This window comes from Giraffa tippelskirchi, chromosome 13 (genome assembly GCF_054371585.1).
Source record: "Giraffa tippelskirchi isolate mGirTip1 chromosome 13, T2T-mGirTip1v1.2.pri, whole genome shotgun sequence".
NCBI lineage: Eukaryota > Metazoa > Chordata > Mammalia > Artiodactyla > Giraffidae > Giraffa > Giraffa tippelskirchi.
In genome coordinates, this window is record NC_137287.1 from 103,496,274 (window position 1) to 103,557,221 (window position 60,948).

The following is a 60,948-nucleotide window of genomic DNA, read 5'->3' on the forward strand; positions in this document are numbered from 1 at the left end:
GTGCATTGGAAGGCAAAGTCTTAACCACTGGATCACCAGGGAAGCCCCAAGAACTTGTGTGGTTGTTTTTTTTTTAATTAATTTCTTTATTTTTGGCTGCACTGGGTCTTCGCTGGTGGGCGTGGGCTTCGCTTAGTTGAGGCAAATAGGGGCTACTCTTCTTTGCAATCCACAGACTTCTCATTGCAGCGCCTTCTCTTGTTGTGGAACACAGGCTCCAGGCCTTGCGGGCTTCAGTAGTTGCAGTACATAGGCTCAGAGCTGTGGCTCATGGGCTCCAGAGCTTGGGCTCGGTAGTCAAGGCACAAGGGCTTAGTTGTTCTGAGGAATGTGGAATCTTCTCAGACCAGGAATCAAACCCATGTCTCCTGCATTGGCAGGCGGATTCTTATCCACTGTACCACCAGGAAGTTCAAGAACTTATGTCTTTAACAAGTACTCAGATGATACTAACGGTTCAGGGACCACACTGAGAACCACTGGTCTGTGGTTTCCTCTGAACAAATTTCCCATTGAACAAATTTTTAATTTTGATATTTTCAAATTTATTTGTCTTCATTTTATGGATGAGCTCAAAGTGGTGAAGTGAATGACCCCAAGATCCACAGTGAGCTGGGATTTGGACCCCTATCTGGCTCACCCCAGAGCCCAGATAGAGCTCTGCTATCCTGTCTACCTACTTTGGGGATACATTGATCAGAAGCTGAGGGATTTGGACCTGAGGCCATGGAGTGTCCTGGTAAGTTCCTGAATGAGGCAGCCATGAAGGAGAAGTCCATTGACAAGGGGCAGAGACCAAAGAGATAGGGGTCCCTCTTAAAGGCCTGAGGGCTTTGCAAGAGGATCAGGCTTGGAAACTGGCCACAGTCCTAGCCTGGCACAGAGTCAGCACTGCTGAGAGGCACTGAGACAGCTCTTACCCCACAGCTCTGAGGATGGAGCAACTTCCCTTATATCCTGAGGAAGTCCCTAGCCACCCCGGAACTATCCTCTTACTAAAGCCATGTAACCCTTTGGTTTCTGAGGGCTGGGGTGACCCAGGCTCTGAGCATGGGGACTCTGGCCACACTTCCTCCTGTAGCCTTCAGAAACCCTGCCAGGGTCACTTCCCATCATGGTTCAGTTCCTGGCACTGCAAGACAGGAAACCCCCCTGGGCAGGGACAGCTGATTCCCAAAGACCTGTAGGGGTGGTGTAAGGATGGAACTCCCCGAACAGCTGGATCCTCTGAGGACACTCCTGCCCCATGGACAAGTGGTGGGCAGTGAAAATGTCTCCAGCTGCCACTGACACTGAAGTCCCTCCCATCTGGGGGCCCTGGAGACCCCTAGCAATCCTTCGCAACTGCATGTTGGGGAGGAGTTCTGACACCACCGCCATTCAGCCACTGTCATTTAGAGAGCACCCACTCTGTGCCAGGCATTGTGCTAGACACTAGAAGGAGACACAGAATAATCTCTGCCTGCTGGGGGCTCCTAGCCTGATGGTCCCCAAATTATCACTACATAAAATTCTCAACTGTAAAATCAGAGAGTAAAAAACCGGCTCTTTCTGGGGAAGCTGGAAAAAGCTTCTTGGAGGAGGTGACCTCCAAGTGAGACCTTGAAGGACAAGCGGGGTTTTGGCAGGTTGACAAGAGCAGGGAGAGCCCTTCAGGTGGGCCCAGCATGAGTGCAGGCAGGGGATCATGGCACCCTCTGAGACACTTAAACCCTCTGGCTCCAAGGTCAGACATGTGGTTTTGAGTCCCAAGTCTGTCATCTGCAGTTGGGTGACCTTGAGGTAAGCCCCTAAAGGTCTTGTTTTCCTCATCTATAACGTGGGGCAATAATAGCATTGGCCTCATAGGTCTCATAGATTGTTGTGAGGTGTAAACAAGATAATCCATGTAAAAGTGCACCTGCTGCTGCTGTTTAGTTGCTCAGTCATGTCTGACTCTGTTCGACCCCATGGACTGTAGCCGGCCAGGCTCCTCTGTCCATGGAATTCTCTAGGCAAGAATACTGGAGTGGGTTGCCATGCCCTCCTCCAGGGGATCTTCCCGACCCAGGGATCGAACCCAGGTCTCCTGCTTTTCAGGCGGATTCTTGACCATCTGAGCCACCAGGGAAGCTGAAGAATACTGGAGTGGGTAGCCTATCCCTTCTCCAGCCAATCTTCCCAACCCAGGAATCAAACTGAGGCCTCTTGCATTGCAGGCAGATTCTTTACCAGTTGAGCTACCAGGAAAACCCCCAAAGCATCTAGTAAGTGCTTAATCAATGTGACCATGATTTGTTTGGGAGGAACATGGGGTATGTGCAGTGAGGGGCAGAGCTTGTAGGGGAGGAAATCAGAGAATTGGGCAGGCTGAGATGGCCCTAGAAGGGCAGGCTTGGAAGTATAGGCAGTGGGGAGTAAGCTAATAGGCTTGCATTTTCTTGAAAAGAATCTAGCTGCTTGAAGGGAAGAAAAGCCCGGGCCTTGGGGCCCTGGGGCCTTAGGGAGAGGGCTGGGACAAGGACCAGAGGAGAGATGCTAAGAACTGGCTCAGATGCAGTAAGAGGAAGGAAGAAGAGAGGGCAGGTTCAAAGAAGGAGGGAGGGGAAGAGGGCTTCCTATCAGCTCAGAGACAGTAATATTTCATATCCTTTGATTAGAATCACCCATTCCCTCCTTCATTCATTCTTCATAACTGTTTATTTAGCACTTGAACATTGGCCTCATGGGGCTTCCACTCTAAGGAGTTTATATTGCTATTAAATAATGTTCCAGATGCAGTAACCAGCAAATGATCAGAAATTGACAGCCCCACTGCTGTGTCCTGGAGGAGGGCATGGCAACCCCCTCCAATATTCTTGCCTGGAGAATCCCATGGACACAGGAGCCTGGCGGGCTACAGTCCATGGGGTCACAAAGAGTTGGACATGACTGAAGCGACTTACCACACACTCACACACTGTTGTGTCCTCCCATTTCTGACTTGTCTATTCGCAGACATTCCAGATGAAGGGCAAAATGTTTTAGAGCCAAGCCAGCCTGTCTTGTCTACTTCTTGCACTGGGGAGCTTGTTTTCTTCTGAGACAGTTCTTTCCATCTAGTACAAGGGCTCACAACTGCCTCCTAGCCCACCCCTCTCCCTGCAACCCCACCACCAGGTCTTAGCATCACCTTCTAGAACGTTACATGGTATGGCTGCTCCCTTAACCCTTAGGTGGCCCTGCAGTGATGCACAGAAAATGATGTGACCCGTAGAAACTTCAGGCTTTCCTGGTGGCTCAGACAGTAAAGAATCTGCCTGCAATGCAGGAGACCTGGATTTGATCCCTGGGTCAGGAAGATCTCCTGGAGAAGGAAACGGCAACCCATTCAGTATTCTTGCCTGGGAAATCCTATGGACAGAAGAGCCTGGCAGCTCATGGGGTGGAAACTTCTCATTTCTATCTAGAAGCAACTTGTTCCAAAACATTATTTTTGAAGCTTATCATGCAGACAGTGCCTTTGATGTATAAAGAGAACATTCAAATAAATAATAAGGACCCATAGCCCAACAGAAAAATAGGCAAATTATTTTTTTCAGTTCACAGAAAAGGTAATTGGTTCTGAAACTTGTGACACAATGTTCAACCTCACTCTAATAAGAAAAATGCAAATTAAAACTGCATTGAGAAGCCATTTTTTTTTTTTCAGTTACTAGATTGGCAAAGTTTGGAAAGTTTGACAACTTACAGTGTGGGTAGATGTGAGGAAACAGGCACTCACACGTTTTGGGTGGGAGGGCAAGTTGATATAAACCCTACTTAACAATATCTATCAATATTTTAAATGCACACACCCTTCAATGCAACAGTTTCACTGCCAGGAATGTCTCCTGCATTCATACTCACAAAATGGAAATGATGAACATACAAAGAAAATCCCTGCATCTTTGCTTCTAAGGACAAGAGATTAGAAATAAATCGAATGTTCAGTGATAGAGAACTGGTTAAATGAACTGGGACTTGTGCAGACAACAGAATACCATGCAGCCATAAATAAGAATGAAGTAGCTCTCTGCGTTGTTGTTGTTTAGTTGCTCAGTCACGTCTGACTCTCTGCGACCTCCTGGACTGCAGTCTGCCAGACTCCTCTGCCCATGGGATTTCCCAGGCAAGAATACTGGAGTGGGTTGCCATTTCCTCCCATTTCCTTCCCAGCCCAGGGATCAAACTTGCATCTCCTGCATTGGCAGGCAGATTCTTTACCACTGAGCTACCAGGGAAGCCCAGCTCTCTGCGTACTGATGTGGAATTGTTTCCAGGATAAAGTAAGTGGAAAAAAGAAAAGCAAGATGCAGAATAATGTACTTTGGATAGTGCTATCCTTTTGTTTAAAGAGGGCAGAGAATGTCTTTGTGTCTCCACATGGAATACATAGTTCTGGAAGGACGTACAAAACAGGTAATAGTTGTTGTCTCTGAGCTGGAGGAATGTACAGTTGTAAAATATGGAGGGAAAGAAACTCTCTTTTCATGATGTAGCTTAAATATTGTGCCTTGAATATGAATTACAGAAAAACAATTAAAAACCTGTTATTGCAGTATTTATCATACTCTACAACCCCACGTGTTTCAATGTCTACCTGACCTCCCCATCTCCATCTCCAACACACTCACACACACACAGATCTTGATCTTGTGAGGGGGGTGGGAAGAACTGGTTGTGACTTATACTCCCTCCTGGAGCCCAACACAGCATCCAACACAAAGCAAGTGCTCAGAGAATCTGAATCCATATTCATAATGACTTCCTTCTCCAAGAAGCCCCCAGGTAGTCTCACCTCCTGGCATTCCTGCTCTTGTGTGGACCACTCCCAGGTGGAATGGAGATGACCTGTGTGACCAGTGTGATGCATCACCTCCTCTCCCCAGTCACTCGCTCTAGGGGAAGGCAGCCACCATGTCATACGCACACTCAGGCAACCTTATGGGGGGGTTCAGGTAGTGAGGTTCTGGGCCTCCTGTCAACAGTTGTATGAGTGAATCATCCTGGAAATGGCTCTTCAGCCCCAGTCAATCCTTCATTGGACTTAGACCAAGTTTGCCTTGCCTGTTTCAGAGATACCCCAAGCCAGAGCCACTAAGCTAAACTGCTTCCAGATTCCTGACCACAGAAACTGTGAGATAATTGTTTATAATGTTTTAAGCTGTTAAATATAGGGGCAATTTGTTACACAGCAATGTGTAAATAGTACAGTCAATAGTCTTTATTAAGCATCTAGTAAGGTAAGTAAGTATGTCAGTCGTATCTGACTCTCTGCAACCCCTTGGACTGTAATCTGCCAGGCTCCTCTGTCCATGAAATTCTCCAGGCAAGAATACTGGAGTGGGTAGCCGTCCCCTTCTCCAGGGCATCTTCCCGACCAGGGATCTAACCCAGGTCTCCTGCATTGCAGGCAGATTCTTTACCATCTGAGCTATACTGTGTATCCATTCTGTGGGGAGTACAAGAAAAAGACATGATCCTGCCCTCAGGGGAGAAGGCCATGTGCACATTCATCCTTCAAGGAACATTTACTGAGCACTTACTATATACCTGGCCCTGTGTGAAATGCTGACTCATAGAATGCTGGCAATTAAAATAGGACAAAGGGGAACTTTCAGATTGATGACAATGTCTATTTTAATGGGGTTGAATTTATATAAATGGACAATCCATTTGCAAAAATTCAGCAAATGAACACTTAATCTTACGCAGTTTGTTGTACATATATTTTACATCAAAAATTTGTAAGCAAACATTGAACTAATTCATTCTGAAATACTTTTTAAAGATGAATTGATGCACAGCTAGATGGATAGACATGTGATTAAAGCAAGCAGAATGTTCATGGTAGATGCAGGTGGTGAGTATAGGGGTTTTGTTGTAAAAGTCTTTCAGTTTTGATGTATTTGGGGGAAGTTTCAGAATAAGAAACTTTAGGGAAAGGACCTTCAATAACCATACATACCAATCCTCTCATGTATTATTTAATTTTAATTACACAAATAAAAACAGATACAGTCTAGTTTTAAAAAATAGAGGAATGGTCACCACCTCTTTCTCTCTGGTCCCATGTTACTTCCTTCTTCAGTGACTATCTCTGTTCTTGTCGGCTGTGTATATAGGTAGACACAAAACAATGTGTTTCCCATTTGTTTTTGTTTTTTTAATGAATATGCTCTCTATACTATTCTGAAAGCATATATTGGGGCTCTGTCCATGTTAATTCATACACAACGCCTCAGTTTTAAATTACTGGGTAGGATGTGCCCTCTCATTCAAGATGTGAGTCTCAGAAAGGAGGTCTTTTTTAGGAACAGTGAGTTAGGACTGCTGGGAGGCGAACCTGCTTCCCGGGCTGCAGGCCCGGGCTCACCCAGTCGGAGCTCGGCCACCGAGTTAAGGGGGCGGGGCTAGACCAGGCTGAGCGCGGGTTGGCGGGCAGGTCCTGCTCTGCCCCGCCCATCTCCCCGCCCATCCCCCCGCCCTCCCAAAGGACACCCCCCCCCGGGCTCCGGCGCACCGGGACCCAGGAGGAAATCCCCGTAGCGCTTCCTCTTTTGTTGGCCTCCGGAGACACGGGGGGGAAGGGAGTGGGGTTGTGAAACCAAACTGTCCCCTACCCCTCCTCCCCGGGGGAGAGCCATCAGCTGGAGGTGGCCACGCAGCTGGGGGCAGAAAAACAACTCCGTGGACACTCCCACCACCCCCGTCCCTGTTCTGCTCCGCCACACCCCTGAGCAGGAGGTCGGCTGCCGCTAGGGTGGTATCTGGGGTAGGTGAGCTTCCAAGACACCCATAGGGCAATCTCCCTGGTCACCCTCATGAGAAAGTCCCAGCTCTTTATCCGCTGCTGCTGCCATCTCCAGCCTCAGGATGTGCCTTCTCTTGCCTAGGGCTTCTGACACCAACAAAAAGAAGGTTTGTGGTTCCTCAAACAGGGCAGTCTCCAGTCTTTGAAAGGCCGTAGTTTCTGTCTGGAGGACCCTTTTCCATGACCTTCCACTGTTATTCTTTAAACCTCCAAGGATCACATTCTCCAAGAAGTTCTCCGTGATGCACTCCAGGCTGGGACAGTGTCCCTCCTACTTGGTTCTACAATGTCATGTGCCTCTCTACCACAGAATTTTCCACTTGTGTCTAAGTTATTGGTCTAAGTTTCTGTCTCCCTAATTGAATTGCTTGAGGGCCAAGACTATCTTGTCCATTTTTGTCCTCCTAGCTCCTGGCTGCTTTCGGAGAGATTAAAGGACCTGGGCCCCAGCCTTGCTCAAGTGAATTAACATAGAGAGAGCCCTAAAACAAGCTTGTAGAATAGTACAGAGAGTACATTCATTAAAAAAAAAATAACATGATTATTTTTTTACCTATGTGTGTGTGCATGCTCAGTCACTTAGTAGCGGTTGACACTTTATGACCCTGTGGACTGTAGCCCGCCAGGCTCCTCTGTCCATGGAATCCTCCAGGCAAGAATACTGGAGTGTGTTGCCTTTTCCTCCTCCAGGGAATATTTCCCACCCTGAGATTGAATCCATATCGCCTGCAGCTTCTGCATAGGCAGGCGGATTCTTTACCACTGTGCCACCTACCTATATTTGTATGTAAATATGTTAAGAAAAGTCTGGAAGCTACACATAGTGAATCCTTAATAAATATTAGTAGAATTAATCAGTGAATGGATTTGGATCCTAGGCACTGTCATTCATTTCATCATTCTATTTCTTTCATTCATTCAGTTTCCTTCCTTCTTTCAGTTTCTCCATCTGTAAAACAGTGCACGTGAATAGTATCTGCATGGAACATGCCAAAAAAAAAAAAGGAGAAGAGGCAGACAACAAACAGGTTAACATAGATATGTATTAGAGTGCCTGGTGGTGACAAGATCTCTGGAGAAAAATAAGCCAGGGCAGGGGTGGAGGTGGGCGTGGCGGGGGCAGCTAGAGAAGATGGAGACTGGAGGAGTTTTTTAAGAAGAGAGGTCAAGGACCTGCTAGGGGCTATTGTGAGGTTCTCATGGGCTAACCTTCTCAGATTTTCATTTGCCTCTCTTGGAAAATGAGGGCAACAGTGACCTCCTGTCTGGGAGGGTATAGCTGTGAAATGAACACTGGCTACTTGGCAACTAAAAGGGGAAATATCTGGGCCCTGAAATAATCATTGTGGCTCTCTTCCCTATCCCCTATCCTGCTTTGAATGTAGAACAATCAGCAGTTTCCAAAGAATTTGAAATAAATAAAATGCAAATATTCCTGGAAATAGGAAAATATATTTTTGAAAGAGCAGACCTCTGACCCTCTGTAAAGGGAAGCCTGCATTGTTCTCTAAGACTGAGCTCTATGTCATGTCCTGCCATCAGCATATCTCTCTCTCTGCTCTTCAGTCTCCAGGGCACACTTACTAAGTTTGTGTAGTTGTTACAAGCACAGCCTTTGGAGGCACACTGGAGGCTCAAAGACCTGGGTTCGAATTTGTTCTTGGCTGTGTGACCTTGGACAAGTGTCTTTACCTCTCTGAGCCATCCTCTTATAATCATCCCTGTTTCAAAGAGATTAAATGAGATGATGTAAGTGAGGGCACAGTAATGAGCTTGACATGCAAGGATTCAATGACCTGGTGAGGTAAGCACTCTTACCATTCCACTTCACAGATGAAGAAGCATGGACAGAGAGGAGTTGAGTAACTTGACCAAAGTCACAGCTAGCGAGAAGCACTCGGTCCAGTCTCAGTGCCTTTGCTTCCATCATTCCTACACTGCTGGTCCCAATGTCAAGTGCACAGACAGAACCTTTTTGGACTCTGCATCCCCTAAAAATCCTACCCAGCCTCAATTCTATCTTGTCCATGAAATCTCTGATATTTTAAATGACTTTATTTTTGAATAATTAATATTATTTTTGAATAATTAATATATTCAGGTGGTTCAAAATTCTAGAGTACCAAAGGTATACTAGGACCAATAAACCTCCTTCTCTCCTCTCTCATCCAGCTACACAGTTCCCTTCCCTGGAAGAAATCACAGGGGCTGTTTCTTATCTGTGCCCTTCTGACTCAGCCCAGGCATGTGCTGGTAAATTCCCATATCTTTGTTTTCTTGTTCTACACACATAGAAAAACATAATAGAAGCTGTTGTGCACCTCGCTCCCCTCCACTTACACACTTGTTCCCTATTAGTACATAAGAGCTTTCTTCATTTTAAAGAAGTCTTATTGAATTATAATCCACATAGTCATCCATTTAAATGTACAATCTAGTAATAGTTCATATGTTCTCAGAGTTGTGCAGCCATTATTGCAATCAATTTTAGGACATTTACATTACCCACTCCCCCCCACAAAAAGCCCTGTACCCATTAGCAATCAGTCCTTGTTTCTCCCCACCACTGCCCTAGACAATCACTAACCTACTTTCTGTTTCTGTAAATTTGCCTATTCTGGATATTTCATATAAATGGAATTATACAATGTGTGATATTTTGTGACCAACTTCCTTCATTTAACAAATATTCAAAGTTCATGTTGTAGCATGTATCAATACTTCATATCATTTTATTGTCAAATAATAGTCCATTGAATGGATATAGCACATTTTATTTATCCACTGATAGGCATCAGATTTGTTTCCACTTTTGGGCTATTATGAATAATGCTGCTATGAAAATTTCATTTACAAATTTTGATGCAGACATACATTTCAATACTTTGGGGTAGACACCCTGTAAGTGGGATTGCTGGGTTACATGGTAACTTCATGTTAACTTTTTAAGGATCTGCCACACCACTTTCCAAAGGGGCTGCACCATTTTACATTTCCACCATGATACGTGAAGGTTCTAATTTCTTCGTGGTCTTATCAACTGTTGCTATTATGTGTTTATTCTTATTAGCCATTCTAATGGATGTGAAATCGTATCTCATTGTGGTTTAATTTGTACTTCCCTAATGGCTAATGTTACTAAGCGTTTTTATGTGCTTATTAGCTACTTGTATAGCTTCTTTGGAGAAATACCTATTTAGATCTTTGCACACTTTTCAAGTATGTTGTCTTTTTATTATTGAATTATGTTGTTTAAATATTTAGGCTACCAGTACCTTATCAGATGTATAACTTTCAAATATTTTCTCCCTTTCTGTGGGTTGTCTTTTCATCTTCTTGATTATATCATTTGCAGTACAGGTTTTAACTTTTGATGAAGTCCAGTTTATCTATTTTTTCTTTTATCATTTATGCCACATCTAAGATTGCTTTGTCTAACCTAAGGTCGTGAAGATTTAATTCTAAGAGTTTTATAGTTTTGGCTCATACATTTAGGTCTATGATCCATTTTGAACTAATTTTTGTGGATGGTGTGAGGTAGGGGTTCAACTTAATTATTTTGCATGGGGATATCCAGTTGTTCCAAAATCATTTGTTGAAAAGACTATTCTTTGTTCCCATTGAATTGTCTCAGCAACCTTGTTGAAAAGCAATTGGCAGTCAATGTGAGGATTTACTTTTGGACTCTTAATTCTGTTCCATTGATCTATATTTCTACCTTTATGCCAGTAACCACACTATCTTGATTACTGTAGTTAAATTTTCAATTAAAAAGAGTGAGTCCTTCAGTGTTTACTTTTTCAAGATTGTTTTGGCTGTTCTGGGTTCCTTGCATTTCTATACAAATTTTAGGATGAACTTGTCTATTTTTACTTTTTAAAAAACATATCTGGGGTTCTGATAGGGATTTGGTTGACCATTTGAGGGAGTATCACCATCTTAATATTAAGTCCTTTAGTCCACAAAGGGATGTCTTTTCCATAATATGTCTTTTCCATCCCATGAGATGACTTTATTTAGGTCTTCTTAAGCTTCTTTCAAGAATGTTCCTTGGTTTTCCAAGTATCTTACACTTCTTTTGTTAAATTGATTCCCAAGTATTTTATTCTTTTCATTAATATTGTAAGCGAAATTGTTTTCTTAGCTTTATTTTCAGTTTGTTCATTGCCAGTGTATAGAAAGACAATTAGTTTTTAAACATCATTATTCCTTTGACAACTGCTGGGCACTTCATTACTGTATTATCATCATTTTTCCTAGTCCTCAAGTGACGGGCATTTAGCTTATTTCCAATTCTTTCCTGGTAAAAAGTGGTGCTGCAATGACTTTCCTTGTGCATATCCATGAAGTTTAAGGCATCTGAAAATGATTGAGAAAAGATTTACAACTGTCGATTGCCACTACCCTGGCCCATGCCACCATCATCTTGCCTTTGGAGCATAGCCTCAGCCTGCTCATTGGATTCCCTGCTTCCCCCTGGTCCCTCTAATTCATTCTCCTCCCAGCAGCCAGAGAGATCCCATTAAAATACAAGCCAGTTGTGGTTTATTCTTCTGCTCAGAACCCTCCAATTGCTCCCATCTTGTGTCAACTAACGTTTCATATCAGGATGTTCATGGCCTCACAGTCTGAACTCACACCTTCACCAACATCCTCTCCATCATTCTCTCCTGTGTCCACTCTGTTCCAACTACACTGACTTCCTTGTGTTCCTTAAACACATCAAGTGCAGTCACCCCTCAGGACCTTAGCCATTGCTATTCCTTCTGCTTGGAACACATTTCCCCAGACTATTCCATTACTCACTCCCCCAATTCAGCAGGTATCTGCATACATGCTCCCTCTTCAGAGAGGGCTTCCCTGTCACTCTGTCTTGAGTCACACCATCACCCCTTCCCCACCCCTGCTACCTTGCCGCTTGCTTTGCTTTATTTTTCTTATAATCCTTACCATCCTCAGACATAAGATGTCAGTTGACTCTCACAATGATTCACTGATGTAAATAGTATTACTATTCCCACTTGACAGATGAGGAGACGGGCTCCGAGAGGTGACTCAGTATGTGCAAGATCACTGAGCTGATAAATGGCAGTGTCGGGGTTCGAACTCTAGTCTGACTCCAAAGATGCAACATTTAGTACTGTTTCTTGTGGTCAGCTATATTCCCCATGACAATGAATGAATGAATGCCTGAGTAGACAAAATGTTTGCTATCCCAAATGCTAGCAAGGCAGTGTTTTGGGGTAAAATTTGTAATTGTATCAATGTTCTTTCATGCTAATATGAGTTAGAGGGGAAATATTTTTTTAATTATAAAGAACAACAATACAAAATTGACAAGGACATGATAAAACTGGAAACCATAGTGATTCCCATCACTGGTGGGAATGCAAGGTGGTATAATTACTTTGAAAACCACTTTAGTTTTGTATTATAAAGTTACCGACCCAGGGATCAAACCCGGGTCTCCTGCATTGCAGGTGGATTCTTTACTATCTGAGCCACCTAGTGGGAGGCTTAGTTAAACATGCGCTTACTATATAATCCAGCAATTCCAGTCTAAATCATTTAATCAAGAGAAATGAAAATGTATCCATGCCAAGACTTGTGCATGAATGTTCATAGAAGCTTTGTTCATGTAACAGAAGCAACCCAAATATTCACCAGCAAGTAAATGAATGAACAAATGATAACATTTGTACTATGGAATACTACTCAGCACTGTAAAAGGAAAACATACTGGAATATGAAACAACGTGGAAATTAAAAGCAATATGTGAGTAAAATGAAGGCCCATTTTACTCACAAAAAGAAACATATTGTATGATTGCATTTATGTGAAATTCTAGAAAAGAGGAAGTTAATCTGTATTCACAACAAGCCAAACAATTGTTACCTTAGGAAATAAGTGGGGAAGTTGAATGTAGCAGGGTATAAAGGAACTTCTTGGAGTGATAAAAATGCTCTATATCTTGATTAGTGTGGTAGTTACATGGATGTCTACAGTTGCCAAAACTCATCAAGCTGAGTATTTTAAATGGTTCATTTTATTTATAAAATTATGCTGCAGTAAAGTTGATAGGGGCTTTGGGAACACATACGCGATTTTCATTGCAGCATTACTTTAATAGCAAAAACAAAAAGAAAAGAAATTGGAGAAATTGGCTATTAACAGGAGAGTGTGTCTGCTCTCAGTGGTCCTTTGCCATCAGAATGGCAAACTCAGAAGATGTAGCTGATGCTGGCAATGACACTCTTAACATCCCCAGAACCTGCATCTGTCTTCTTAGAGGCTCTCTCTGGTGACTGGAGCATGCATGGGGCAGGTCAGAAATGTTGGAGGATTAATATTCGGCCCCATCCAGAGCACCCATGGGATTGCAAAGAGTCAGACACTATGTAGCGACTAAATAGCAGCAGGAGCAGCCCTCATCCAATGTCTGACAGGAGCTGGTGTATAAATGCCCCAGCTCCCTCATGTCTCAGGTGGGATAACTCTGTGTGGGTTCACTCCCAGGGTGTGATTGAGCTCCAGGAGCTCCCAATTGGAGCTTGCTTGGTAATGCTTTCTTGAGTGGCTTTCTTCCCTTCTCATCCACCCACTGCTTTACCAGTGTTTTCTGCATCTTCTAAATAACCAGCTTTCACTTTAATCTGTATCTAGGGTCTACTTCTGGGGGACTCAAGTTAAGACCAGCAGACGATACCTAAGGTACAGTCAAGATTTGGGGAAATGGTGGAGAGGAATCCGAGCAGCAGCCATTCAGTAAGTTTTTCTCATTTTTGGCAAAGCCAAGTCTTAATAAAATGCTCACATAGGTTCATAAGGGGACTCATACCAGGATGTTTACAGTGGCACTGCTTATGGTGAGGTGAAGCTGTGTGCCATTTGGGTGTCTGTGACTAGCGGAATGGATAAATAGACTATGGGGGATATAGACAATGACCTTCAGCAACATGGCTAGATATAAATAGTATCTTGTGATGGAGTGAAAAAAAAAATACAAAATTTAAGTACTATCCAAGTAAATTAAACACACAATTAAAACAATATCTGCTTTTTAAAAGGGTATACATGTATTTAAGCACATAAACCAAACACAAGAGCAGGGTCATTATCTTCCTTATTCATGGTTCTGTCCCCCTCCATCACCACCTGCCATCCCCCCACCCAGGGGACCTTTGGTCATGTCCGGAAACATTTTTGGCTATCACAACTGAGGAATGGGGTTGCTACTGGCATCGAGTGGATGACATCTGGGAATTTTGTTCAACCCCCTGCTATGCACAGAACAGCTCCCCACAACAAAGAATTTCAGGACCTAAATGTCAATAGTGGGGCTGCCCAAGTGGCTCAGCGGTACAGAATCCATCTGCGGGTTCCACCCCTGGGTAGGGAAGATCTCCTGGAGGAGGAAATGGCAACCCACCCCAGTATTCTTGCCTGGACAATCCCACGGACAGAGGAGTCTGGCAGGCTACAGTCCATAGGATCGCAAAGAGTTGAACACGAACGAGCGACTGAGCAGGCACGCAAATGTCAATCAATAGTGCTGAGGTTGAAAAGTCCTGTGTAGCTCATCCCCAGCATAGTGAATGAACGAGTGAATGAGAGATGGTGGGGGCCTGAACTGACTGGTAGCGGGTGGGACTACAGAGACACCGTAGTGTTTCTGTACATTTTGGGAGGTGTGTTCAGCAGGATTTAGGGTGACAGTCCGTTTCCAGGAGGAGGCGTGCTCTGCCCTTGTCTGGCCCTGGGCACCTCTCATTCATCTGCGGCCTCAAACTGTACCCTCCAGCGCCACTTACTGCCCCCTCAATTTTCGAGCTCCTCTGAGCTACCCGGAAACTGGCCAGGAGTGAGTCAGGCTGGTTCCCGAGGGCAAAAACTTTGCATGAGTTTGAATAGCCAGGGCCTGCGGAGCGGAAACCGCACACCACAGAAGGGCCGGGAAGGCTTGGGATACGGCGTTGGGGAGGGGACTGGGCTCGAAGGAGGCGACTGGAATGGTGGGGAAATGAATCGGAATGCTTGGGGGAGGTGGGGTAGAGTCCTGTGAGAATGAGGAAGGTAGGGTTAGGATCCTCCCAAACCGGTTTAGAATCCTTTGATACGTGGGATCAGAAACCTGGAAAGCAGGGGCTGAATCTTTGAATGGGCGGGATTAGAATCCTAGGGGGTGGGGGGCGGGTGGGGAGGCGGGGAGAGGCAGATTAAAATCCTATGTGAACAGGTTGGGATCACCCAGGAGCGAGATTAGAATAGAATCCCTAGGACTGGAGTAACAAATCTCGAGGGCTGGGTTAGAATCTTTTTATGAAAGAGACTAGGATCCTTCACTTGCCGGATTAAAATCCTGGGGGCAGAATTAGAAACCTTTGGTAGGCGAGGTTAAAATTCCTTCATAGGTGAGATTCCAAATCCTTTGGGAGCAGAACTAAGATCTCAGGAGAAGATGGGGTGCTGGGGTTCTCTGGAGGGTGGGGTTTAGAATCATTTGGGACAGGGTTAGGGCATTGGAAGGCGGGATTAGAATACACTGGAGGAGGTGTTAGTTTATTTGGGGATTAGGACCTTGGAAGGACCGGTTAAAATTCTTGGGGGCGGGGTTATTGCCCTTCGGGGATGAGGTAAGAATTCTTGGAGGCAGGGTTAGAAGCCTTGGATGGGCGGTGTTTAAAAAAATCCTTAGGCAGCGGGATTAGGATCTTGGGAGGTGGGGACAGAGATTGGAGTCCCTGGGGTGGGGTCAGAATCTCCTGGGCGGGTTTAGGACACTTGGGGGCGGGATTAGCATCGCCCCGGGCGCGGCTAAGGCGCCCAGATGGTCTGTGGGCGCCACCGAGTCCCTGGTTCCGGCCGGGACGCACCGCCGAGGCCTAGAGGCGAGTGGAAGGGGACGCGGACAGTCCAGCGCCAGAGGGCCCCCCAAAGATGCACGGCACCGAAGCCCCTCGGAGCGCATCCCCAGCCTCTTCTTGAAAGTCAGTCCATCTTCCCCTGGCTCTCGAGCGTCAGGGGACCCCGGGGACTGCCGAGCTGGGGGGGCGCTCGAGCTGCGAGGATCCGGGCTGCCCGCCGGAAGAGGAGCGGGCGCCCAGGTGAGTGCTTCGGACCCGGGGGTCGGGGGACACTGGCCCTCGAACTCGGCCTGACGGTCGGGTCTTCGGGCTGCTGAAGACACCCAGGGTGGTGAGCCTCGTAGGCTGGGGCGCAGCGGAAAGGGACCGTCGGGGGAGCGGCGAACAGGCGGCGGGATGCGGGGGCCGACCCGCGGGGGAGGATGCCCTGACGAACAGCCGAATGGCCCGGCTGCGAACCTGGGAACGCGGGAGGGTGACTTTCTGCCTGAGCCGCCACTTCTCTGGGCCGTCCAGGTTCCTCTTCCGCAAGAGACAAAAAAAAAAAAAAAAAAAGGCTTCAAGGAGCCCGAGAGGGGAAAAGCTCTTACGGTTCCTGCTGGGGCTGGGTGACGGTCACGGTCACGGCGGCTTGGCAGCCATGGTGGGGAAGGGGACAGCTGGCCGTAGGCGTGACAGCGCGAGCCACACCCAGGCAGGGCTGCAGCTGGGTCGGTTCGCTCGCTGGGCTCCCTCCTCCTCCCAGCTGCGCCCTGATTCCCAGGCGGTCTAGGTCGGACCCTGAAACCTCCTGGACAGACCACAGGAGGATGCCTGGCTCCTCACTTTCCTCCTGTGTGACCTTGGACAAGTCACTCACTCTCCCTCTTTAAATTCCAATTTTCTCACCTGTCAAAGAGGGCTATTAGGTCTGTCTTCCAAGACTGCCATGAGATAGAGTATATTAGAGGTCATGTAAGTGAGTTTGGGCTTCCCAGGTGGCGCTAGTGGTAAAGAACTACCTGCCAGTGCAGGAGACATGAGACCTGAGTTTGCTCCCTGGATCAGGAAGATCCCTGGAGGCGGGTGGAGGAGGGCATGGCAACCCACTCCAGTATTCTTGCCTGGAGAATCACACGGACAGAGGAGCCTGGCAGGCTACAGTCTATTGGATGGCAAAGAGTCGGACACAACTGAAAAGACTGAGCATGCCCACAAGTGACAGTTTAGTGCAGTGGCTAAGTAAGGGGTTTGGGGTGGGCAACCTGCCTGTTGGACCTTGGGCAGAGGATGTGGCCATTCTGTGCCTCCGTTTCCACAACTGTAGAATGGGGATATTTGAACTAATGGCTACCTCAGAGGGTCTTTTTAAAATGTATTTATTTATTTATTTGACCGTCCTGGGTCTTAGTCGCAGCATGTGGGATCTAGTTCCCTGACCAAGGATCAAACCCATGCCCCCTGCATCAGGAGCTTAGAGTCTTAGCCATTGGACCACCAGGGAAGCCCCCATAGGGTTGTTTTGAAGATCAGATTGAGTTACTGACAGGTCTAACTGCTTATTTCCTAACAGGTCTAACTGCTTAATATCCATTAACAATGGTCATAGCTATTACAGTCTAGCCTACTGGTTCTAAAACTTAAATGGTACATAAGAATCATCTGGAAAGCTTGTTAAAACACAGATTTGGGAGCCTTGACCGCCGAGTTTGTGATTCAGTAGGTCTGGCACAGGACTCCAAGAATTTTTATTCCCTGGTGATGCTGTTGCTGCTGGTTCAAGGGCCACACTCTGAGAACCACTTTGGCCAGCACAGAGAAAGTCCTCAAAAGATATCGGTTCTCATCATTGCTTTCTCTGCACTATCCTTTTTTTTTGGGGGGGGGGTGTTAAATACAGAAAAGTGAAGAAAGTAATACACTAAATATCTCAGGAACCCATCACCCAGAATTAACAAATGTTCGCATTTTGGCACGTTTGTTTCAGTTTTTTTGAAAAATAAAATTACTAAAAGTAACATAACATTGAGGCCTCCCCACCCTGTATCCATCTTAGTTCTGTTTCTCTCCCTCCCTAGAGGCAATCTCTGTCATGGATTATAGCTCTTCCTGTCTGTGCCTTTAAAAATGTATTACATATATATGTGGGCGCATAAACAATACATAAAATTGTCTTTCATGTTTTAAAGATCTACATAAATGCTGTCTAACTGTGAGATTCTGCGGCAGTTTTCATTTTCCCCTGCCTTGTTATCATTAAGTTGTCAGAATCTAGCCAGAATAAGACATAGAGCTCTAGTTTATTCTTTCTAAGTGGAGGATTCCAGGAGGGGACCATCCTGCCCTAATTCTCATTCCCCCCGAGTTGAACATTCAGGTTGATCCAGGGCTTCATGACAACAAACAACACTGCTGGGGCCAGCCTGGGTGTGTGGTCTTGGGCTTATGTACAGGTGTTTCTAGGGGGAAACACCGAGAGGCTGAGTGGCTCTCCCAAGGGGCATCTTTTGTGTATGAGGAGGACTGAGGCGTGGAAATGTCACCCAGGGGGCCTGAGGCAGAGAAGAGAAAAGAAAGAATCGGCTCTGCGGATCTTCCAGCTCCCTCTAGATCCAGGGCCATGATCACCTGTTCTCAGCTGCAGGAGGGCAAAGATTCTCCTCCACCTTATTCACTACGCCTGACACTTAGTGTATGCTCCAACAATAGGAGCATGCATCTTTTTTTGTTTTGTTTCGCTTTTCAGTTTTTTTGTTTTTCTTTTTGCCTCCCCTCACAGCTTGAGCAATCTTAGTCCCCCAACCAGGTATTGAACCTGGGCCCTCAGTAGTGAAAGCACAGAGTCCTAACCAACGGATAGCCAGGAAATTCCCAGAAGCATGAATCTTTTAAAAAATGTTTGGGTAGCAAGTGTTTTAGTTTATTTTTATAGTCTTCTTTTCTGTGCACCTTATGTTTTATTTAACATAATTAGTAAAATGCTGCATATACAATTTTTATCCCACTTATTTGCTTAGTATTACATTGCAAGCATTTTTCCATGTCATTAAAACATCCTCAAATTTTTAATGACTGAGTACTATTCCACTGTTTGGAATAAACTGTAATTTATTTTAACCATCCTTGCAAAGCACTTTTAGGTAGCTTGCAATTTTTTTAAAATATTTTTTTGATGTGGACCATTTTTAAAGTCTTTATTAAACTTGTTACAGTATTGCTTCTGTTTTGTGTTTTGGTTTTTTGGCAGCAAGGCATGTGGATCTTTGCTTCCCAAACCCACACCCCCTGCATCGGAAAGTGAAGCTTTAACCACTGGGCTGCCAAGGAAGTCCATAGTCTGAAATTTTTAAAACTTTTTTAGGTGAAATTCATATAACATTATAAAATGAACCATTTTTAAGTGAACAACGCAATGGGGCATTCAGTGCGTTCACAGGGTTGTGTGATCAGCACCTCTGTGTAGTTCTCAAACATTTTCATCATCCCAGAAGGAAACGCCATAGTCAGTTATTCCCCTTCCTCCCTCCCCTCAGCCCTTGGCAGCCACCAACCTGCATTTTGTATCAATGGATTAATTTATTATAGATGTTTCATATAAATGGAATTACATAATAGGTGACCTTTTGTGACTGGCTACTTTCAAAGTTCATCCACATTAAATACTGACACATTTAATTCCTTTTATGGCTGAATAGTATTTCATTGTATGTCTATTCTATGATTTGTTTATCCACTCATCTGTAGATGGAAATTCAGGTTGTTTCCACCTTTTGACTATTGTGAGTGGTGATGCTATGAGCATGCATGTACATATGTTTGAGTGCCTGTTTTCAGTTCCCCTGAGTATATACTTAGGAGTAGAATTTCTGGGTCATATAGTAGCTCCATGTTTAACTTTTGAAGAATCACCAAATTATATTCCACTACTTTACATTCCCACCAGCATTGTACAAGAGTTCCAGTTTCTCCACCCTGTGGTCAACACTTGCTATTTTCCTTTTCAAAAATTATCATGAAAACCAGCATTCATTAAGCATGAGTCTCAATCTCACCCCAACCAGGCTGCTCTCTAGGGGCCTCTTACCCCAGAGGGTGAGGAGAGAGTTGTCTGCATTCAGAGGACTGGTCAGGGCTTGGACTTTAAACTCTTTTAGAAAGTAAGTCCCATGAGGGCACAGACGTGTTTGTCTCCAAAACTACTGTATCTCTAACCCCTGGCACCTGAGACATAGTAGGGCCTCAAAAATACAGAATTGAGGGGTGTTGAACACTCCCTTCCCTCCTTTGCCTGAGATATTTCAGCAAATATGTGTGTTTCAGTTGGCCCCACACAAGGATTCTTCTTAAATATGCGCTAACATTTAAAGTCAAGAGAGCTCATAGAAATCTGAATTTCTGTCTTCTCTTGAACTAGAAGAGCTGGAACTAGAACCTTGGTCTCCTGTGCTCTGCTGCTATTCACTCATCGTAGCGTGGGTGATGCTGAGTGGGGCTGCCCTGTAGACTGCCCCTGAACTGTCCAGTTTGCAGCACCCTTGCCTGGACTACCTGCCCCATGTGGATAGCCCTGTGGGCCCCTATAGCTTATTTGAGTTTTCAAACCCAGTCCTAAAATCATGACAAGGCCTCGCTTTTTATAGAAAAGAAATGTCAGGCCCAGAGAGGGTAAGTAACTTTCCCAAGGTTACAGAGTAAGTTAATGGTGCAATCTCTTAGCCTCTGTCTTTCTAAGCCACCCCCACCACAGCGCTTTGGTACCCCACGCCATTTCTCCAGTTTCCTCCACCCCAGGACTGGGAGTTTTAGTGTGTAATTCCAGAGGCATGGGTATGACACAGAAGACACCCTTGCTTGAATGTAAAATGTGTCCTGTTCTTGGCCAGTGGCTGTGGCCACACAGGCTGCACCCTCTGGGTGGCCCTGCCCTGCACTGGGCCTGGTGACAGTCCTCATCCTGATCTATGACACCCACCTGAGCTCCCACCATCACCATGAAATCCTTTGGTCCAGGAGACTTAGGTGCAGCCGAGAGAATAGGAGACCCTCCCTCAGCTCTGCCAGAGAAATGAAGAACCATAGACAGAGCACTGGAGAAAGAAATGGCCACCCACTCCAGTAATCTTGCCTGGAGAATCCCATGGACAGAGGAGCCTGGTGGGCTACAGTCCATAGCGTCGCAAAGAGTCGGTCACGACCGAAGCTACTTAGCACACACGCACGCAGACAGAACGCAGGAGGCCTGAGTTTGAGGGCAAACATTGCCTCATACAAGTTGTGATGGATCAGACAAATCCTTTCATTTCCTGAGTCTCAATTTCCTCATCTAAAAAATGAGGATAAGATGACTACCACCTCATGATTCATGCAGAACGGTATTCCTTTTATGTTAACACACACCAAAAAATGATACTCCATATTGTCTATGAGTGTATATGTGTCAGCCTGAGTCTCCCCAGAAGCAGACCCTAGAAGAGATGTCAAATGCATTCACTGTTTAGTTTGTTTGGGATTCGATCCCAGAAAACCCTGTAGGAGAGTGGGGAAGCAAGACAGAGAAGAGAAGTGAAAGTGAAAGTCACTCAGTCCTGTCCGACTCTTTTCAACCCCATGGACTATATAGTTCATGGAATTCTCCAGGCCAGAATACTGGAGTGGGTAGCCTTTCCCTTCTCCAGGGGATCTTCCCAACCCAGAGATCGAACCCAGGTCAGCAGACAATAAAGATATGATCAAGTCAGTCCCACTGTCGGCACCTGGAGCTCAGTTCTACTGGGAGTGCTGGGAGCCACTGAGCCAGCTCAAGAGGCAGAGGAACTGGGATACTTATCTGCCTGATCCTGTCAGTCACAGCTGATGGGGTTGAGGTCAGCTCCCACAGGCTGACAATCCTCTAGCACTTCCACTTGCCAGGCTCATGGGCAGAGCAGGCACCAAGGACCACAGAGAAATCTCCTAGATGAAGAGATGCAGGTCCTGGCAGTTGGACGTCTAGCGAGTGTTCAGAATGGTGAACAGCTGAGCAAGGGGGCAGGGCACTGACATATCTGCTTTAAAATAATATGCAAATGCACAAGAAGAGGCTAGCTGGGCCGGGGTGGTGAATGGAGGGGTGGCCGTGGAGGGCCTGGAAAGGGTAACTTACAGGCCTTATTCCAAAGGTGCCTTAGATTTAGCTTTATTGTTTTCATTGTTAACAAGGACGATGTAGTGTTTTACTAGGTGATGAAAGGTAATTTTAAAAACAAAATGCATACCTTCTAAAACAGAAAAGAATAGGCTCTGTCAACAATAAAAAAGAAAGTGTAAAAGAGTCAGAGCATGCAATGGAAACTTTGAAGTTTCCATTTGAGGGGTTCAGATTTGGGGGCAGTTGACCTCGGAGCATGGTGGGAGCCTGGAGTGAAAAACTGTCCCTTGGGCGAACTGGCCACCACATCCTTTTGGAAGGGGGTCACCTTCACTCAGCTCCAATCAAGAAAAGACTTTGTTCCTCTCCAAGCAAAGATAAACAAACATGGACAGAACTTCTCAGTTTAAACACACATTTGTGACTATTGTTTAAAAGGAGAAATCTGGGGCACCCTGGCACCTAAGGGCATTTCATTCAGTTAGTCAGGTCCTTGGAGAAGGTGACTCTCAGAAACTGATTAGAGGGAATGCCTGTAGAAGAAGCTAGGAGAGGCTAGGAGAGGCATCAGATAAGATAGTAAGGCACTGTTGTTCAGTCACTCAGTCATATCTGACTCTTTGTGACCCCGTGTACTGCAGCATGGCAGGCCTCCTTGTCCTTCACTATCTCCTGGAGTTTGCTCAAACTCATGTCCATTGTGCTGATGATGCTATCCAACCATCTCATCCTTTGTCACCCCCTTCTCCTCCTGCCTTCAATCTTTCCCAGCATCAGGGTCTTTTCCAATGAGTCAGTTCTTCACATCAGGTGGCCAAAGTATTGGAGCTTCAGCTTCAGCATCAGTCCGTCCAATGAATATTCAGTGTTGATTTTCTTTAGGATTGACTGGTTTGATCTCCTTGCTGTCCAAGGGATTCTCAAGAGTCTTCTCCAGCACCACAATTCAAAAGCATCAATTCTTCGGGGCTTTCCTTCTTTATGGTCCAGCTCTCACATCCGTACATGAATACTAGCAAGGCATGTCTGACTCCAAATGAAAGAATGAGAGAGGAAGGAAGGGAAGAAGCAAGGAAAGGAAGGTAGAAATGTCTTAGACTGCAGGGCAGTTCTAAGGAAGGTTGGCAAGTCTGTCAAGGAGGTTCCATCAGAGGTCCCCCTGGCATGGGCCTGCCTCGGTACCCCTGCCAGACTCAGTCACTGTGTGGGAGCAGCCCAAGGCAACAGTGATGGTCTTCACAGCACAACAGCTGGGGCCACTGGTCAATTCTGCTCTCTGCATTTGGAGATCTGAGAGGCTCATCTTTGCAGTCACCACATAAGATTGTGGGGAAAACCATGAAGAATATAGCTGGGAAGGGGCCAGAAAGTGATAGGAGTTGGGGACAGTGCTCCTATCTTAGCCAGGGTGATAAGAGAAGACCCTGCTGAGAAAGTGAGATCTGCAAGAAGACCTGGGTGAAGAGAAAGAGGCTTTCTGGGTGATGAATGTTACAGAAAGCAGCCTGTGCAATGGCCCTGAGGTAGAAACATGGTTGGTGAGTTGAGGAATAGCAAGAGGCTAGTGTGGCTAAAATGAAAAAATCAAGGGAGGGCTGGAGGAGACAGGACTGTGAGGTTGAGGGGACCCCAGGTCATGGAGCCTTGCCAGCCTTGCCAGAGGTGACTTGGACTCTTACTCCAAGTGAGATGGCAGCCCCTGGATATTTTGAGCAAAGGAGGGACATGATCTGACTTATATTTTAAAAAGCTCACTTATCTGTAAGAGGCAGAAAGGTCATTCAAACCCAGCTCTTTCTGGCTTCCAGTGTTAGTTGCTCAGTCATGTCCAACTCTTTGCAATCCCACGAACTGTAGCCCACCAGACTCCTCTGTCCATGGAATTCTCCAGGCAAGAGTACTGGAGTGGGTTTCCATGCCCTTCTCCAGAGGATCCTCTGGACCCTATATTTTCCCAAACTTCCCTGCCCTCTGCCTACCTTAAAAGTATTCTAAGGAGGCTTACAAGTGCCCTTGAGTTTTGGAGTTGATCAGGTGACCCAGAGGTAACATTGAACATGCTAAAAATTTACTACTTGTTTGGAGCAAGTGGTTGGAACACATACATCTCAGAGTCAACCTTCTGGCTGAATCAGGCAAATGACCAAAGACCTGACTTCCTCTTTCCTATGTTGCTCGGTCACTTGCTGTTGTGTAAACCAGGGCATGACACCTGCCCTCTCTGGGTATTTGCAAAATCAAAGTTTTGAGCTCTTGATCAGAAAGAAGCTGACAGTTGGAAAAGGGAAGAGAAGGAGAGTCAGAGGTGACCCTTAAATGTCCATTATGGATAGCAGTCACTTGGAGGTTTGGCTGGTTCATTCAGAAGAGTCAAGGAACCCAAGAAGAGGGAGCTATGTGCTCCTGAAAACTTTGGGGACTTGGTCCCCAATAGTGGAAGGTTTTTCCCCCTGCCCCCATGGCTGAGCTATTCTGAGAAGGGAAAGTTCCTCTAAATGGACAATCTTGAGCCCTGGGCCCCTGGCGGTCTGCCTTCCTAAACTTCCTGTTTGGGTTACTCATCCCCACCCCCTCCCGCTTTCCCTGCTGTAGCCTCTGAGGCTGACCCAGTGGAGAATGGGAGGCAGGAGAGTTGGGCTCTTGCTCTACCTGCCACTGACCACCTAGGGATCCTCTCTGCTGTGGGCCTCCATTTCCCCATCTGAGAGATGGGTTCCTGTATATGGACAGCCTAATCCACGTCAGGCCCTTTCTAGGCATGGCTTCAGTGCCATCAGCTTCATACTCCACACCCCCTCACCCATTCTAATAGGTCTAGTACCCTCTTTACTTCCTGCTATCAAAACTTCCTATTGAGGCAATCTTTGCCGTAAGCCATTTACACCTGAGTATGAATTGCAATCCTTTGTAAGAATTTCCTTTGCACTTAGCAGGCCTCTTGGAGGTTCAAGGGCACAGAAATCCAACTCAAACTGGCTCAAGCAGAAAAAGAAGGATATTGGAAAGTCCATGAGCATATCTGCTTCATGTAGAGCTGAAGAATCTGTATTTCGTCATTACTAGGCTCTGCTTTGCAACACACATTTTCCAGCCAAATGGGTGATTCTCATTGGCCAGACTTCGTCACAGACCCATCCCTACAGCCAGAGGTTGAAGTCAGCTCTGCCACAGTCCAAGAGTTGAGAATGGGAGAAGGGTGGTTCCCAAAGAAAATTGAGGAGCTATTGTCAGAAGGAGGAGGAGTAGATGCTACACAAGAAAGAACTATAGCTGTCCCCTTCGGAGAACTAATCACCTGACATCTCATTTCATATTTGGGGAAACTGAGGCCCAGAGAAAGGCTGGGACTCGCCTGAGGTCACACAGTGAGTTTGTGGCAGAGGTGGGACTAAACTCCAGGGCTCCTTGCCCCCAGCCCTCAGAAGCCACTGCTTGAGCCTAAAAGCTCCTAGGAAACCACCTGCCGCCCACTCCACAGGATGCTCAGGCAGGGTTCTGAGAGTTCAGGAGGAGTCTCTGAGGCCTCCGTGGCTAGCATGGTGACCATGGGAAGCAGTCAGGCCAAGCAAGCTGAACTTTGTTGTTTCCCTTCCACGCAGTGCCTGCAGAAGCCGAGGGGACAGGGAACTGGTTTCAGGTCCCAGGGGTTTCAGCAGTGAGTTGAGGAAGTGTCTTTGCTGGGGATCAGCTGTTCTAAGTTAATGTGGGGACAGGCAAGCCACTTCTGCTCTCAGAGCCTGGTTTTGAGTCAGATTAGACAAGAAACATGTGTTTTCAGAAATTTCAAAGAGCATTTCAAATCAAATCCCTGTCCCATAGGACTTCAGGCCAAGCCTGAGAAGCAAGTGCCTCCTGTTATAAAGGGCCGGGGCCGGGGCGAGGGTCGGGGTTGGGGTGTACGTAAATGAGGCTCAGAGAGGGCAAGAGCCCTACTCAAGGTCACACAGCAGTCAGTGGAAGAATTGAGATCCAAAGCCAGGTAATCAGACCCCAAGCTTGGCCTTCCTTCCACTACATTGGGGGGTCTCAAATTTCAGTGTGATAAGATTTTCCTGAAGAGTTCTTTGGCATGCAGATTCTATGCCTTCATCCCCAGAAACCCTAGTTCATTCAATTCAGAGTGTTGCCTGGAATAGTCAAGAGTCAGTGAGGACTCTTTGGGTACAAGTGGCAGAAATCCAGCTCAAACTGGCTTAGGCAAAATTGAGATTTTACTTGCTCGTGAATTAAAAAAATTCTGAGGTTGAAAAGTTTTAGGCATAGCTGGATCCAGGTGTTCAAACATGTCTTCGGGAATCACTTTGTCCCCATTGCTCACCTCTGCTGTCTTCTGTAATGGCTTCCCTCTAAGGCCGTCCCTCCCTTCATGATGTCAGAATGGCTCCCAAGAGCTCCAGTTTCCTACATTCACACCTACATCTATACTCACATCTATACCTATATCTACATCCATTTTCATACCCACACCCACTTACATCCACATCTATACCTACATCTATACCTATGTCCACATCAACAGCTACATCCACATTCACATCCACATCTACAACAATGCTTATAGAAAGAGAGTGCCTTTTCCCTAATTTTCCCAGCAAAACCCCAGGGCAGACCGCCTCAGATAGGATCACATACATACCTATAACTGAACCAACCACCGTTGGTTGTCAGGAAGACATGGAGTTCCCTAATGGGCTGGTCCTGTATCAAGTTGTCAATCCCTGAAGGCAAGGGAGGGGTTAGCCCCCCAGAAGCCCCACTGAAGGCTGGGTTCCTAGGGAATATCCAGGCACGGTTCTCAGAAAAGGGATGGATGCTGAGGAAGAAAAAGCAAAAAATATTCACCATGCCCAGTTCTCGACTAGAATGATCACACGAATCACCTGGGCCTCGTAAAAACGTACATTCTGATTTGGGAGATAGGGCCTGAGATTCTTCATTTCTAACAGCTCAAATACGATGCTGTTGCTGGTTTCCATGCTGGCCGTGCTCCGAGTAGCCAGGCACTCTGTTACATTTCTAACTAATTTGAGCCACTCTGTGGTCTCCACCCTGCAGAGAGGCCCTGGGTTATATAAACTTCTTCCCTCGCCCTCTCCCCACCCCATCCCATGGTTCCAAAACCCAGCCAAACACCAGCATTATCTATTGGGGAAAAAGTGAAAGTTGCTCAGTTCTGTCTGCCTCTTTGCGGCCCCACGGACTATACAGTCCATGGAATTCTCCAGGCCAGGGTACTGGAGTGGGTAGCCTTTCTCTTCTCTAGGGGATCTTCCCAACCCAGGGACTGAACCCAGGTCTCCCACATTCCAGGCAGATTCTTTACCAGCTGAGCCACCAGGGAAGCCCAAGAATACTGGAGTGGGTAGCCTATACCTTCTCCAGCAGATCCTCCCAACCCAGGATTCTTTACTAACTGAGCTATCAGGGAAGCCCATTTGGGAACCACTTGTCAACATATGGGGGCTTCCCTTGTGGCTCAGCTGGTAAAGAATCTGCTTGCAATGTGGGAGACCTGAGTTCGATCCCTGGGTTGGGAAGATACCCTGAAGAAGGGAAAGGCTACCCACTCCGGTATTCTCGCCTGGATCACAAAGAGTCGTCCAGGACTGGACTTTTTTTTTCATTTTGTCAACACATTGACAAAGTGTGCAACTTTCACTTGTCAACATATTGCAGACTCAGCTGTCAAATCACTGTCCCCTGTGTTCTTCGGTGACCCTTATAAGAGGATCCACATAATAATTCTCTTTTGAATTTAGTGCTCAAAAAATATTTGTTTCTGTCAGTAAATTGCCATGCTTCCCAGGGTTTTATGTTAACAATGCACAAATTCCCATTTTTATCTTGGCTAATAGGAAGCTCAGAGATAAATCTAGTACCCAATGGCAGTAGCAGTAACACCCCAGGCTTCTGATTCAATCATCTTTCCTTTCAACTGGTGCAACAGAACCCTTTTTGAGTCTTGAAGTGCTCTGTACATGGTTTACTATCATAAGCTCCCTCAAATTCTCTTTGAAAGACAGTGCTTCTATGAAACATTCTTGAATTTCCCCAAATCTTTATTGAAATCCCTCCCTCTCTTCAAAATTCAACTCATTATCCTGCTGCTCACAGGTTGTTTTTACTATGAACTAAGTAACATATATATGTTAGTGGAAGAACCTGGATATATATTAGATTCACAAAATGGCTTGATATTACATACGTCTTGCAGGTTGTTTTTCTCACTCAACAAGTATTTTAGAAGTCTTTGCATGGTTCTGACTGTGTTTGCCAATACCTAACAGCTCCTTGGGAATGTAATTCTGTGTGTCCAGTCTTTGCATCCCAGCTGGAGCAGGAGCCAGGTCCAGATGCCTTTACCTTGGACTGACTACAGAAAGCATGGGCTCTGGGCACACATTTACTCACTGACCATGTGTTATGCTCCTACTGTGTGCCAGCAAGGTGCTGAGCTGAGCACCGAGGGACACAGACATGAGCAGGACCAGTCTCTGGGGTGCTGCAGTCATGGCAATGTTCTGTATCTGCACTGCTGAGTAGAGTAGCTTCAGCCACAGACAGCTCTCTCTCTCTTTTTAATGTTTATTTATTTCTTTGGTCGGGTCTTAGTTGCAGCACACAGAATCTTAGTGGTAGCTTGCAGGGATCTTTAGTTGTGGCATGTGGGATCTAGTTCCCTGGCCAGGATTCCAGCTCAGGCCCCCATTCATTGGGAGCACAGTGTCTTAGCTACCGGACCACAAGGGAAGTCCTCACAGACAGCTCTTGAGTACAGGAAACATGGCAAGTCCTAGCTGAGATGTGCTATACATGTAAAACACACACTGAGATATGAAGACTCAACATTAAAAAAAAAAGAATATAAAGTATCTCATTGATCATTTTATGTTGATCACATATTAGTAATAATTTTGACATATTGGGAAAATAAATACATCTTAAAATTAATTCCCTTGTTTCTTTTTACCTTGAAAAAACACGTCTGTGGAAAATTTTAAATTATATACGTGGCTCACGTTACATTGCTGTGTCTGCTGCTGCTAAGTCGCTTCAGTCGTGTCCGACTCTGTGCGACCCCATAGACGGCAGCCCGCCAGGCTCCGCCGTCCCTGGGATTCTCCAGGCAAGAATACTGGAGTGGGTTGCCATTTCCTTCTCCAGTGCATGAAAGGGAAAAGTGAAAGTGAAGTCGCTCAGTCGTGTCCGACTCTTAGCGACCCCACGGACTGCAGCCTACCAGGCTCCTCCATCCATGGGATTTTCCAGGCAAGAGTACTGAAGTGGGGTGCCATTGCCTTCTCCGTTGCTGTGTCTAGTGGTCATGAAAATGAACATTTCAGAGGCCACTCCAGGCAAAGCAGTGGAGTGGTTCTCTTGGTTTAGGGGAAAATCACATTTTATGCAAATTTGACTCTTGCCCATATACCACTTAAAAAAAAATACTTCATTGTGCAAAAGTTGAACTAACAGGAATTCCGTATTTTAAGAAGTTAACTTCTCAAGTATTGTGATATCTTTAAACATGAGGGCCAAAGGACTTGCAAACAGTGTTGCCCCAGGGCAGGGCCACATCTACCAGTAAATGGAAATGATATGATTAGCACTTCTGTAGAACTTACTGTGTGGCAGATGCCTTCACAGTTCTCAACTTACTCTGTGCTCACCACCACCCTGGATCATGTGTTCATATGTTCAGAGAGCTACCCCTCAAGACCCTGTTCAGTTCAGTTTAGTCACTCAGTCATGTCTGACTCTTTGTGACCCCATGAACTGGAGCACGCCAGGCCTCCCTGTCCATCACCAACTCCTGGAGTCCACCCAAACTCATGTCCATTGAGTCGGTGATACCATCCAACCATCTCATCTTCTGCCGTCCCCTTCTCCTCCTGCTCTCAATCTTTCCCAGCATCAGGGTCTTTTCCAATGAGTCAGCTCTTCACATCAGGTGGCCAAAGTATTGGAGTTTCAGCTTCAACATCAGTCCTTCCAATGAACACCCAGGACTGATCTCCTTTAGGATGGACTGGTTGGATCTCCTTGCAGTCCAAGGGACTCTCAAGAGTCTTCTCCAACACCACAGTTCAAAAGCATCAATTCTTCGGTGCTCAGCTTTCTTTATAGTCCAACTTTCACATCCATATATGACCACTGGAAAAACCATAGCCTTGACTAGATGGACCTTTGTTGACAAAGTAATGTCTCTGCTTTTTAATATGCTATCTCAGTTCAGTTCAGTTCAGTCGCTCAGTCGTGTCCGACTCTCTGCGACCCCATGAATTGCAGCACGCCAGGCCTCTCTGTCCATCACCAACTCCCGGAGTCTACCCAAACCCATGTTCATCGAGTCGGTGATGCCATCCAACCATCTCATCCTCTGTCATCCCCTTCTCCTCCCGCCCCCAATCCTACCCAGCATTAGGGTCTTTTCCAATGAGTCAACCCTTCGCATGAGGTGGCCAAAGTATTGGAGCTTCAGCTTCAACATCAGACCTTCCAATGAACACCCAGGATTGATCTCTTTTAGGATGGATTGATTGGATCTCCTTGCAGTCCAAGAAACTCTCAAGAGTCTTCTCCAACACCACAGTTCAAAAGCATCAATTCTGTGGCGGTCAGCTTTCTTCACTGTCCAACTCTCACATCCATACATGACCACTGGAAAAACCATAGTCTTGACTAGACGGACTTTTGTTGGCAAAGTAATGTCTCTGCTTTTAAACATGCTATCTAGGTTGGCCATAACCTTCCTTCCAAGTAGTAAGCGTCTTTTAATTTCATGGCTGCAGTCACCATCAGCAGTGATTCTGGAGCCCAAAAAAGTAAAGTCTGACACTGATTCCACTGTTTCCCCATCTATTTCCCATGGAGTGATGGGACCAGATGCCATGATCTTAGTTTTCTGAACGTTGAGCTTTAAGCCAACTTTTTCACTCTCCTCCTTCACCTTCATCAAGAGGCTCTTTAGTTCTTCTTCACTTTCTGCCATAAGGGTGGTGTCATCTGCATATCTGAGGTTATTGATATTTCTCCCAGCAATTTTGATTCCAGCTTGTGCTTCCTCCAGCCCAGTGTTTCTCATGATGTACTCTGCATATGAGTTAAATAAGCAGGGTGACAATATACAGCCTTGACGAACTCCTTTTCCTATTTGGAACCAGTCTGTTGTTCCATGTCCAGTTCTAACTGTTGCTTCCTGACCTGCATACAGGTTTCTACAGAGGCAGGTCAGGTGGTCTGGTATTCCCATCTCTTTCAGAATTTTCCACAGTTTATTGTGATCCACACAGTCAAAGGCTTTGGCATAGTCAATAAAGCAGAAATAGATGTTTTTCTGGAACTCTCTTGCTTTTTCGATGATCCAGCGGATGTTGGCAATTTGATCTCTGGTTCCTCTGCCTTTTCTAAAACCAGCTTGAACATCTGGAATTTCACGGTTCACGTATTGCTGAAGCCTGGCTTGGAGAATTTTGAGCATTACTTTACTAGACCCTATGGTCACAATGAATTTGTAAGTTGATGAAGGAATACCAAATACATGCTCAGAGAGGTGGAGGGAGCTGCTCTACCTCCCACAGCCATCCTCTTCCCAGATCACCCTTAACTTAATCAAAATATATGAAATGGAATATGATTTCCTGTCATACAAAACCTCACAATATGCTATTTTATTTCCCACAACTGTAATACATATTTATCACAAGCCAGAGAGGTGTTGTTTTTCGTTTTCACTGCATATGAGTACGTTATAAAACAGTGATTAATTGCAATAACTTTTCAAATTAATGATCCAGCGCTCCAGGAGTCTGGATCAGTTTCTTACTTTATTCGCAAAAGGAGGATGAAGCAGAAACCACTTAAGTCTTTAGGTGGTAAACTGTTCCCAATTCCCACCAGGACAGACAAAAACATCCTTGTAAATGAAAAGAATCTTTTAAAAAAAATAAGTAAATAACTCCTTAAACCTAGGAATTTGGGTTTTTTCCTTAAGCCACAAACACATGTTCATTTTAACAAGATAAGTATAACTGCTTTAGAAGAAAATTGCAATTGTGCAGAGATGAGGAAAACAATTACTTCCTTATGTGACTTCTCAGCAAACACATGCACATTTTGAGATAAGAATAAAACATTTCTACCACTTTAACAATGAAGTTTTGACTCTGATCGGATCAATGTGTTTCCTTTAAGTGTCTTTAAATTTGATTAATCCATCAGCAAAGTCTGTCAGCTCCAAAATATGTAAGTTGATAATGTAAGGGATACCAAAATATCCCCTGACCCTTTCTGCTTCTTACCCACCTTAGCCACCACCCCAGGCCAGGCCACCATCAAGCATCTCAAGCCTGGACTTCTGACCTATTCTCTAAAGGCCATACTCCACCGAGCAGCTGAACAGCTGACAGGGTTATTTAAAGTGTAGCTTGAATCCTGTCATCCTTGTGCATGAAACTTCCCCTGGTTTCCCCTCAGCCTTAGAATGCAATCCAAATTCCTCACCACTGTAAAGATGGGGCAGCCTCGTCATATACTGTCTGCTCCCTCCTGCCTGTGATCCAGCCACACTGGCCTCCTTTCAGTGCCTGATTCTCTTCAAGCACATTCCAGCCTCAGGGCCTTTGCACTCACTGTTTGCACTGACTCGCTTGGAACACTGTTCCCTCAGAGTGTTACATAGCTGACTCCTTGGTGTCAGTTGGGCCCCAGGTCCAACATCACCTTCTGAGAGAGGCCTTCCCCAGCCACCCTGTCTAAAGAGGCCCCGCACGGTTGTTCCCTATCAACATCTTCTTTGAGCATCCTCACATGTTTCACTAACTAAACATATCCTGTTAATTATTTGTTACCTGTTCTTTATCTGTGTCTCCCATCCATCTCCAGGGTGAGCTCCAATAGGGGCGTGAACTTGCTTGTCTTTAGTCATGATTTAGAAAAGTGCTCAGTAGGGAATTCCCTGGTGATCCAGTGGTTTGATCCCGCGCCTCCACTGCAGGGAGCACGGGTTCCATCCCTGACTGGGGAACTAAGATCCCACGTGCCATGTGGCGTCGCAAAATCAAATACATAAATAAAAATTTAAAGACAGAAATTTAAAGGAAGAAAAGTGCTCAGTAAATGTTTACCCAGTGAATGAATGAATGACCAAATAAATCCATGAGAGAAAGAAGGGAAGGAAGAAAAAGAGGGAGGGAGGGAGGAAAGAAGGAAGCTGTTACAAGGCAATTATAAAGTGATATGAGGGGTATGGTGGCTTGATTGTTTGAGCCACATTGTGTAACCTGATCTCTATCATTTAATGTAAAATATTAACTTATTATATAATGAGAGTATAGTCTTACTGTTTGCTTGGAGCCTGACTCTAGACTATTTCTCCACCCACGTACTTTCTCATCCTCCCAACACTCTGAGAGTAGGCTGTATTATTATCCCCATTTCGCTGATGAGAAACTAAGGCTAGGGAGCAGGGGGAGTGATAAGTGAGCAGTTAGTGTGGGGGTGGGAGGGACCAAGTATCAGCTCAGGCTTTCTGATCCCCGAGTGTGTTGAATTTCAATGATCATCACGATTTATTCTCTCAATAAACTTCCCATCGCCGGCGTCCGTGGTAGCATGACTTTGACAACTTGTCAGCTCCGTGTGGGTGTGTGGCAGACGTGGATGTGGGGAAGCCCAGAGATGACAAGGGCAGAGTGAGCTCTGTAAGGTGAGGGTCAGGTCGGGGGGCGGACACAGGGAGGGGAGCCAGCCTGGGAACAGGGGGTCTCAAGCCCAGCATCAAAGACTCCCCCTTGCGGGGATCAGAGCAAGCTGGGCTCATCTCCCTTCTCTCTACCGCAGGATGGGGTGCGTGAAGTCCAAGTTCCTCCGGAACGGAGGCAAGGTCTCAAAAACTGAGCCCAACACCAACCCACACAACACCGTGTATGTGCCGGATCCCACGTCCTCGGGCAAGCGGGTGAGTGGGGGAAGAAAGGGGACACCAGTGGCTATCTGGGGCTGCCCCACACTGCCCCAAACTGCCCTCACAGTTCCCTGTTCTCCCAAGGGTGAACAGGGTGAATTTGGGGTGAAATGGAGCTGACCAGTCACCAGCAGCACCCTGACTCCCCGGGATACACCAGCACCGAGCACCTCGGGCAAGGTCACTGCTTCTTGTCTGGCTGCCCAGGCCTTGGCCCCTCAGCCTGGGTGACCAGGTCCCAGGGGGCATGGGCGGCCTCCACACCCGGGCAGTACCATAATCAGTGCTGAGGGTAATGAGCGAGCCGCTTAGTCACAACAGCAGTTGAAGAAATGATGGTAATGATGACAGTATCAGTATCATGGGGATAACTGTAATAACAATGTTAGTAATAACAGTAACAACAATACTAGTGGGAATACAACAGCAATGGCGGTAGGAACTACAGCACAGAGTCTGTGAGAGAAGTGGTAATACTAGCAGAGGTATCTGCTCACTTCTGTTACACTTATATAGAGCTCACGATGAACCAAGTACCATCCTTGGTAAGAACCAAGCACCATCACAGTGGTGCTCTTGTGGGCCACAAGTTGTTTTATACCCATTTTAGAGATGAGAGGCAGACATTAAGTGGCTTGCTGAAGGCTGAGTGGTTAGTAGGGATTCAAACCCAGTGCCTGTCCCGGTGTCCCAGCGGTAGGAACAAAGTAACAGGCAGCCAACTGCTAGTGACAGGAGCGGTAGCCATGGTGGCAACAGAGGGGGCCTGGGGGCAGCGTTTGCCACAGAAGTCACCCTACTAGTCATGGTAGTTGTGATGCTTTGAAGAGTAGTAACGATAGTAATAGCGGCGGTTACAGTAATAGCACTAGTAACAGCGCTGACAGTACTGTTACTGCTGTTAAGAGCAGCAGTAACAGTTGTAATAAGCATTATCGTTCTTTGAACATCTACTATGGTCTGGGCACTTGGGTGAGCTGTTTCTGTACCATTAATTCTCACCGAAAGCCGCGAGGCTGGAGTTAACGCTTCTTACAGCCAGGGTGACAGAGCCTCAGAGTTAAATGGCTCTGTGCTGGGAGGCAGCAGAGCTGGGTCATTCTAAACCCAACGCTGGGGTTCTCTCTCCTCTGGGGTCCTTCCGTCCATCCCCTTATCTGAAGCCATCCTGGCAAGTACAGCCTCCAGAGGCAGGGGTGCACTTCTTCCTGGTGCTCCTTGGAAAGTGCTTCCTCGTGTTGAAGGGAGGCCTATTACCCCATAACCCTTACTCCTGGATCCTATACCTCCCCCCTTAGTCCTGCCCCAAACACATCCACAACCTTTGCTCCGTGAGAGCTTGTAGAGATGGAAGGCAAAGATCTTATCCCAACCCACCCTTTCCTTCCAAATCATCCTTCACACAACATGGGTTCCTGGCCTCTCTTTACCTGCTTGCCTTTCTCCAGGCGTGATGCCTAGAACAGGACTAATTCTGGAAACAGGAGAAGAGTGGAATAGTCACCTCCCGTCTTCTGACACTTGACCTCCATTAAGACAGCCTGAGTTTACAAGAACTTCCCACACTGGTGATGTCCTGAGGTGACATCCTAAACCCTAAGTCACTCCCAGGTCAGCTTCTCTCCTAACTTGCGTGGCCCGGGCCCCTTTCTGTGGCCAGAGCTCCAGATTGTCAGGTTCTCTGAGGCCCCCTGACTTGTCCCCAGGGGGAAGTAGAGGTTTTCTCCCACCAGTTTTCATCTGTTCTCTCTGAACATCAAGTTTAAGGGACATTATTATCAGCCATTCATTGCTCTGCTCACGCAGAGCTTTGATTTAGCAGTAATGTAGTAATTGAGAAAGGATTCCCAGGTCAAATCAGCTTGCAAAACGCTGGGCCCCACACTCCTTTCCGTAGGACTTCCCAGAGCCTTTATCAATCTTTGTAATGGGCTTTATGCATCTCCCCCAAAAGGATATACTTAGTGTTTCCCAAACCTATTTCTTTAAATTAGCATTTACTTACATGTGTGACACACAAATTTATTCTCTCTGAAAATAAAAATCACAAACTACAGTTAAAACTACAGTGTCTACTGACCAATGCCCTCCTCCCTAGAAATACCATACCCCAGCCCAGAGGTAACAGCTGTTGTCAGTTTAGCAAGGAACCTTGCAAACTTCTTTCCATGAATTTATTCCCACCTGTACAGTATGTGTCCACAGAAATTGTTTAGGATGTGTGAGTGTGTGTTTTATACCAGCATATCATATGTACCATTCTGAAGAACTAGCTTTGTTTACTCAACAATGTACCTTTGAGGTCTCGCTGTGTCAGGAATGAAGTGGCCTCCCTCCTATAAGAGCTGCTTAGAGCAGCTCCCTTAATTTGGTGCTGATTCCCTTTTGGATGGACACTTAGGTTGTTTTACATAGTGGAGCCTTTATTCATGGGCCTGCTGGTAGACCTAGGATTTCTTCAGACTTGGAAAACACTGATCTGGACCAACCCTCCTCACTGTATGTTGAGGGGAAGGGACAAGTCAGTGTCCCCTAGTATGTCTAAGGCAGAGCCCACAACCCTAGAGATCTCCATCCTTGTGCTAGCTGTGCCCCTAATGTGCTGTGTTACCTTGGGCACTTCCCCAGCCCTCTCTGGGCCTCCTCCCATGACACATGGGGCTGGGATATCCTTTTTTGACACAAACCTTCCATGGCTCCACACACATTGTTGGATTCATTCTCTTCTCCCGTTTCTTCCCCACAGTGGCCTGACAGTAGCAATGGCAACCCACCAGGGTTCACAGAGGGTAAGTAACTGGCAGGCACATGCAGTGGGGTCTGGTGATTGGGGTGAGTATCTGAAAGGCACGTGCAGTGGAGTCTGGTGATTGTAGAGGATTAGGTTAGGTGCTTGGTGAGAGCTTGAAGCAAAAATCCAAAACAGTCAAAACCACCCTTGAAAATCCCCTAATTTGCCCCCAAAGTACTTAGTACAGGCCATTGTGTTTCTATAGTGCTATTTCACAGCATGAACATAACTCCAAGAATGTGGTGCAGCAAGATGGTTACTTGTACCATGAACAGAGACATCAAGGGGTCCAGGGCTGGGTGCCAGGTGTTCGGGTGGGAAATACCCAGGGCTGTGGGTGTGCTCAGATAAAGCCTCACCGTCCCATGTGTCTCCCTTCCCAACAGGTTCTGAGGATATCATTGTGGTTGCCCTGTATGATTATGATGCTATTCACCATGAAGACCTCAGTTTCCAGAAGGGGGACCAGATGGTGGTCCTGGAGGAGTGAGTCCCCATCCCACTTCCCCTAAGACATAGCTGTCTCCAGTACTCAATTTTGCTCTCTTTTGTGTTTCAATAAAGAACCTAATGGGCTATATTATACTAGAGTGTAAATGACTGGTGAGAATGTGATCATAATAAAAGAAGAAGGGTTTGCTGTTAACCTGGGTTTTAACCACAGGAAAGGGGCTTGTGTGCTTGCTAATGGTGCACATCCAGGCAAGGATGGACAGTTGACAGTGCTTTCCTAGGGAAGCCTTCCTTGGACTCCTATGATTAAGTGGCAGGCTTACGTACAGAGCAGACCCTGTTGAGGTGACTTTGCATTCAGATCTGTGGATCTCTGAGTTTGCTACCTCCAATCTCCTATAATCCTCACCATTGCTAGATGTAGTGTCTAATATGTGCTGGGACTGCTTATGCTTGGTCAGACTCCTGAGCCCAGTCCCTCTGGCCAGCAAGCCACTGTGAGTCTGCCATGGGCATAGGGCCCTGCCTAATATGTGGTTGGTAAGGTCAAGGCCACAAGTCCAGGGAATGAGAGTGAGGCCAAAGACCTAGGACTGTGGGCTGTGAATATAGAGACAGGGCTTGATTCCAGCCCCGGATGGATCCTTGGATGCACAGTGAGAGTTGTTGTAAAGATATTTACCTTCATCATGGGGTGCAGGCTGGGGGCTGGGACAGTAGTGGCCCTGCCCTTCACCCTGTTGTTGGGGGTATTCTAGGCCACGGCTGGGGGGTTGACCCCTTTGCTCCCTTCTGCCCCCCAGGTCTGGGGAGTGGTGGAGAGCGCGATCTCTGGCCACCCGGAAAGAGGGCTACATCCCAAGCAACTACGTCGCCCGTGTCAACTCTCTGGAGACAGAGGAGTGAGTATTCCATCTCCCTGCCCTCCAGAAACAAGCATGAGCTGAGCCAGCCTTGCTTCCACCTCGGGGCCTTTGTGCTCACTGTCTCCCCTGTCTGGCACACTCTTCCTAGAGCTCTTTGCCTGTCTGGCTCCTTCTCATCCTTTGGGCCTCAGAGAGGGCTTCCCTGGCCACTTAGTCTCAAGTGGGTCCCCGCTGTGACTCGCTGTGACTCGCTGTGCCTCCCTGCTTTACTCCTTCTGAATGCTTCTCACTGGAAAAAATGATCTCGTTTCTTTGGTTGTCCCCAGGTTCACTGTCTGCCTCCCCCAACTAGAATGGGAGCACATGATGGTAGGGACATGGTCTGTCCTCTGCTGCATCTTGCACCCTCCACACTGGCATGCAGTAGGTGCTCAACGTATATTTGTTGGATGAAGTATAACAATTGTGCCAAATAGGGTCCTCCGAGAGGCGAGCCAGCCCACACCCAGCTGGTCACCCCCTCACATGACTCGTTCAGCCCGCCTGTGCCTGCACCTCACTGAGCCCTGTGCCAACTGGGGGCCACAGAGACAATGAGACATCCCCCACCCTCAAGGAGATCCCTGTAACCCCTCATTCTTTACTGCGAGCTCTTTGTGTCTACCTTGACTCAGAAAACAGACAGTTGTACTTCATCCTTCCATCCATCAATCCACCCAATCATCCCACAGACCCTTGAGCATCCACTGAACTCTCAGCCCTTATTCCAGGAATACTAGGTGATTCAGGCAGGCTTCCTCCCTGGAGATGTTCACAGTGTGGGGGTTACACTGACAAGTAAGAAGATGGCCACACTATAGGGCGCAATAGATTCAATTCAGAATCAGCCAGTCAAAAAGTCAAAAACTGATGGTCACTATGGTTTTATCTCCTTTGCCTCCGCCCTCTGGCTAGATGGTGTTGAGGGTTTGGGATGCTTACCTGTTCAAAGGGGCTTTTCCCACCTTAAAGTCACCCTTTTCTTAGCGCACAGGAAACCTCTTTGCCCTGTGAAATCTCCCCTCTGTGGCCATGAGGACGTCCTCACTCCCAGCCCTGACCCTTCTGTCCTGGAATGCCCCAAGCACATGCCCTTCCTGCTGCAGGGGGGTGGCAGTTTGGCTGCTTCTCTGTCCTTCTAGGCTTTCTCCTGGGACATCTGTGCTCTGCTCCCCGGCTCCAGGCTCTGAACACTTAGAGAATCCCTGCACCACACCTCACCTTGCAGCAGCCTTAAAGGAGGCATGGCTGGTATTACTCCTTAAAGTGATATAACTGATGAGTGGAAAAGGCCAGGTGCAGAGGACAGACATGGTGGGTTATCATTTGAATGATAACTTAATGGCTGGTTCTCGACCTTGAGTGCATCAGTATCACCTAGGGGGTTAGTTAAAACGCTGGTTTCTGAGCCCCACTCCTCGGCTGTCCAATTCATAATTGGCATTTCTAACAAGTTCTCAGGTGAGGTGGATGCTGCTGGTCCAGGGACCCACCTTGAGAACCACTGACCTGGATATCCATATGAGTCTTGCACTCCTGGGTTCTTGTGTCCACATCAAGAGACTGCTCACACAGGCTGCCTGTGAAGAGAGCAGCTGGGGCCTGGAAATCAGCGTGGGATGGAATCTTACTTCCTCATCTACCTTGAAATAGGCAGTATTTTCAAATGTTTCAAAATGCAAATGGTGCAGAAGGACATAGTCTAAAGAGTGAAAAGTCTTCCCCCCACCCTATCCCCAGCCAGCTACTTCCCTTCCAGAAGCAATCAGTTTCTTGTAAGTCCTCCCAAATGCTTTATACTTGATTAAGAAACTACATATATCTTCCTCCAATTTTTTAAAAAATTGGAGTGTAGCTGATTTAGAATGTTGTGTTAGTTTCAACTGTACAGCAAAGTGAATCTGTTATACATATAGATATATCCACTCATTTTTAGATTCTTTTCCCATAGAGGTCATTAAAAATATTAAATATGGTTCCCTGTGCTATAGGTCCCTATTAGTTATCTATTTTATGTATAGTAGTATGTATATGTCAATCTCAGTCTCCCAATTTATCCCTCTTCTCCCCTTTCCCCACTGGTAACCGTAAGTTTTTTTCCTACATCTGTGACACTGTTTGTTTTGTAAGTTCACTTGCATCATTTTTTTAGATTCCACATGTAAGCGATATCATTTGGTATTTGTCTGTCCCTTCCTGACTTAACTTCACTTAGTATGACAATCTCTAGGTTCATCCATGTTGCTGAAAATGGCATTGTTTTATTCTTTTTTATGACTAATATTCCACTATCACGTCTGTGGTGGCTCAGCGGTAAAGAATCCACCTGTAATGCAAGAGACACAGGTTTGATCCCTGGGTTGGGAAAACCCCCTGGAGAAGGAACTAACTTCCCACTCCAGTATTCTTGCCTGAGAAATCCCATGGGCAGAGGAGCCTGGTGGGCTACAGTCCGTGGGCTCGCAAAAGAATCAGACACAACTTAACGACTAAACAGCAACAACAATATTTTTTTTTTAAATAAATTTATTTATTTTAGTTGGGGGCTAATTACTTTACAATATTGTAATAGTTTTTGCCATACATTGACATGAATCAGCCATGGGTTTACATGTGTTCCCCTTCCTGGACCCCCCATTTCCTCCCTCCCCATCCCATCCCTCTGGGTCATCCCATTGCCCCGGCCCTGAGCATTTGTCTCATGCATTGAACATGGAATGGTGTTCTGTTTCATATATGATAATATACATGTTTCAATGCTATTCTCCCAGAACGTCCCACCCTCACTTTCTCCCTCAGAGTCCACAAAATTGTTCTATGTATCCGTGTCTCTTATTCTGTCTCGCATATAACAATATTTCATTATATATAAGTGCCACGACTTCTTTATCCATTGATCTATTGATGGACATTGAGGTTGTTTCTGTGTCTCGGCTATTGTGAACAATGCTGCAAACAATGTCTCTCTCCGATTTACACAAGTGGCAGATTCTACACTATACTCTTCCACCCCTTTTGTTCAGATCTTCAAGGCAGTGCCTACAGTGCCTCCTTTTCACAGTTGCAGTGTCTGTCATGTAGATGCCCCACCATCCCTCATCAGTGGTCACTTAAGCTGTTTCCAGTCTCATGCTGCCTTGAGTCTCCTTGTGTATGTCATTTCTTCCCATGCAAAACTGGTGGGATAACTTCCTAGGGGTGGGATTGCCAGGGAGACAGCTCTTACTGTATACTCTTTAACACTGCTTGAACATCTTCCCATGGCTAGAATCTCTTTACCAAATGAAAGCAAGGAAGGCAGGGGTATTGCATGGTGATTAAGATCTTTGGTTCTGGAGTTAGACTGCCTGACTTTGAATCCTGCCTTCACCACTTACTAGCTGTGTGATGCCAGGCAAGTTACTTGCTCTTTCTGTTTCTCGGTTACCTCATCTGTAAAATGGGGATAATAAAGGCAAAGATTCCATAGAGTTGTTGGGTGGATAACAAGAGCTTGATAAATGGTAACTGCCTGTTTCTCCAGTTGATAGCAGAGGAAACAGAAGTCCAGAGAGGGAAATCAATGAGCTCAAAGTCACACATAGGTTTGTGGCAGGGTCAAGGCCAGTTGACCTCTGGTCTGGGGCTTTTTCCATCACAGCGCGTGAACCACTCCTCAGGGAATAAATTTGGTTTCTACTGCTTAAAGTTATCCTTAGATTTTTGGGGGGATCTAAAGATCCCAAATAGTCAAGGAGAATGAAGAAATGTCCAAGGATGTGGTCCCAAGCATAAAATTATTTGAAATCTCACGTTTGAGATTAGAAATTCATGCTGATGTTATATTCAACTCTGTATCTACAGAGGAAGATGAACTGTGATGGTAACAAAGCTCAGCCCTCACTCACATAGGCCTCTAAGATCCTGAGAGGTTGATTAAACATTCTAGAGAAATCTGCAAAAGGAAGATTTTTGACCACAGTTGGTTAAGATTGCTGTATTTTTCCACCCAGTCTTTTTGTTCATCACCTTATCCCTCGCATTGGGTGGCACTGGAATAACCAGGAACATTTTGTATTAATATTTATAATGCTGTATTATTTTTCTTAAAGAAAGCTCCCCCCACCCCCCCGCCAAAAATAAGCTCCCCAAATTGCATGCTTCAGCCTTAGCAAACCGGATTCACCTGTGGTAAAATGTCTGTTTTAATATCAAAAGAATGACTGCTTTCCCCCCAAAGAATCTTTGAGTAAAACTGATACCAGAGGAATCCCAGGCCCTTGGAGTCCTGATGCCAGGCGAGAATGCTGATAGTCAAACAGGACTGCCTGCTGCTGGCTTATACACTGCCCCCTCCCTTCCCTCCAGGTGGTTCTTCAAGGGCATCAGCCGAAAAGATGCAGAGCGCCAGCTCCTGGCCCCTGGCAACGTGCTGGGCTCCTTCATGATCCGGGACAGCGAGACCACCAAAGGTGAGGCCGGCCCTCCTAGTCCTGTGCTTCTGCCCCACCACACAGGGGAGCCCCAGGCGTGGCCGGACACCATCCTTCCCTTGGGGTAGGCCATTGGCTGAACAACTCACCCAGCCCCCCTCCCCAGGCTGCCAGGCTTCCTTCTGCTCTTTGTTCATGCCTTCTCGGCCCCCAGACCTGCCAACTTAGGTCAGTGGAAGTAAGATGCAGTGGTTACTGCCCTGAAGAACAACAACCTGCTGAACTTGATCTTCATTAGCTTGGATTCTTTTATTTACCCATCAAAATATATCTTGTCCACAAGCCTGACTCCTCTCTCCTTCCATAAGGAAATGAGATGGGCTCGGGCTGTAGGAAGAGCCCCCCAGCCAGCCTTGTCTGGGACCTGTTTCAAATAACTCCTTTGAGGTATTTGGATATTTTGATGTCGCTGACCTGCTTCCTGAAATTTCTGTGCTGTGAGGGTGGTTTTGTGCCCGGTCATTGCACAGGAGGCAAGAGCACTGCCCCCAAACAACAAATAACTCAAACTGGCATCAACTAAGGCCAGTTTTGCCAAAGGTATGATTGTAAGTAGGAGTCCTGTGATTTCGGATTTCACACACAGTGTGTGCCTTTACTACTGTGTTTAGATTCAAGACTGCTTGGTTCAGAGAAATCAGTAAATTGTATAAAGTGTGACCTTACAGTACCCTGGACAATCAGTTCGGGGGCCTTCTACTTGCCCCCTGGTTTCTGAACTGGGGAAGCCTGAATGTGGCTAAAACAGCACTCACAATCTGTGTTTCAGGTCAGGGAATGTTTGGGCTTTATTTCCTCCCACCCAACAAACTCCCTACCAGCCCCCAGAGGAAAAGAAATGGTACAAAAAGATAAAGCCGTACACAGCCCTTGGCTTCTCTTCTCCCTCTGGGCCATCTTGCACACAAGGGCAGGAAGGTGAGCCTGGCCACTCCCACAGCCCTCAGAGGGAGCATAGGTGAGTTCACCGAGTTAATAAACTTGTAGTACAAGTGCCCTGAGTCCCATCCTGCTGCTTCCTGGATTCTGCCCTTCCCCGCCCAGCATCAGCCAAGTCAGCCTCCCCTTGACTGGGCAGAGTGGTTAAGAGTGTGATCCCAGCTGCTTGGGTTTGAAGCCCAGCTCTGCTACTTACAGGCTGTGTGACTGCAGATTAGGTACTTCATCTCCCTGGACCTTAGTCTCCTTATGTATGACATTGTGATGATATAAAACCTCTACCTGTGGGGTTATTCATTCACCGTAATGAACAATATAGCTTATTATAATGCATATAACTACAGTCCATTATAATGAATATTATTCCTATCTATTCATTGTTTATTATTTATTATTCATATTCATTCATTGTCAAGAGCTGACTCATTTGAAAAGATCCTGATGCTGCGAAAGATTGAGGGCAGGAGGAGAAGGGGGTGACAGAGGATGAGATAGTTGGATGGCATCATCGACTCAATGAACATGAGTTTGAGCAAACTTCAGGAGATAGTGAGGGACAGGGACGCCTGGCATGCTGCAGTCCATGGGGTTGCAAAGAGTTGGACATGACTGAGCAACCAAACAACAGACATTAAAGAATCCGCCTGTAATGCAGGAGACCTGGGTTTGATCTCTGGGTCAGGAAGATGTCTTGGAGGAGGGCATAGCATCCACTCCAGTATTCTTGCCTGGAGAATCCCAATGGACAGAGGAGCCTGGTGGGCTACAGACTATGGGTTCACAAAGAGTCTGACATGACTGAGTGACTAAGCACAGCACAGCCTAGCATGCATGATAATTGATCAGTCGTGTCCAACTCTTTCCAACCCATGGACTGTACCCCTCCGGGCCCCTCTGTCCATGGAATTCTCCAGGCAGGAATACTGGAGTGGGTAGCCATTCCCTTCTCCAGGGGATCTTCCGGACTCAGGGATCAAATTTGGGTCTCCTCCATTGCAGGCAGATTCTTTACCACCCGAGGCACCAGGGAAGCCCCAGCATGTATGGTCAACTGTAATTCATGCAACAATTTCAACCTCCCCCATATCCTATGACATGGTGCTATTGTGGTAGAGAAAGCTGAGAGAGAGAGAAGCTAATAACTTGCCCAAGGACACACAGCTCACAAATGGCAGAACTGTGGCCAGGGACTGAAAGACCTGTGTGTTTCTGGTCTATGTGAATCCAGGATACTTCCCCATCACCAGCTCCTTAACTGAATCACATCTGCAGAATCCCTTTACCATGTGAAGTGATACACACACAGGTGTCAGGGATTAGGATGTGGGGGGCCGTGACTCAGCCTGCCGCAACATTTAATATGGACACTTACATTTCACTGTTTATATTGTAATAGTTGAACTGGATTGGTTTGTTTGTTTAATCTTTCTGCTTGTTTGCTTCTAAATAGCCTAACTTTTTTTTTTCAGAATTAATGTTTATTTGTATTTAAATAACCTATGGATATACCCATACTGCTTTTACTATAAAATCATCTAATTTTATTTTTTAAATTAACTAGTTTATTTTGATTGGAGGATAATTACTTTACAATATTGTGATGGTTTTTGCCATACATCAACATGAATCGGTCACAGGTATACATGTGACCCCACATCCTGAACCCCCCTCCCACCTCTCTGCCCACCCTTTTCCTCTGGGTTGTCCCAGACCACCAGCTTTGGGTGCCCTACTTCATGCATGGAACTTGCTGCTGCTGCTGCTGCTATGTCGCTTCAGTCGTGTCCGACTCTGTGCGACCCCATAGACGGTAGCACAGATTCTGGGATTCTCCAGGCAAGAACAATGGAGTGGGGTGCCATTTCCTTCTCCAGTGCATGAAAGTGAAAAGTGAAAGTGAAGTCGCTCAGTCGTGTCTGACTCTTCGCGACCCCATGGGCTGCAGCCTACCAGGCTCCTCCGTCCATGGGATTTTCCAGGCAAGAGTACTGGAGTGGGGTGCCATTGCCTTCTCCGATTGAACTTGCACTAGTCATCTATTTTACATATGGTGATGTACATGTTTCAATGCTATTCTCTCAAATCATCCCACCCTCGCTTTCTCCCTCTGAATCCTAAAGTCTGTTCTTTACATCTGTGTCTCCTTTGCTGCCCTGCATGTAGGATCGTCACTACCGTTTTTCTAAATTCCATATATATGTGTTAATATATAGTATTTGTCTTTCTCTTTCTGACTTACTTCAGTCTGTATAATAGGCTCCAGATCCACCTCATTAGAACTGACTCAAATGCATTCATTTTATAGCTGAGTAATATTCTATTGTGTGTATGTACCACAACTTCCTTATCCATTTATCTGCCGATGGACATCTAGGTTGCTTCCATGTCCTAGCTATTCTAAATAGTGCTAAACAGCCTCGCTTTTTACCAAACTGGTGTGGTATCTTGGTATTTGTGAAAAATAGATAGATAATAGGAAGAAAAAGAAATAATAATAAACTCAATGACAGCCAACATTACTGAGCTTTTACATCCTGAGTACAAGCGTTAACTTCTTTTACCACCAGGCAATGTGTTAAGGGGAGGAGATATGATGACCAATTCCATTCTACAGATAAGGAAACTGAGGCACAGAGAGGTGACTTGGTCACATGTCCAAGGTCTCACAGCAGGACATGGAACAGCCTGACAAGCACCCCGGCAGCCTGACTCTACCGCCCACTCCTACCCTCTGCTCCACTGTGCGGATGTCAAGACGGTGCCAGCAGTGGCTTTACAGGCTGTCAGGGTGCTGACACCGGGTGGTTTCTCTCTGGCCCACACAGGGAGCTACTCTTTGTCCGTGCGAGACTACGACCCTCAGCACAGGGACACGGTGAAACATTACAAGATCCGCACGCTGGACAATGGGGGTTTCTACATCTCGCCCCGGAGCACCTTCGGCAGCCTGCAGGAACTGGTGGCCCACTATAAGAGTGAGTCCTGCGGGACTGCCTCCCTTCTGGGGGCCCAGCTGGGTGGGCCTCTCTCCTGGGAATCCTAGTCAAGGGGGCACTGCTGCCTCTCAGGCCTGCTAAGGTTTTCCCGACCCTCCCCTCAGACAAACAGTTGCTTTGGATTCTCCTGAAGTCTTTGGTCTGTTGAGCAGGAGGGTAGAGATGCCATCTCACCATGCTCTGTTCTCTTGGGAATATCTTCAATGGAGTGGCCCTTTGGAACAGGGGTCAGATGCAGTGGACCAGGCAGGGAGGCCTGGAGGAAAAGCCTGAGGCTGGCTTGGGGCTGCCTGCCCTCAGCTAACCAGGGGGCTCTGTTCCAGAGGGAAGCGACGGACTCTGCCAGAAGCTGACAGTGCCCTGCATGTCTTCCAAGCCCCAGAAACCTTGGGAGAAAGACGCCTGGGAGATCCCCCGAGAGTCCCTCAAGATGGAGAAGAAACTTGGAGCTGGGCAGTTTGGGGAAGTCTGGATGGGTAAGGACCCAGGGCCAAAGCCAGGAGGGGAGAAAGGGGAGAAGGAGGTCCTTGCTTCCAGGAACAGCCCAAGGCCAAGTGGGAATGTCACCCAGGCCAGAGGGGAGATTTGAATAATAACCGTAAAGGAGTGATTCCTCTTATAGCAAAGCAAATAGTCCTGCCATGCAAACACTGCCATGCAAATCTTTGAGGTCAGACCTGTTGGGGTCAAAAACTTTCTTCTAAGAAGCGGGAGTCCTAGATGAAGAGTCTGCTTCCTCACATGGAGCTGGGACAGTCTGGGATTGAGAGAACCAAAGCATCTCTTAGAATGATGAGAATTAAGAATGGGAAAGTGTAGCTTGGAGATTTCTAGGTGAGTTCAATGTTGGCAGCTGATGAACACGCTGTTCTAAGCCCCTTCCATGTGCCCAGAGTCGTGCTAGGGCATTGTAGGGCTTCAAAAAAACATATTCCACCCCTGTTGGGCTGCCTCTAACGACTTAAGAATAGCAAAGCCTGTGGGGGTTTGCAGAACTGTGGGGGTAGACGCGATGCCTGGCCCAGTGCCTGGTGCCCCCACACTGTGTTTATACTCCACCACGTTCCAAATGGGAGTGAAGACAGCTTACAGAGATGCAAACAATTCAGCCAGAAAAAAAACAAGTTTAAAATCCACTCACTTCAACTATATATATTGAGAGCCTGCTATGTGTCAGGCACTGAAGAAGAAAAGGTGGCAGAGAAAGTATGATGAGGAAGGTAAGAGAGATCAGACTGATGGGTTAGAAAACAAATACACACACACACACACACACACACACACACACACACTGCTGCTGCTGCTAAGTCGCTTCAGTCGTGTCTGACTCCGTGCGACCCCATAGACGGCAGCCCACCAGGCTCCGCCGTCCCTGGGATTCTCCAGGCAAGAATACTGGAGTGGGTTGCCATTTCCTTCTCCAGTGCATGAAAGGGAAAAGTGAAAGTGAAGTCGCTCAGTCATGTCCGGCTCTTAGCGACCCCATGGACTGTAGCCTACCAGGCTCCTCCGTCCATGGGATTTTCCAGGCAAGAGTACTGGAGTGGGGTACCATTGCCTTCTCCACACACACACACATATTATATAAAGCCTTAGGCTCTTACTATAGGAAGACCTCAACTCTGCATTAGAGCTTCCTGGCAGCCAAGGCAAAAATGGAAACACAAGCAACACTGAGATTTACAAGATCAACAAGATGAAGCAGGGAAGGGGTGGGGTGAAGTGAGGGAACAGCATGAGCAAAGTTCCTGTGGTGGGAGAGGGAGATAGCTGCTCCAGGGACTGAACGATATGCAGGCGGGTTGGTGCAAAAAAGGCAAGGGGTAGAGGTGTTGGTGGATGACAAGGCTAAGTGATCAAGGCCAGTTTATGCAGGGCCTTGTGGACCATGATGAGACATATTTATTTTGAGAGCAGTGTTAAGATTAAATAAGCATTTAAAGCAAAGATGGTGTGTATGTGAATGTGTGACAAAACAAAGGTAGGTGTGTGAGTGAGTGACATAATCAGAGTGATGTTTTAATCCCATAACCCCTGCATGAGCCTTTGCAGATGAGGAAACCATAGTTCAGAGAGGTTAAGTGACCTGCCCAAGGGCACACAGCTAGGAAGTGGTAGACTGGCCTTCCAACCCACATCTACCTGAGGGCAAAGCACATGTCTCCCTTTCCTTCTCTAAGGGCTGAGATGGGCAGGAAAGGCTCTCTGGAGGAGGCAGGTCTGCAGCCAGGTCTTTGGAGCCTGTGAGGAAAGAGCAGTGGATCCTGACCACATTTTCTGCTTCTTGTCCTGCTGCAGCCACCTACAACAAGCACACCAAGGTGGCCGTGAAGACGATGAAGCCCGGGAGCATGTCTGTGGAGGCCTTCCTGGCAGAAGCCAACCTGATGAAGACTCTGCAGCATGACAAGCTGGTGAAGCTGCACGCTGTGGTCACAGAGGAGCCCATCTACATCATCACGGAGTTCATGGCCAAAGGTGCCGCGCGCTGGGAGCTAGGGGTACCAACTATGCCTCCTCCTGGTCATCTGCAGAGTCAGAGGTGACTCTGACATGGTTCTTTGGCCTTCAAGATGCCCCTAGTCTGGCCAGGAACTCTTTTGACATAAACTCACTGGGCCCCTTCGTATCTGACTGCCCCACTCTCCTGGGTAAAGGGAGTGAAATCGTGTTAGGGGGATGCCAACAGAAGGGGAGTGCAGGGACCTCTGGGAGAGGGGGTGGGGCCAGAACCCCTCTGGGTGATAGGAGAAGAGCCTTCTACAGGTTCACCATGGGCCCTTGAGGCTGGGGAGACTCCCTCGACCACCCCCGCCCCACCCCCCGACCACCAGCCATCTTCCCTGAGTGGACCAGTGCTCCAGGAGACTCAGCAAAGCATTCCTTATGCATTGGCTAAGCATCCTTTCCAGGCTGCTCCCATCCTGCCTGCACACAGTCCAGGATGTCTCAGGGATATTTTTTTTAGGCCATCATTTCCCAATAATGTTCAATTCCTGCCCATTTCTCAACATACAGAAACATCTCACATGACATCCATTTAGAAGGATTTGACATCTCAAAGCTTTTATCATTTTCTAAACACACAATTATGCCAGCCTTATAAAACCATGGCCCCAATCCCCCAGGCTCAGAAAGCTGTCTCAATCAAACAGCCAGTCTGGTAAGCACAAAGTCATTCTCAAAATGCTCAGATTCTATTTCTCATATGCTAGGAACAGTAAATAAATACTTTTATTTAAATCCATTACTATGAACCATGTTAACCACTTGTTAAAGTCATGAGAGTAAATGTTGTTCCCCCTACCCCCACACAGGCAGCCTGCTGGACTTCCTGAAAAGTGAAGAAGGTAGCAGGCAGCCGCTGCCCAAACTCATCGACTTCTCAGCTCAGGTGAGAGTCTAATGGGGAAGTCGGGGAAGGGGAAGTCAATTATTTATTCAACACATGTTTATTGATTACATGCTATCATAATAACAACAGTAATAGCTAATATGTGTTCAGTGCTCAGGATAAAAGTATTCTTTTTAACTGTGCCTTCTATGACCTAACTCGGGACTTCCCTGGTAGCTCAGCTGGTAAAGAATCCACCTGCAATGCAGGAGACAACAGTTTGATTCCTGGGTCGGGAAGATCCCCTGGAAAAGGGATAGGCTACCCACTCCAATATTCTTGGGCTTCCTTGGTGGCTCAGAAGGTAAAGAATCCACCAGCAAAGTGGATAAACCTGGGTTTGATCCCTGAGTTGGGAACATCTCCTGGAGGAGGGCATGGCAACTCACTCCAGTATTCTTGCCTGGAGTATCCCCATGGTCAGAAGAGCCTGTGGGGCTGCAGAGCTGAAGACACCACTGAATGACTAAGCATGCAAACAAGTCCTAACTCATATAGTCTTCACATCAGCCTTCAAGGGTGAGACTTTTTAAAATCTATTCCTTTGTAACCAACTGCTCCAAAGTTTAGTAGCTTGAAACTACAGTGTATCATTTCCCATGATTCTGTGGGGTTGACTGGGTTTGGCTGGGTGATTTTTCTGCTCCACGCTTTGAAACCTAGACCTCTCTTGAGGATGCAGTCTCCTGAGAGCTTCCCTGGGGCTACAGTATCTGGGATGGTGGTTCATCCTTTGGGTCTGTCTCCAGTGACTCCACATCACTCATTCAATAGCCTAACCTGAGCTCCTTTATATCATGGCAGCAAGGTTCCAAGAGGCAGTCTTCCAAGGGTCTAAGCCATCATAAGCGAGCTTCTATTCGCATCGTGCAGGCTAATGTCCTGTTGGTCAAAGCAAGTCACATGACCTAGCCCAGAGTCAGTGTAGGAGGGACTGCAAAAAGGCAGGAGGCGTGAGTCCCAGGAGGTGTGAGTCCCAGGAGGCGTGAGTCCCAGGAGGCATGGTTCACAGGGAACCACTGATGTGACAGTCTGACCACAGATAGGTAATTGTCACCCCATTTTACAGAAAAGGAAGTTAAGGCTTAGAGAGGAAGTGAAGTGGAGATGAGGCAACTGAGGCCCAGGGAGGTGAAGTAGCCTGCCTACTTGACTGTGTTACTTTAGGGGGATACGGCAGTGAACAAAATGGAAAGTACTGCTATCCCCCTAGGGTTTACACTTATTAAACAACTGAATCTCTTAGAGAGCCATGACCCAAGTAATCCTGGCTCAGTGTCAAAAGAATGCAGTGTCCAGCAAAGTAATAATGTCCATAAATCACAGAAATACTTCTTAAAACTCCATTTTCTTTCTCATCTTCACTTCACTTTCTGCAGCTCTTCTTACCCCCAGCCTGAGTGCTTTCCACTTCTGTCCTCTCTCATTCATTCTCTCCTGTCTGTGGGAAAACAGAGGAGGAAGCGGGTACCGGTGGGAACCCACGGCTGGAGCACTTCTCCCGATACAGGAGCAATCAGAAAAGGCTTCCCAGAGGAAGCGGTCACTAGGCTGAGGCCTGAGTAGAAGTTGGACAGGTGAAGATGAGAGGGAAGGGTATTCTAGGCAGAAGAAACAGTCTATGCCAAAGTCCAAAGGGCAAAACCAGAGCTCAACCTGGTCTCTTGGAGCCTGAACCTGGCAAAAATGGAGGGGGTGTGGCTTGCAGCCTGGAAGGTGTTAAGGGAGAGGGACACCTGGGCCCAGGGTGGGGCCTTCAGGAGTTGCCTAAGTCAGAGCTCATTCACTATGCAAATCCTGGGAAGGGTATAATAAAAGGCTTTGCCTTTCAGAGTCTTCTAATACCAGAGGCATATGGAAATCCAGAAGAGGCACTTTCTCTTCAATGGGTCCTACCTCCAGGGGAAACAGGAGTCTGGCCTGTTGCTAAATTGTAACTGTTACACTGGCAGAAAGCTTGCTGGGAGGAGGGTCACCAACCAGGGCAAGAACAATTCTCCCTGTGGTACAAATGGGGAAGTCAGAAACCACAGGAAGGAAAGAGGTGCCAGGCCCTTGTGCATCCAGGAGCAGAGGTGAACTCAGAGCCCAGGGACAGAAAGGAGCCACCCTGGGGCCTGGTCTTCACCTCTGGTCCTAGAGAGGTGGGTGGGCCCAGCGGAGACTGCCCTGTCACCACCTGGCTGTGTAGCCTCAGAACCACTCTGGGTCTCTCGGTCCCTCCATTTGCTATAAATGTGTTGGTCAAATGAATCTTATGGAGCAGCTGATCACTTTAAAATAGATGAAAACAGAGCTGCTCTGATGGAAAGGGTGACCTTTCTTTTGTCCCTCAGTTAGATTCAGCATGAAGAGCCCTGAGCTGGAATATCCCTACAGTCCCTTCCAGCTGATTCTGTGATTCCCTGCTACTCTCGCAGAAGCAAACCCATGTGCCAATGACTGACATCAGGCAGACCATCTGGTGGTCATGAAATCTCACCACCTCATCAACTCCCAATTTATAGATCAACCCTGAACCCAGCCAACCTATCCACTGTTCCTTCAGTTGACAAGCCCTTAAGAAGCAACACTGTATACACATGGACTTAGGAATTGTATAGAGTTTTGCTGTTGAGCCCAGGTCTGCCTGTGTAGTTTTGAGCAAATAGCTTAACCTTTCTGAGGGCCGCTTTCTTCAACAGGGACTGTTGAAGTGAATACTTATATGCCAGACTCTGTTCTGAACACGTGATGTAGATTTAGAGTATTAATCCTCACATGAACCCTCAGAAGAAGATTCTATTGTCCCATTCTACAGAGAAGAAAAGTGAGGCACAGAGGGGTAAAGTAGTTTGCTTGGAGATCACAGAGATGTGGGGCTCAAGTTGAGCTGGCCTAAGCAGGGCTGTCAGATTTCCAGTCCTGGTCTCCACTTGGACCAGGTAGTTACTTCTCAGGGATTCAGTTTTCTCACCTGTGAAATAATAGTGCTGAAAGCAATAGTACCTACCTCAAAGCAGAGTAAATGCTATTTAAGTACTAAATATCATCTTATGATTAATGAATAAGCTACAACATCCACAGTTAATGTTATGGCTGTTGTTAACTGTTCATCTGAACTCCATATAAATTTTCCACACCCATGAGGCCAAGACTGCCTCACCCACTCCTGGCCGGTGATGATAAACAAAATCGGAAAGTCTCCTGGTTTCGTTAGAAAAGGTTGGAGACTCAGATCTCAGTTCCAATGGCCATGCGTGCCCCCTGCTGGCCACTTTCCACAAGTATACCCTCCGCTTGCCTCAGACCTTGAACAGACCTTAGTTTACTCTGGCCAGACACCCTACCTCCCCAAATAATCTCACCAGATTGCAGCCAGCTGCAGTTCTCCAAAGTGTTGGGGTTCTGGGTGATTAAAGGCAGCATGGGGGCCCTGGGGGTGGAAATTCAAATCCTGGGGGTGTGACCTGACAAAAGTGTCCCTCCTCTGTACAACAGAGACGGTGGTAACACCTGGCTCAAGGACGTCAAAGACCCGTTTATGAACTGTAAATGCTATTTTCTGAGTTTCTGAGGGTTAATCATAAACCTCTTTATGAGGGGTAATGCACAAAGTCTGTAAGAGGAAAACGTCTTTACAGAAAAATCCCACATCTTTCCGTTGGGCTTCCCAGGTCCCATTGTGAATAAGAACCCTCCACGCAGTCCATTATGCACTCAGAAGCCCTGATGACATTAAAGTATACATCAGACCATGTCACCCTCCTGCTCCAAGACTTGCCACTTCCCTTCGTGCTCAGAATACAGCCCCACCCCCTCTCCTAACCTACAAGGTTCTTCCCCATCAGCAGCCTCCCCCACAACCTCCACTCTCCTCCCCACTTTCCCTTGGTCAACTTCTGCTCAGCCACTTGTTCCATGAATACCTAAGCTCCTTCCTACCTCCGGGCCTTTGCACATGATGTTCTCTGCCAAGAACGCTCTTATTTGACAGAGCATTTGCTGAAGTTTCACCTTCTGACCATCCAATCCAAACAGCCCTCTACACTTCATGTCCTAGTACCTGTTTTCCCCTTTCTTGATGGTGTTTATCACCACCTGTGGGGGCTTTGCCTGGCTCCCCACCTGTCCAAGTAACATGTCTGGTGCCCACAAGACACTCAGTAGATGTTTGTTGAATGAATAAAGGAATTTTCCCTACCCAGGCTTGGGAGTGAAGCAGGCATAAGAGATACAGCGAAATGTGACACGTGAGCCTAGGTTGTTTCCAGCAAGGGGACTGGGGATGAAAGCCCTTCAAAGTATCCTGGTGTGTGTGTGTGTGTGTGTGTGTGTGTGTGTGTGTGTGTGTGTGTGTGTGTGTGTGTGTGTGTGTGTGTGTGTGTGTGTGTGTGTGTGTGTGCGTGTAGGTCCTTGTGTGTGTGTGTGTGTGTGTGTGTGTGCGTGCGTGCGTGTAGGTCCTTGTGTGTGTGTGTGTGTGTGTGTGTGTGCGTGCGTGTAGGTCCTTGTGTGTGTGTGTGTGTGTGTGTGTGTGTGTGCGCGCGCGTGCGTGTAGGTCCTTGTGTGTGTGTGTGTGTGTGTGTGTGTGTGTGTGTGTGTGTGTGTGTGTGCGTGCGTGTAGGTCCTTGGAGAAATAATGCTTTTTCCTTAAAGTATTCTCTGGAAGTCTTGGAACCCTAAGTGAAGTGAAGTCACTCAGTCGTGTCCGACTCTTTGCGACCCCATGGATTGTAGCCTACCAGGCTCCTCTGTCCATAGGATTTTCCAGGCAAGAATACTGGAGTGGGTTGCCATTTCCTTCTCCAAGGAACCCTAGAGGAGCTCCAAACTGGCCCAGGCTATAAGGATCCCCCCAACCTGGTTAGGTAGAGAAATGCCAATCTGAGACCAGGACCCTCCCACAAAACAAGGGGGGAGGCCAGCGCACATATTTCCAGTTTTCCGACACTTGGACAGTCCTCTTCTGCTTTGGGGTGAGGCATACACCTTGGGCTGGGCCAAATCTGAGGGTAAGGGTGTCTCTGTTTTGGGTGGAGATCGCAGAAGGCATGGCCTTCATCGAGCGGAGGAACTACATCCACCGAGATCTTCGAGCTGCCAACATCTTGGTGTCTGCATCCCTGGTGTGCAAGATTGCTGACTTTGGCTTGGCGCGGGTCATTGAGGACAACGAGTACACAGCACGGGAAGGTAGGGGATGGTGTCAAGGGCCCCGTGGGGCCCACTGGGGTGGGTCGTGTGTACTGAGTGTTAGGACCTGTGAAAGTGGTATTAATAAAATGCAAAGGTCTGTCCCGGTATCAGCTGTGTGTTGTTAAGCTGGAGGGGCTCCATCGTGAGTTTTGGCCTCCAGTCTCCCCCAGTAAGTGGGATCAATTGTAGATTGGGTCAGTCAAGTCATGTTAAAATTAAGGGTAAGGGTAAGCGCAAGAGCAACTTTAGGTGTGATAGACAAAAACAGGGAAGAATCTAAATGTCCACAAAGAGTAGAATGATATTTAAATTGTGGTTTATTCACAGAATATCATTATGTAGCGATGAGAAGTTACAAACCAATGACACATGCAAACGCAAAAGAAAATGGACAACTCTCACAGGCATAACATCAAAATAAGGGAACTCAGACCAAAAAGGTAGATGCTGGATAGTTCCACTTATATAAAATTCAGAAGCAGGTAAACATGTATGCGAAGGTTGACAGCAGCATTATTCTTAACAGCCAAAAAGTGGAAGTAATCCAAAAGTCCATCAACTGATAAACAAATACACAAAGTGAGATCTAGACATGTGGTGGAATATTATTTGACCATAAAAGGGATGAAGTACTAATATACCCTAAACATGGACAAACTTTGCAAACATCTTGTTCAGTAGAAGAAGTCAGACACAAAGACCATGTATTGTATGATTCCATTTATATGAAATTCCCAGAACAAGCAAATCTATAGAGACAGAAAGTAGATTAACTCCAGCCAAGGCTGGAGTGGGGAGCTAGAAACAAATGGGTAGTGACTGCTACGGTTTGGGGAAGGGTCGGGTGAAAATATTTTAAAATTCACAACTTTGTGAATATATTTAAAAAAAAACATTGAACTGAATACTTTAAGTGGCTGAATTATATGGTCTGTGAATGCATCTCAATAAAACGTTTTTAAAAAACAGGCAAAACTCAGTTACTGTGCTAAAGATCAGAATAATACTTAACCTGGATTGCAGGGGTATTGACTGAGATGAGGCAGGAGGGAGCCTTCTGAGATGCGGAAATTTTCTATATCTTAATCTGAACGGTGATTACAAGGGGTGGATACATATATAAAATGCATCTAGTTGTATAGGAAAGATTTGTACATTTTATTTCATGTTTGTGTGACACAGTAAAAGGGCAACCACTAAAAGAATAAGAATAGAATGTATAATTTCTAAACCAGGAGAGGATAAGCAGGAATAAAGAAAACTCTCTCAGTCCCAAGGAAGGAAGGGATGGGGGAGCAGGAAACACATAGAGAATTTTCAAAACTTGACTATGTACTAAATGATAAAGCAGGTCTCAACAAATTCCAAAGGACATGTATCCTTTACACACTGCATTCCCAACTACGGTGGAATTACAATAGAAATTACTCACTAAAGGTTAACTCAACCTATCCCAGACCAGATGGAAGGAGAGGAGGACTAGAGGGAGAGACATCTGGTGACTGGGGGAAACAGAAATCTTCCCTTCCCCCACCGGGGGTTAGGGGGTCGAGGTATCAGGTATGACCTGGACTCAAAGTCCCTTGAAGTTCTGCCATCCCCAAAGGTCCTGTGACCTCTAGGACTCCACTCTTCAGGAGTTGTAGTTCACCAGGACATCAGCTGAATCAGTGAGGTGGCCCCAAGAGGGCAAGTCCCCTGCCACACCCCAGGTACCTTGGCCCACTCCTCCCTACATTAGCCATCAGTCCTCAGAATGGATGTTCCTTGCTTCCACGGAGGCCAGATTGAGGGAAGTCACAGTTCTGCAGGGGACAGATATTGGCAGCTGTACTGATGTCCTGTTCCCTCCCCCTAGCAGAGACCCAGCTCTGACTGCTCCCTAGACTCTCCTTGACTCTGCTCTGTTCAAACCACAGGGGCCAAGTTCCCCATCAAGTGGACAGCTCCTGAAGCCATCAACTTTGGCTCCTTCACCATCAAGTCAGATGTCTGGTCCTTCGGTATCCTGCTGATGGAGATCGTCACCTATGGCCGGATCCCTTACCCAGGTAAGAGAGAGGCATCAGCTTGGGGCTGCTCCCAGGGCAGCCTGGCTCCCTTCTCTTGTCATTGTGTCCATTCAGATTGAGTTTTCATTAGTTTGTTATTGTGTTTGTTTTTTATCAATATTTTTACTGAGGTACAGTTGATTTACAATGTTGTGTCAATTTCTGCTGTATGGCAAAGTGATTCAGTATACATATTAATATAAATTCTTTTCCATTACAGTTTATCATAGGATATTGAAGATAGTTCTCCGTACTATAAAGTAGGACCTTATTGTTTATCCATCCTCTACATAAAAGTTTACGTCTGCTCCACTCCATCCCTCCCCCAGCTGCCTTCCCCTTGGCAACCACCAGCCTGAGTTGGTCGACTCTCACTGACTTCTTTTTTTTTTTTTAATAAATTTATTTATTTTAGTTGGGGGCTAATTACTTTACAATATTGTAGTAGTTTTTGCCATACATTGACATGATCACTGAGTTCTTGACCCTCACCCCCAGCCTCTCAGTTAACAACACCATTATCTATCCAGTTTCTTAAGCCTGGAATCTGGGAGCCTGCTTGGCGTTCCCTCTTCTCTCACCCCTTTCCACATTCAAGGAGCCATAGGGTTCTAGCCATTGGGCTCCAAAGCATCCCAAGTCTGTCCACTTCTAACTCCATGGCCTCCATCCACACCAGACCAATGTCCTCCCTCATCTCACTGGTACAGTGGCCTCCTAAGCAGTCTGCCCTCTCTCCTACAGGCCATTCTCTCCCTGAGGCCAGAGGGATTTTTCTAAAATTGTGGATCAGAACTTTTCCCTTCTCCACCTCTAACTTTTTAAAAGGCCTCCCAGAGAAGGAAATGGCAACCCACTCCAGTATTCTTGCCTGGAGAATCCTATGGGCAGAGGAGCCTGGTGGGCTACAGTCCATGGGGTTGCAAGAGTCGGACACGACTGAGTGACCAAACCACCGTCACCAGCATAATTGGGACAAAATCACAAACTCTTAATAGAGGCCTGCAGGTCTGGCATGATCCAGCCCCTGCCTACTTCTTCCCTCTCCCTTCATGTCATGCTATACCTCACCACCCAGTCATCTAAAGTACTATACATGTCCCCATGCTTCTCTTTCACAATACCCTATGCCGTTTCATTCACAGCATTCATCACCATTGATAACTATGTTTGTGTGATATTTTCTCCATCAAACTCTGAGCTCCGTGAGGCCAGAAATTATGTCTGTATTCCTTACTGGTGCATCTGGACTGCCTACTTTTGTGCTTGGCATGTAGTGGGTCCCTAGTAACTATTTGTCAAATGGATGAATTTATCCCCATGCCTGTGGGTGGCACTCTATCCTGAGTAGACCATGGGGTGTACAAAGATATATCTGGCATATAGAGTGCCTGGGACTCAGCAAATAAAGTTTTTCTCTGTTCTTTTTCAGTTGGGATGTTCCCTAGGGTATCTGTAGCCAGAACCCTGGGGCAGGAAGCAAGATGGCTATAAAGAGAATTCTGACTTTATAAGTAAATAGTCCCGAGCTTTAACCCTGTCCCCATCAACACTTTGAGAGATTCCCTTGACGTCTACCCCAGTTCTTCATCTGTAAAAAATATAGGTAATGAAGTCAACCACCTTGCAGAAGTGGTTCTGAAAATTAGAAATAAAAGGTGCACTCGGTTCACTCATCAGTATGTATCAAATTCCTACTGTGTGTTAGGCATGGAGTATACAGTAGGAGACGAAGCCCTTGCTTGGCAGGAGCTCACATTATAGCCTGAAGGAACACGCACTAAATAGACACACTTCTCAGTGGAGATCACTTGGAACAGAAAATGAAGAAGAGAGAGAGTGACCTTGGGCTCCTGTGGACGTGGAGCACTGTCAGAGCAGGTCATATCTGAGCTGAAAGTGAGCAGAGTGAAGATTGGGAAAAGGATTCCAGATAGAAGGCACTGCCAGCTCTTAGGGCCTGAGTTGTATCTGAAGAATACAAACAAGCATGGTAGATGGAGACAAGAAATGAGAGCAGATGGTACATTAAGGGGGGCGGGGGTTGGCAGGGGCCCAATCAGGCGGATCCATGGTCATGGTGAAGACTGTGGGTGTTAGTCTAAGTACAGAAGCTACTGGAGCATTATAGGCAGGGAAGTGGCATCGTCTGATTTCCACATGCAAGTGATGCTTTGGTTTAGTGTGGCGAGTGGATCAGGGCTGGGGAGATGGTGGGAGCTGCAGCTGTGGCACAGACAGTGGTGATGATGGTAACTGATAAACTGATGAGCTGGCACTGTGTTTTAAAAGAAGAAAGGCTGTGACTTGCTGATGTGGAAGGTGAGGGAGAGAGAAGAATGAAGGATGAGTTTTCTGGTTTTGATTGAGCAACTGGATGCCTGATGGTCTAGGGATAAAAATTTAATAGTTCTGTTCTAGCTCTGTTAAATTTGAGGTGGCTTATCCAAGATGTTCAAGGAAGCACTTGCATATATGAATACGTTTGGAGTTCAAGACTGGTAACATAGGACTTCCCTGGTGGTCCAGTGATTAAGAATACCACTTCCAATACAGGGGACAAGGATTCAATCCCTGGTTAGAAAACTAAGGTCCCACATGCCATGCAGCATGGCCAAATAATTTTTTTAAGAAAGACTAGTAATATAAAATTGGGGATCACAGATGTTTAAATGGTTGTTCTTGAGGATAACTAATATGAACTTTAATTGAACAAAGAAATGTTCCTACTCATAGGGTGACACTGAGTCTGGCTACCTGACTTGTTTTATCTTGAGGGTTCACCAATAAAAACCAGGCAGGGGATTATGGAACCCTGTAGGGGCAAGTAACAAATTAACAGACTGAGTGGTGGAAACAATAGGTAAATTGTTACAACCCAGACTTAGGAGTCTGGCACTGGCCACAGGTCTGTTCAGCTGCTCAATGACTCTCCGGTCTCTGGGTTGGTTCCCCTGTGATTGTCTTCCCCATGTGTTCAGATGGTTCCTGCAGCTCCACAGACCATGTTGTGTCACAGTGCCCAAAGAAGGAGGAAGGGTGTGGCCAACACTGGGCACCCGGCCCCTGCCCTCACTGCAGGGGAAGAGGGGGGAGGGATGCCTGGCTTGCATTGTGGGAGGGGCTCGGCTCCCAGGAGGAGGTGGGGAGGGATGGTTGTTGGGGAGGCAGTGACTGTCTGCCAGCCCGATCCCCAATCCCTCCCTTTTTAATTCCGTGGCTCCTTGTCAGGGATGTCAAATCCCGAGGTGATCCGTGCACTGGAGCGTGGGTACCGGATGCCTCGACCAGACAACTGCCCGGAAGAGCTCTACAACATCATGACTCGCTGCTGGAAGAACCGACCCGAGGAACGGCCCACTTTCGAATACATCCAGAGTGTGCTGGATGACTTCTACACGGCCACCGAGAGCCAGTACCAACAGCAGCCGTGATGGGGGCGGCCAGGCGGGGCCAGGCGCTGAGGCCATGCCTGCGTGGTGGCTCCCGGCACCCGCTCACCCTTCCTATTCTCAGACACCCACCCTCCCTCCAGCCACAATTCCTCATCTGTCAAGTGGGTGGGTCGGACTGGACACTTTTTTTTTTGACTCTAGCGATCCACAACCTGCGATTCTCAGGACACCTCCAGTTGACATTTCTATTGCCTGGGACAGCTGGATTCTAGTTACTGCTGCGGTTTGGATAGAAAACTTAAAAAATGATGAAATAAATATTTAAATAAAAGATCTGACTGCCAAAGGTTTTACTAATAGGTTAGCTTTTGTTGTCTTGCCAGTTTGGGAACATTTGCCTTTTGGTGGATGACAAGTCAAAGGGAGAAGGACTAGCAAAGACAAGTGGGGTTCAATGCTCCCAGTTTTCTAACTGCCCCCTGAATACTTGCTGGCTGTATTAGTTTCCTATGGCTTCTGTAACAAATTAGCACAAGCTTGGTGGCTTGAAACAAAACAAACGCATTATCTTACAGTTCCAGAGGTCAGAGTCTGAGATGGGTTGGCAGGGCTGCGTGCTTTCTGGAGGCT

At 46.7% G+C, this 60,948-nt stretch overlaps 1 protein-coding gene across 2 annotated transcripts; it reads left to right on the forward strand.

The window, feature by feature from the left end:
* Positions 1-15,625: 15,625 nt before the first annotated feature.
* HCK (HCK proto-oncogene, Src family tyrosine kinase) lies at positions 15,626-60,664 on the forward strand. 2 transcript variants are annotated; one of them, XM_081559573.1, is made up of 13 exons: positions 15,626-15,919; positions 33,624-33,741; positions 36,494-36,536; positions 36,925-37,024; positions 37,795-37,893; positions 42,244-42,347; positions 46,133-46,282; positions 46,627-46,779; positions 48,602-48,781; positions 49,621-49,697; positions 54,716-54,869; positions 56,792-56,923; positions 60,155-60,664. In XM_081559573.1, exons 2-13 carry the CDS (start codon positions 33,625-33,627, stop codon positions 60,355-60,357), a joined length of 1,512 nt encoding a protein of 503 aa, XP_081415699.1. In that variant the 5' UTR covers positions 15,626-15,919; position 33,624; the 3' UTR covers positions 60,358-60,664. The 2 variants fall into 2 exon arrangements, with proteins under 2 accessions (XP_081415699.1, XP_081415700.1); XM_081559574.1 differs by lacking the exon at positions 60,155-60,664 and adding an exon at positions 57,144-57,219.
* Positions 60,665-60,948: the final 284 nt, after the last annotated feature.

Bases quoted from the DNA above. Each gene is read 5' to 3' on its own strand.
- HCK (XM_081559573.1), top strand. From the start codon at position 33,625: ATGGGGTGCGTGAAGTCCAAGTTCCTCCGGAACGGAGGCAAGGTCTCA. The intron at 49,698-54,715 runs GTGAGAGTCTAA...TTTTGGGTGGAG, and splicing joins TCATCGACTTCTCAGCTCAG to ATCGCAGAAGGCATGGCCTT. The intron at 56,924-60,154 runs GTAAGAGAGAGG...GCTCCTTGTCAG, and splicing joins TGGCCGGATCCCTTACCCAG to GGATGTCAAATCCCGAGGTG.